Genomic DNA, 72089 nt, shown 5'->3' on the forward strand with positions numbered 1-72089 from the left:
GTGATGTGATCCGCAATCTCACCAGCAGTAAAGCAGACGACGTCCGTCTATACTTGCTCTTTTTCGTGACATTTTCCGACATTCTGTCGTCTGCTTTGCTTTGTTTACAATCAGAAAATGTCACGAAAAAGAGCTAGTAGACCGACGTCGTCTGCTTTACTGCTGGGTGAGATTGCGGATCACATCACCAGTAAATCGACAGTAGCGCCCCCAACCACGCAACGTTGTCACGTCGTACATATGTAACTGCTGGCGGCGATTGCGAATTACACCCAATGATTGTACTTGTTCTTGTTCCCGCTGTTGTTCCTCTTATTTCCATTATTTTCTTATTCCTCGCTCTTATCGCATTTTTGTGCAAAGGCCCTAAAAATTTTTCCCCTATCGGTCTTACTGAACAGCCCCCTTACAAACGATCTTCATAGTCAGTCACTTCGAGTAGTTAAAAACACGCTGTCATATACGCCTAGTTTCTGTGTTCAAAATGGTGTGTATCGTTGAATTCCTTCAGCATCCATTAACATCATTCTTATTTGATAAATATAGCTTGCAATACATTCCATACTCATTTTATTTCATATTTTTGTACCTTGCTCTCTATCTATTTTGTTGTTTTTTACTGCATATTATATTTGGTTAGCTATGGTTGTGCTCGCATTTCGCGTGCCATTTAATAAGAAGTAACTCAAAAAATTGGTTTCAGGGTCGGGTCAGGACTAAAACTGTCAAGAAAGCAGCTCGCGTCATTATTGAAAAGTACTACATGAGGTTGACTCTAGATTTTCACACCAACAAAAGATTATGTGAAGAAATCGCCATAATTCCAAGCAAGCCATTAAAGAACAAGATTGCGGGGTAGGTATCAATACTTTATTTGATATTTTTCACACCACCTATGGTGCTAAGAACATTTCCTAAGCTCAGAAGTTGTTATTTACCGGAAAGCTATGGTATAGTTTTACCACAAGATATTTCGCTTAAATTAAAGGATGTCAATATTGTTTGCACCTGTTGTGCGTTGATACAGTTTTCTGATCAGTAGGTATATATCAGCAGCACATAAAAAATCACATCTAGGGTTTACCTGGGCGTGATCTCACCCAATTCTTGAATAACTTTGAGTGCCCCAGTGTTGACACTTTCAGTACTTGGCAGCCTTAAAAGTTATCTGTGTCGAAATTCGTTAGGCTTTAACAGCAACAAATTTTAAACTTCATTGCAAAGGGTGTTGGAAATAATGTGAAAATCTGACGTATTGATAAGTCTACTTGCCAATGCCCGATGTAGAAATATTAGTAATCTAGTAGTAACTGAATTATTATCTTTTTCTTCTAATTCTTTCATTGCATATACATCAAGTAAAATGTTTATGCATCTTCTGATGTATGTAGCAAATAGTGTGATTACTGCATTATAATATTTTGTAAAAACATTAGGTTTCACGATTTTAAGTAGGGTGTTACTGTACTCAGTGCACATGTTTTATAAACGTATATCTTAATACATGTAGGAATTTTGAGAATTGACAAAATATGGTCACTGTATTTTAAGCCAGATTGTTGATGTGGAACACAGTTTGCCAACATTGAAATTACATACTGTGTGACTTTATTATGTTCTATCTTATCCGTGTTAATTGTTTTTGTTCATAGAGGTAATTCTACAAGTATGTTGTAACATTAATATACTACCTGAACGTTTTGTGTTCCGAATAAGAATTAAAACACCAAAAATGGGCTTAATCCTTGACATTAAACACAGTTTGTATTACCTAAATTATTGAATAGTATTTTTATTAAATATATTTAATCACGCTTGAAGTTAAATAAACGTAACAGTTTACACAGTTAACTTTATGTCTATAAAGTGGGATTCCAATCTAATGCATATTAGCAAATCAAGCGATATATTTCGTGTTGATTCTTAAGTTTGTACAAGAACAGTAAATACTGAATAAAGGACTGAGTGTATCTAAAGAGATCGAGTTGAGAATACTATCCGAGGCCCTTCAAAAGGAATGAACTTGTATAGATTTATTTGCCAGTAAACTATGATGTAAGTAGAGCTCAAAGAAATAACAGATGTATACGAAAAATTCTCTGCTTTTTTAAAACGGTAAGCACCTTCAAAAGTGCTGGTTACCATACGTCATAAAACGGTGTGCATCTATACATAAGTTAAAAACTTGAAATTGATGTGCTATTGTTAGGTAAATGTCCCTATTCGTAGAATGTGTCCCTATTCATGGAATATGAAAATTCATGCTTTTGTTATACAGAACTTGATAAAAAAATTGTGGTAGTTGGACATTTTATGTATCTTTATGAATTCACAAGAAAAATTTCATTTTACATACAGTAAATGACCAATTTTAAATATAATTCCATAAATAGGGGCAAAGTCGTACATAACCTATCTTCTGAGCTGTACGCATTATGGCACCAAACTTAAACGAGAAATGTACATACTTCTAGTGAACAAACAAACGATACAGTTATTTTTTTTAAATAAAACAGTGTCATACAAGTAAAAAAGCCTTAATTGTCTTGAAATATTGTACCACATTTACGTTTTAAAAAAGTTTCATATATAGGGACATAATATTACGAAGAGTAACAGAGCTCAGATTTTTCCATTTGCATTAACATGGGAAAATCTGAGCTCCGTTGTTCGTCGTAAGAGGCGTCGATAAGTACAACGTTTCATAATTACGTACATTTTGATCTTATAATCTTTTTATAAAATGAAGTATTTCAACAAATAAGAACTATATTTAAAAATTACAATAATAACGGTAAATTCATAGCGCACCAGCTTATACCAAAATTTTTACTGCTAAAGCTCACAGTTGAGAAAAAAAATTACTGAAGTAAGTGTGATGAAATTTATGGTTATAATAGGGACATTTACCTTAATACACCCACACGAACATACAAACGTATTTTTTTTTTTATTAATTTCAATTTTATTGATACCGAACAATGATAGTAGAAGTAAATAAAACTTAAAAGTTAATTCGTGATAAATCACTATTCGAGTATTGGTATAAGAAATAAGTTGTCTAATGTAAAGAAATAATTGTAGATTAAGTTAGCGAGTTAACCCTTTTGAGCAGTTTTTTGTAATTACATTTGTAACTCTACCTGTTAACACGCTTGTAAATACATTTGGAATTTCACTTGGAATTACGTATGGGGTTTTGGTTTGGAGAAGCCATCAATAATTCCAAGTGGCATTAAGGTAAATGTACCATTCATTGGCCACCTTAGTGAGCTGATGCTAAAAATACGCATAAATTATTGAAATTGTTTAATTTTTTGAATAACTTTTTTTTTATTTCATTTTTGTTAGAACTTATAACTAAAAAAATGTTTAAAAATGTTATTTACAAACGCAAAAATTAATAAATACATTATGTTCAAGTAAGTCAAATGACCCAAAGTTTAGCCAAGCCAAACATAATGTGTCCCTGTGGCTAAAATTTCAAGACCCATTAGTTAGCCAATCGATTTTACGGTACTGAATTTATGTAATATTAAGATATTAAATTAATAACAAATTACTGAGGATAGTACTTAATATAATGAACTGTAGAACAAACATTCGATGGTGAAATTTTTTTTTCTAGCATATTTTTATGGAAACGTACTTTAATAACAAGTACTTACAAATAATTAACAAGTTACATGCTGTGGCTAAATGACATTATCATTGAACTTATATATATATGTTAAATATGTTGATAGTGATACTTAAAAATCTCCTAAAATAATTTTATAATTATTTAAATATATTTAATAATAAAATTGATAGTTTTTCCTTTTTGATGTTTGCAAACTTTTTTTTTTTGTGCCTGTAACTCTTTAATCTGATCATCAATTTTTTTTTCTCTTCGACAGCTGCCTTTTTAGCCAAATTTTCTGCAATTCTTCTTTTATTTTCTTCTCAGAGCATCTTCTTTTCCTCTATCATTTTTCTTTGATTTTCTTTATCTTGAGCAATTTGTTCGTGATAAGCTTGCCATTCATCCGAGCAAAGTAAAGTAGACTTGAATTTTTTTTTTTTTTATCTAACTGAATGCTAAGGTAAAGCAGTTTGAAAATCCTGTGGCATTGAAGTTTTTTAATTTTATGCATTCCCTGGTGCTGCACAAAATTAATAATTAACGATTGCTTTTACATAATATGAAAAATTACAAAATATAGAAAATAGAAATAAATTCTTACTCTTAGTAGGTGTACTTTACGAAAATTCTTTCGATGGTTGTGCAGAATCTTGGGTGATCTTTTGGGTAAGGGGTGGGTTGACGAGGTTGAGTGCGAGACGTAAACTCTCTTGGAGAGATGCCTGTGCTACGATTGAGCTTGAGATTTGGACGCTTTCATGGACGTGCGGTGGGCTGACCGGGCTGGGCGTGAGAGGCAAACTCTACTAAAGAGAAGCTTGCGCGGCGACTGGGCCTTGGGTCTGCACGGAAAGACCGAGATCATTGAAAATCCCCTACTACAATATTTGATCGTAAGAAACACTACACCAACGTTATATTTGTTGCTTACTAACACAAGAATTTTTAGTGTCACCTTAAGTGGTCTTAAATTTCGTGCCAAGTATAAAGGTTTTAAGATATCAGTACAAATATTTAGTGACGGTGGTACGGTTTTTTCCCTTACCAACTGTAGCTATGAAAAATAGATGTATCTAGTAGGTGTTTACGACGTACGATAGTGCGCAGAGCAGTTTTTTTTTCTTGTGGTATGCATTTTTAATATACCTGTAGGTACATTAAAAATTATCCATATTAATTATAATATTATTTTTATCATAATAAATATATGTACCAGCGTTAAAAAAATAAGTAACAGTTAATTAGGATACTGGTGCAGTGATGAATTGTTAATGTTGTTACTATAAATATCAAAAGTAACCTCAAAGTGGATCATGGATGACTTTGTTAAGAATATTTTAGTGAGTTGGAAATTACAATGCCTCACTAATATTTTTTCATGAGAGTAAAATTATTCAATTACTTATTTATTTACATGAGATAATACCGTACTTAGTGTTCATATAAACTTATACCTAACGCAGTAGAAGGAGATTTTACATAACATACTTGAGCGTAGGTTTTAGACAGACGTGGTACGGGAAAAAACCGTACCAAGCTATGAAAAACTCATAACTAAGTATAGTAGAGGATTTTCAATGAACTCGGTCTTTCCGTGTAGGTTTTAGACGGACCTGGTACGGGAAAAAACCTTACCAAGCTATTAAAAACTCGTAACTGAATGTAGTAGGGGATTTTCAATGATCTCGGTCTTTCCGTGTGGCCAAGATGTGGCCCGATGGGACTAGGCGCGAGAGGCAACCTTTTTTGAATAGAGGCTTGCACGGCAACTGAGTCTCAGATCTGGGCGATTTCTTAGACGAACGGTAGACTGACAAGGCTGGACACGAGAGGCAAAGTTTGGTGGACAGCTATTACTTGAATGACTTGAGCAAGCTGTTTAGAAGCATTTTGTTCATCTAGTACTTGTGGCACGGCTTCTGATTCGGGGTAAATCATATCTGACTAAGTAGCATTGGATGGAATAACTGAATTTATTTGTTCTTGCTGTGTCAGACTGTAAATTGTTAGCAATCATTTGATTACCTGATTCTTTCAGGTTCAATCCATCTTCACTAACAATATAAAGTGTGATACCTAAATATAATAAACAAAAAGGTAGCCATGTGCAAAAATGAATGAAAAAAATTGTAAATAATAAAATTAAAAATTTTACTGTTGATTATAATTGATTAAAAAATGTATATATACTGAGCCACCGCGCGCTCACATGTATAAAGAGCCCGCGGTGGCTCGGTCGGCTAGGTCGTGGATTGGCACGCGGGAGACCGTGGTTCGATTCCCGGCCTATGCGACTTTTCGGGCAAGTACCAATTTGCTTTTTCACCACGCAATGCTCCTCAAGGAAGGTTTAGGCGACCTTCTCGCAGCAAAAATTGCCTATTTTCCCCCTACCCCCCTCCCAGTAATGGGAGGCCTCCCATCTCTTTCCTTGTCCCTTTCCCAAGTGCTAAGTGCCCATAGTAGTGCCCTTATTAAGGGAGCCGGACGTAGAGCACTACAATATACATATAGATATATATATATATATATATATATATATATATACTTATATACTTACATATACACAATAAACAACAACAACTGGATTGATACTGGACAAAAATTGCTTTTCGTAATTGCAGGTTATCAAATTTGCGTGACACTAAAATGTACAAATTGTAAGTACTTAACTAAAACCAAATTAAATAGAAGAACCATGAAAAGATTGTATCGCCATTTATACTTACGTTCACTGCGAGTATGATGAAATACTACTTATTCAGTATCTAATAAGGTAAACAACACTCTAACATCACGATACGATACACGTTTTAAGTGCTTGCTATACACTGGCTAATCATTTGGCCACGTTAATTATAACACAACCCAATAGATGGCTAGAGCGGCTAGTTATTAGTCGAACAACAAGGTACGTGTACCAAAGAATAGCCATCGTGAAATTGAAAAAACAAGAAAAAATTTATAACAAATTATTTATTTCATCTCATTAAACAAAACTTTAGCTTTATTTACGTGCGTGTTATAACAATAATACTAAAAAAAAATTTAAAAAAGCTCATCAAGTGTGACAATTTTCTTAACCAGTCGACTAAGAAATGTAATGCATAGTACGAGTACGACCTCTCATTTTAATTACTTTTAAACCTATTAAAAATAAGATACTACAAAAATGGTTTTTAAGAATAAATCTTAAATAAACCCTAAACTTAAGTTGAATTTAAAAATTTTTTTACAGCAACGACAATTTGTTTAAATTAAAAAATTGTGTTAGTTGCCAAACTTTAGGGCCAATTTTTTGGTGGCCAACAAATGGTACATTTACCCCAAGGGTAACGATTAAATGTGATTTTTTTATCAGCAAAAAAAGTTTTAAAAAACAATTTCATGCAGTGTCATGACCTGACTAGGTATTACCATGCGTATGTTAACACCAAAACAAAGGGATTTGATTAGTTTTAAGGAAAAAAAAAAAAACTATAAAATAAATTTTTCTAGAATTCAAGAAAAAATACTTGAACCCCTCTTTAAGTAATACAATAAACAATTAATAATAAATTATAAACAATTTCGAACCATTCACAAATAGTTAAAATTATAATAAGTTCAACTACACTGAGATAAAAATGTATAGTCTATATAAATGTTCGGTTGATTCTACTACATAACTTTTAGTATACTAAAAGGATCGGAGTTACGTTGGCTAACCCTGTGTAGTAGTTTCTACTACATATATAGTATAAGGAAATTAGCGTTCAGTTGAAAACTATGTAATAGTAAATAATAGGAACGTGATTACATAAAATGAAAGATTGTATACAAATTTGCTCTTTCGTTTAGACAGAAATGTAAACAAAATTTCTTTGCACCTTATTCGGGAGAAAGCGAAAATATGTTAAATTCATAACCTTAAAAGTGCCCGTCTTCTGTGCCAAACATTGATCACGCATTTAATTTCGGATTCAATTCCGCATTAGATCAAGCAGATTTCAAAAAGGAAGCTATTAAGCTGTGGATCGAAGAAAATTGATGCAGTTTTTATTTAACAATTAACAACTGAAGAATTTTTTCGTATGGTTATCGACAAAACTCATGCAGTAACGTCTTCTTGGCTTTTATATATATATAAATATGTTTGTGTTTTCCGCGCGCACAGCACTACGTGCTTCTTACTACAGTGTTAAGTTGAATCTACTACACACCGTTAGTCAACCACCTCAAAAGTAGTGTAGTAGTTGTTATCAAATACTGATAGCTATTATGACTCCTTTTTTCTGTCAGTGTAAGTCAGAATACAGAGCTAGATCTATTAATTAATGTAAAAACATACATTGCTAAGCATAAAATCATTAATCCATTACTTTACTTATAATTCGTAACTTACTGCGTACGTTAATAACTTCATTTAATGTGCACTTTTCTTTCATACCATATTACATTACAATCGTTTATTTCCAGATCATTCTCGTACAATTCACGATTTCGTAATACCTCTTTGTTCAGTTAAATTGGTCCTTATTTTATTACACCAGCAGATCAAATATGGTACGGTTTATCAGCACTAAAATTGTCTTTAAAACCTGTATCTTGTTCAATTACAAATCATTCCCCAATAAGTATTAGTTAAAAATGTACTATGTAATATTTTCCTCTTACTATCACTCTTGAACTATTTTACCCTAAGAAATTAAAGGCACTTCAAGTTTTCTACCGTTACCGATAAAGTTGTTTTAATTGCATAGCTTTATAACATTATGTATTTAACGGCTATCTATTTTATCAAAAAAAAGAAAAGTGATGCTTATTCTTGACTCTTCCAAGATCAAATTAATCTCATAATTGGTGAGATAGATTTAGAATTCAAGGTAAAATGTTATAAACAAAATATTGGACTGGTTTTTCTCTTTTCTTCTTTATATTTCAATAAATCTCGCCCATATCTATTTCTTAAATATTATCAAATATGCTCCTACTCTTTCTCTTTTTCTAAAATTATGTAGATTAAATAAGTGACGCCAGTAACATCACCTGTCAAAATCAAGCTTAACGTGTTACTTTGCTCAAATGAATTTCCTAATCTACCGATCCACAGATATTTTACTTAGCCTACAATAATCAGTTAATTTAAGACATTTATATATAAGAAAAACAGGTGATGCATATTCCTGAATCTACAAGGAATAAATATAGCTTGATTTCGTCGAGATTCATTGAAACTTAAAAAAGAAGAGTGAACTATCAGATAACACCATACCAATCCAACATCTAATTTTTTACCCGCCTTGCATTATTTAGAGGGTGATCGTAGTACAATACACGAAGGTAAAATCTGGGTTGAAAGAGTTCTTACATTCACTGAACTAGTACAGTTCAACGCAATGAGGCTTTCATAGTCCAATGTTTGTGTTGGTACAATTTGACGCAGCTCTAAGCTGTAAGAGTCGAATCGAATAGAGGGCAAGCAAGCCCAAGGCTTTAGACTTTTTCACGATAATCCTGGAGGCTTATGGCCTGACGAAAAATCGACATATACATACACTGAAAAAGAGAGATATGTAGACATATGCGTAACTGTGTGTATAATACCTATGAAAATGTATGTGCTATCTACGTATACAGCGACGTGCATTAAGGCTGATCATTGTAAAAGCATATATATGTGCAGCTATTATTTTCGCACAGCATGATTCATATCCAAAATTAATAGTTTATATACATATCGACGCACCGGACGAAGACTATGCCCCACTTCAAAGTTTGGACGAAAACTATGCCCTTTTTCTAAGTCCAAATTAAAACTACGCCCTTTTTTCTAATCGGTGAGTAGATTATTCCATTTTCTCCGTGTCTGAACTAAGATGTTGACTTTTTCGGGACACCGGATGAAGTGAAATTTATTCAAGTTCACGCCACATTTGTGTTTGTATTTAGATATGAAGTCAAATACATTTATAAAGTAGTTGTTGCCTACAATTTTTATAATTCACTTTACGAAATCTTTTAAAAAAGCTTATGCTCTTTTTTTCAACACTTACTTTTAAACTCAAAATACTAAAGCTGCTAGACCTGCTAAGAATAATGAATACGTGTTATTTTTTTTTACAAAGGCATCCGTAGATACTTGGATACAAGTATCGCGAAACCTTAACATAAAATGTTGAATCATTTTCAGGAGTTTCGATTTCGTGAGCTTCTTCCAGGCCTTATACTTAGATATTTTTTAACTTAGTTTTCGTCCAGACACGGGCATAGTTTTAGTCCAGACTCGGAAAAAATGACATAGTTTTCGTCTGAACAGTAGAAAAAGGCTAAGTCTTCGTCCGGGCTCGAAATAAAGAGCATAGTCTTCGTCTAGGACCGAAAAAAGGGTATAGTTATCGTCTGGACTAGAAAAAAGGGCATAATATTCTCCCGGGACGTCGAAAGGGCATAGTTTTCGCCCAGGCCCAATCTGGGCATAGTCTTCGTCTGTAGCATCGATATGACTTATACACTAATACGTAAAAAGTACTTGTTAAAATACATTTACAAGAAATGCAGCGTGTAAATAGTTAAAACGGCACTAACAGATGCGAGTCCATGCTTTGCACGTCGTAAAAAAAAGAAATGCGAACATATGCATATATATATATATATATATACACATATCAGTATAGCACTTCACAGTCCTTCGACCTCCCTCTGACTATCTAATACATACATATCTCATATCTATATTTATCGTTAGACTTTAAGCCTTCGGGATTGTCATGAGAGAGTCCAACGCCTTCAGCTCGCTCGCCCCCTCTTTTCCAGCTCTTACAGCTTAGCGCTGCATCAAACTGTATCAACACAAACATCAGACAGTAGTAGCCTTATAGTTAGTGCTTGAGAAATTTGACGTTGTGTTGGACTCTGACTACACAAATTTTGCACTACCTGAACCCAAACTTCAATCCGTGTACGGGTTAAAAGTTTGTTGCGTCGAGATCCAAGCCCACTGTACATCCTTGTCTTTTCGTTTTGATAAACTTTTATCAGTAAATGCATTCGTGTCTGCGCAATTTGCGTCTAGTCAACTGATTGCTTCGTTACGTCAAATTTTTGACAAAATATGCTACATAACATTACACCCTCTCATACATTGTGAAGCTAGGCCTTCTGAAATTTGGGATGGTGCATCTTAATATGGTCGGCTTTGACATATGACATTAGTTTCTTACAAAAATCTGGAGAAAATTAAACGAGTTGTATGAGCATACGTATCTTTGGCAGCGATCTCGCGATAACCTCTCCACAAGAGCTCGTATATAACAGAAAAACTTCAAGATTTTTTTTTTCTCAAAAACTACGAAGCTAGTTCCTCAAACACAAATTTTAACATGTTATGTGTTATGTTACGTTATGTGTCGTAGTAAAATAAGTGTGTCATGATGTTTGTTTTCAAATTCTATAGAAAATAAAATATCATGATAACCCTCGTAGATAATTTTGCCAAGTGTGGGCTTAATATATTCTTCAGTGTCAAGATTATGCGTCTACTTTTATTTTTTTGATAACATAACAAGCTTCTAAATAAACAATGTTATAAAGCTATTCGCTGTGAGAATGAAGACCAGCAGCACTCCAGCGTATTTTTTCCAAGACCTGAATGTGTCGTGAGCAGATTGTTGTACCGTGATACATATGGACTCGGTGATATAAATATTCATTGCAATTAATTAAGAGCTCGTGGTACTCTACGCTTATATTGTATAAAAGTTTGTGTTATGAGTTATCCATAAAATTTTTTTTAACCTATTACAGTGCTGTGTGTTACCAAAAAATATGATGGGCGATGATGCGTATGACATAAAGGTTATGGGCATATACATGTGTATATACGTGTGTGTCTCTCTGTGTGTGGTTGCCGACTGCAGCCGCTGTGCCGACGACGGCGACGACTGTACAGTGTACACTTTGCTTTTTGTAACTAAAGCAAAGACATGCTAGAATTACTGTCAGCCAATTATTAAATTTTTCTTCAATAACTTATTGCACTAACTTTCATATATCAAAAGTTCAGAGTGCCACGAGCTCTCAATTAGTTGCAATAAATATATATTTATGTTTGCCAAGTCCGTACCTATTACCATACAACAATTGGCTCCCAACGCGTTCAGGTCTTGGAAAAAATTTGCTGGAGCGCTGCTAGTCTTCATCCTCACAGCGAATACAATTATAGTAACCTTATCGATTAAGTAGGAAACTTTATCTATCTTCGGATCGCCTTTCAAATCTGCATAAAATTGAAAAAAAAGTCATTTTCGTCCGTCCTACGATTACCGACATCGTATAGAAGCGCTAGAAAGCTCAAAAAATTGGTACACATGTGTATTCCTCCACCCCCTTAACTTTTGCTGTCTCACATGGGCACCTAGTGCATTTTCAGGCTCTTGTTTATCTTTGTACACTACAAGGTAAAAAATAAGTTTATTTTCTGTTAAATTGGATGCACAATTTTTTTCACCACTTACCTTATTGAGTGTTGCAAATAAAATGATATAATTTTCTTGATGAACTAAAATAATAAGGTATTTTCAGCAACAGCTTCAAAGTGCAAATAAAAAGTATACTATGCACAGCAACTTATTTCAGTTATTAAAGAACTAGCAATCACTTTTTCTACAGATTCGTATCGTATAATATGTTAAAGGAGCTGTATCATGTTCTTCATTCGTATACATTTTCAGTCGAGCCTTTTCAGCCGTAAATTTTCAAAAAATTTAGTTCTTGACACTCGTCACTTATTTCTTTACTTTCCTTCTTTTCCCATATATATATTTTAATCAATGGTGACTTACGTGGACATTATTACGTTGAAACCAGTTATCATAAGGACAAAATCGTACTTATGTGGACTGTCCTTATAACTTTTCAATGTTATTAGTATTTATTATAAAAGCACGTAAAGTCCTCATAAGTCACCTTACAAAAAGATGTGTGTGCGTGCGTGCGTGCGTGCGTTAAGAAATGTGACTTGTACGGACAATCATATGCACGGGGAGGGGGGTAATTATTGGGACAAATTAGGAATTATAATTCTACCGTGTTGTTAACATACGTCCTTAAAGCACGTAGACTCTGCATAAGTCACCTTTTCTAAACACACACGCGCACACGTTCCACAAGTGTGTGTGTGTGTGTGTGTGTGTGTGTGTGTGTGTGGGAGCGCGCGCGCGCACGTGCGTGGAAATAAAGGCAAAATCTGTCCGACACATCTTTTATTTGGCTGATGATTTTTTTGTGGGTTTTAAATCGAAAAAAATATACCTATTTAGGAATTTTATTTTTTTATTCGAAAGAAGGTTGGAAATTTAAGTTTCGCGATTTTTGCCATAGAGACTCATTTTTAAACACCATAGAGATATTAGAATAGAGCACGCTTGAGGCCAAATCATGCGAAATGCGCATAGAGAAAGAAGGCTGCCAGTGAGTCCCTCTGTGTCTTTGTCTAACAAGTGTACAGAACGAAAAGAGTCAATGCGCATGCGTTTATTAGACAAGGACACGGGGGAACTCACTGGCAGCCTTCTCTCTCGCTCCGCAAATCGGATCCACTTCCGGGCTAGGAGACTCGTGGCGTGCTTTATTCTAATATTTCTATGTTAAACACTCATAACTCCAGCTCTTTTTAAGTTAAAGTAAATTTTTTTTTCATTTCAAAAATAATAGAGCAAACTTAAAGAAAAATAATTAAATCAAAATGTTATTAACAATTGAAATGTTAAAATCAATTTTTAAATATGGTCCCCAAAATTTAACGATTATATATTACAACCATCGCATTCTACGTCAAATTTTCTATAAAAAAATGTTTTTAAGTAATAGAGAAATTATTACTGGGAAAGATACATGAATTTATATAGCGTGGCACGTCAAATCGGCGCGCGGGCACCTATGCGCGCCTCTCCTTCCAACCCTACATCGTTTTTCTCAACACCATTATTGGTTATCATAATATTAACATGTAAGTAAATAAAAAAATATTTTTTTTAATTTATAACATGACGTATAATTAATTCACCGTCTATTTAAAGATTCTTACAGTTGTTGTTTTATCATTTAATAAAAAAAATTTTCTTCTAGTCTCTGAACAGATTTCGGTATTATGCAATAGAAATGTAAAGTGCCTTTTATTGTTGAAGCTTTTTGAAATCGTTCTTACAACAATTGTTATTCCTTATCATACTCATAATTAGATAAGGAGGTTCAGGAGTATCATTCAAAGAGACGAGGAACGAAGAGTCCCCGCGCAGCTTGGCCCCCTTTACCGCGCACCCCCTCTTGCACCCCACAAACTCAAAATTTTCCCAACGTTTAACGTTTGCATTGTTTAAAATGCACTGTAACATGCCTCTAAATTTTGCTCACCGAATAATTAAACAATAATTAACTCGTAGGTAGATTTTTTTCAATACCTTTACATTTTTTAAAAAGTTTTGTCCATTTAACCGTGACAAAGAGGTTACTTTCCACAAGAGCCTATGTTAATCACATGATTTTCGTTTGTATGATTCTTTTAAAAATGACATACAACAAATATTTAAAAAATTCACATAAGTTCTACGTATTCTGGACTATCAAGAAAACTATATATTATTGTGATCTCTGCATTTTATTATGACTTCCAAACCTCCTTAAATAATGAAATGCTTTGCAAAGCTTCTGATGCCCAAGTAAATAATTCGTGAGTAGTTCGAATAGGATCATTTATCCTTTAAAGACAAGTTCTGGCAGCAAGTCGTTGTAACGTCCACCTATTTCATCGCATGGTCTTTTGCCATGAGACGTAAAGAAAAAATTCCATTCGGGTGATACTCAAAATTCTTCTACGTAATGAGTAAGATTAATAAAGATTTTGTTTTGTTTTTATACTGTGCGCTTGCACCGTCCGAAAAATATATTAATTTATTAACATCTTTCTAATTCGTCTTGATGAATTCTACAAAATATTTTTGACAAAAATAAACAGCAACTGTTTTATGATGAAAGCATTCAGAAATGCAAACAAAACTTCTGACCTTTAATTCATCTTTTTCGTCAATATAGTAAATTAAGAATGGATGTACAGTTGCTTGATCATTATTTCAGTGCACACCTTGTGTGGAATTTTGTAAAACAAATGCAGTTTTCACTTCAATCACATATTAAAATGCATTTATTTTTCATTAGTTTTTTTTTCTTCAAATTCAAGAATTCCATTTATTTTTTGACCAAAAAAGAATGAATCAGCAATTTTTTCAAGCCATTAATAACAAGTTGTAAAACTTATTCTACACTAGATACTGAAGTTTGTAGTAAAGTTCTATCTATTGTCACCCACTGTTTGTATTGCACAGTTTCGACGAATTTGTTATTCAAATTTTGTTGTTATTCTTCGATAATATTATCTACAGCGAGGCACTCATCGCATAATCCCAAAAAACAATTAGTAGATTGAATACCACACCTCATCCGATCCAAATTTAATTTTAGCAACATTTCTTGCAATAGTTATCTTATAGCGAGTAGCTGTGGGAAAGTGTTCCTGAATTTTCTGTTAAGGGGGTAGTGTCACAATGTATAGTCAATGCGTGTTCTGAAATACATTATGTGTTCCGAAACAGACAAGCGAAAATGAATGTGGCAACGCCGCCTGAGACGAAAACCCTCTGTATATCTATAAGTATAAGTATAGATACGTTCAGAGGTAATATTGTACGTCAACATTAGGTTAATCGTGAAATCTCCGTTGCAACATCTTCACGGATCTTGAAATACACACAAAACTTACTATTTCACATTATGTTTCAATTTCAGCAAAGTTTAAAAATTTTTTAAATCGCAATCTGTAAAATACTTTCTTTCCGATAAGAGTACGTGTTATATAGATAATTTATTTCTCGGAAACGGTAAAAGTAAGGTACCTAAAATTTTAATATGTTATTCTACATATAATTGTTAGCTTATACAAATTTTTTCAAGGCGTTCCTAAATTATTAGATTTTGTGACACTACCCCCTTAAGACCAGTGTATGAAAATAGTCAAAATTTATACCTTATGACATTGATCTGTACTGGTGTTGGAACTTTCTTGTAAGGTTCTTCAAATTGTGACATCATTTTTATCGATCATAAATGTTTGCATCAGAAATTTTTTTTTGTTTTAGTAATTTTTTCAATTTTCTCCTCAGAATAACGTTTTTGTATTAATTAGAACTTTGTACACGGAAAGACCGAGATCATTGAAAATCCCCTACTACATTCAGTTACGAGTTTTTCATAGCTTGGTACGGTTTTTTCCCGTACCACGTCTGTCTAAAACCTACGCTCAAGTATGTTATGTAAAATCTCCTTCTACTGCGATAGGTATAAGTTTATATGAACACTAAGTACGATATTATCTCATGTAAATAAATAAGTAATTGAATAATTTTACTCTCATGAAAAAATATTAGTGAGACATTGTAATTTCCAAATCACTAAAATATTTTTAACAAATTCATCCATGATCCACTTTGAGGTTACTTTTGATATTTATAGTAACAACATTAACAATTCATCACTGCACCAGTATCCTAATTAACTGTCACTTATTTTTTTAACGCTGGTACATACATTTGTTATGATAAAAATAATATTACAATGAATATGGAGAATTTTTAATGTACCTACAGGTATATTAAAAATGCATACCACAAAAAAAAAACTGCTCTGCGTACTAGTACGTCGTAAACACCTACTGGATACATCTATTTTTCATAGCTACAGTTGGTAAGGGAAAAAACCGTACTACCGTCACTAAATACTTGTACTGATACTTCAAACCTATATAGTTGGCACGAAATTTAAGACCACTTAAGGTGACACTATAAATTCTTGTGTTAGTAAGCAACAAATATAACGTTGGTGTAGTATTTCTTACGATCAAATATTGTAGTAGGGGATTTTCAATGATCTCGGTCTTTCCGTGTAACAAGCGATAATTCCAAAAAACGCTATTCTTTTTTCAAATGGTCAACACTGTCGTTCAATAACTTTTAGTTTTTACCTGAAGATCCCGAAGTCCCATCACTACTCAACTGTACATCAAATACTTCGTTAAATGACTCTAGTTCAACTTCCTGCTGTAAAAAATAAAACATGATTATGAGCATCAAAAACTGATTAAAAAATAAGTACACTCCATCGATCTCATGTCGTATAATAGGCAAATGACGTCGCATGACCATTATGCTTAAGTTAAATATGTGATATATTGAATGCCCCGATCAGACACTATTGCTTTGACAGCGCAAGACCATCGGTAGTTCCTGCTATAGTTATTTTTTCCTTGTATTTCCATTAATGAATAAAAAACATCAGCATAAATTAACTTCTAAATAAAATGATCGACTGTCACAAGAGCGTAGCTGCTGCATACAGTGCAGAGGTAGAGGTTCAAAAAGTATAACGTGTGTAAAAAACAGACATGCCGACGCGCATGCAGACACACATATTTAGCAGAGCTGTTATTACTTAAATCAATAATTATGAGAACAACAAGAAGTACAAATCACATGAATTTTTGAGTCGAACTATGAGCGAAGGTGAAAAAAAAAAATATACGTACCACGGCCAAAAAGTGAGGCCACTATTAAGGGGGCTCCCACTACTACTGCTGAGGTCAAAGACTAACAAAAAATAAAGTTTTGTTTTTCAATAAACAAATGTGTCTGAAAATCATTATGATATTTTTAATAACGTATGAAGTGGTAAAAATGATATTTATGTGTGTAGTTTAACTTTGTACGAAAAATTTATTATTGTTTTAACCAGTCTACCCTAGTGCATACGAGGGTACAGTGGTACACCACCTGTGTTGGTGTAGTATAGCGATGTAATATATAGGTATATGGTATATATATGTCGTGTTTTCATGCCTTTCTGCTATTACTCTACCTCTATAGTGTTTAGTATCTGTATGTCATTAACATCATTTAATTGATAAACAATGGATGACGGTCCTTCTAATCCACCTAAAAAAAAAGAATACCACGCACATAGAGTCTCAAGAGGATGGAGGAAAGGCAATCTCAACTTTTTGAAAACTCGCGCGATTATATGAACAAGTACGTCTGCTACCTACGTGACCTCCTGACCTCCCGGACACAATTTATTTACTTCTATCACAAATATCTATCTAAAATGGTCCTTTATCCACAATTTTTAATACAGCATATTACAGAGGAAGACTTCATCTACAAAACGTATATATTCAGTCTGCTGGGACAATTAATTTAGGTTCATTATAAACGAAAACAAATTGTTTTTCACGCTGCCCCATAAGAACACGTGCTAATAGTTACAACTTTGAGCTCGGATTTCTCAAAATTTTGACCCATTCGAAATATAATTTAGACCACCATTAAAATCAGTGGACTTTTATTTACAAGAAATAATGTATCTCTGTTTGGGGACTTTCGTGAAGGAGCCCCCTTAATCAGCGTGGTCAGTAATAGCCTCACTTTCTGGCCTAGGTACGTAATATACTATAAAAACTTGAACAAAAAAACTGTTTCTTGTTTAAGGGAGCATCATACAAATAATCAATAGCATTGGTGTATAATATAGTATTATTACTCAAATAACATATAGAATTCATAGTATGAAACACAAATTTTTCAACAAAAAATGTGATACTTTCTCTAGTAAAAGCTTATAAATAAAACAATTATAATAAAAGACATTAGAATAAATAATAATAGTCTAATAAAAAAATTACAGCAAACAAGAATCGTTTGCATATTGGCCAGATCATCTACGTGCGCAAAAAATGTAGCCTACTTCGACCAATAACAGCTATATTCCTTTATTGTAAAAGATTATATTAAGCTGTTGAAGAGAGAGGAGCTCGAGTGGAAAGTAATAGTACAGCCTAATAGAAATAACAGATTGGCCAAGTAATGATAAATACTCCACCAACTAAAATATCGTCGTATAGATAAGTGGTAAAATAACGAATACCCGTCTTTAGCAACATCTGAAAATTAATGATACTATGTTTAAAAAATTCACAAAAGTGAAAAATTATGTTTTTCTTAAATTAGTTAGAAACTTGAGACTGAGTAGAAAAATTTTTGAAATAAAAAGAAATGTCTTGTAACAAGACCTACTAAACCCCGCAAAAATTTCTAAAATCGGTTAATTTGTTCATGCACGAAGTTGGGTAGACCGTCAAAATATGTCTTTTTCCGATTGTTAACAAGGTAAAAGTACTTTTATTTCTTTTAAGTTTCATATATATTGTACCAAAATTTGTACCCAACAAAAATCTTTATGTTCATTAAACATATTTTGCCCATAAGACTAAGAACTCTTTAAAATTTTACGTTTTAACTAATTAAACATTTTTCTTCTACTTTTTTTCCTGTTGATTACAACTATTGTATGACACTTAAGTTCGGAACGTTCGGGGTACGAAATTTGAAAATTTAATCAATCACTTTTAAACAAAGCGAAAATGTTGTGAACAACTAAGAGTAGCATTAGAGATTACCAGTGATATATATATATAAGTCGTGAAAAGGATAGTTTTCCATAATTATACCCGAACCCAAAATTATCATATATGTGCCTATGCTAGCTTTACTAGTCCTTCAAACTTCTGGCTTTCGTAACCTAAAAAACCAAATCGAAGGCCCCGCTAAAAACGACCCACATTGTTTCTAATTATGTAAACAATAATTGAAGATTAAAAACATCCGGAAAAAACCAACAGGGTGGGTGATTTTTTTTCGATTTTCCACCACCCGAATAGGGCGAAATCAACCAAGTTCGCACTTCCGGCCTTCATAACTAGAAATCCAGATCGGAGGCCCCGCTAAAAATGAAACTAATTGTTTATTTTTATATTAACAATAAATAAAGATTGAAATATCCGAAAAAAATCGACAGGGTGGATGATTTTCTTACGATTTTCCACCACCCTAATAGGGCAAAATCAACCAAGTTCGGACTTTTGGCCTTTACAAATCGAAATCCAGATCGAATACGGAGAGAGCTCTGATGCTATGGTAGTATGCGTATCTAAATACTACCACAGTACAGTGCGTCACATACTACAGTAGCGCCCGTGGAATGCAACGGTAGTATCGAGAGTCTGCTTCTGCTACGGTGATATAAAGACCTATATACAAGTGTAGATCGTAAAACGCACTACTAAAGCTTCTGCTTTATACTACAGTAGCACCCTTAAGGCGCTGCAGAAGTATCGAATCTCACGTACTAAGTTAGCTCGGAACTCATATCAAATCGGTATGGCTCAGGAGCAAACGTAGTATACGTCGTCTGTACTACGCCACTATAACCGTACATTTTTACTTTTTTAGAAAAATATGTTAAAACTGATTAAAAGAGCATATGTTGTCTAGTATTATTTCTTTTACTATAAAAAACTCTTATAAACTTTACATAAAAATAATATCTACGCTAATTAAAGTAACTAAGATTTTTTGTTTGCATACTTTTAAATCTGAAAAATTTTGTAAGACACATTAACATAAACATTTCAATGGAATAGTGATAATATGTATCGGTATAAATATATGTAACAGTTTTTAAAGTCAACGTGCTGTGTTAAGAAGCTGTATTATGTTTTATAAAGAAGAATTATCTGATTCGTAAGAAAATTTTACAGCCTGAAGTACCAAATAAAAATGTAATGTGAGTAAACAAATACGTGTATTTTTTTGTTGACAATTTTCAGAGGTTTTAATTTTTTTTAGAACATCAAAATTTTTAGTGTTACCACTTTCAAAACTTTGCTCAGTAGTATTTGGGTTAATGTTATTTGAATGGCTTCAAGAGTTGTCCAATGATTAATCTATAAATTAAAGAGGACTAAGTATATATGTGTTAATTTAACATGAATATATTATGTGCTTACCTATTAAGTCAATTTTTTCTTCGCAATTTTTCGGGCTAAGCAACTTTACCTCTTGTGATAGTTGAGAGTTTTTATGAGAATGTTCAATAACTAAGGCTTCAAAAGTATTATCACTATTTACTATGTTTAATTGACTCGCATCATCGGCTGATAAGAGTTAACATCACTAATTGAATAAACTGGAAATGCTTGCGCATATTCCCAAATTTATCTTCAACTTGAATTTCAGTGATTAGAGTTTTATCACTACACAAGAAGTCAAGTGTAGTTATCTCTTCAACAATAGGTTCGCTGTTCATAAATATATGTTCATTAATGCAGGGAGTATAACTATGACTATCTAGTTGACTAGGTGTAGAATTGACACCTAAAGGATGGCTGAGATTACTTCAATTAATTGTGAGAATTCACAGTCAGTCATCAATTCTGTAGATGAAGAAGGCATGAATGTAGGACTGATATTATCCAAACTAAGACTAGTTGAGATTGCACTTATGGCTTTCTTGGTATTGACATTTTCAGAATTACTAGATGCTGGTGAATAAATTATAAATTAAAGTATACTTTTAAATAAATTAACTGCCATAAACAAAATATAAAGTAAACAAAAAAAACTTTCAAATATAACAACAAATAGTTTTATAACAATATTTGTAGCAAGAAAAAAAATATTAAATTTCAAATTGTCTGAAAATGTTTTTTATAAGTGAGTAGTAACTAACAATATCGAGTTACCAGTCATAAAGTATGCTGATTATCATTCCTCACATATGTCGTTACCATTACTGCGTTTCTGTCAAGAAAAACAAATTGAGCTGGTTGGCTTATTTTCTAATTTCACACACTTGCTACAGCCCTTAGATGTAGCTGTATTCCTCACGTTAAAAGACAATAATGGATGAGTCTTGAGGCAATAGAGAATAGACAACAACGTCATTGATTTAAAAAAATACATGTTTGCACCCGTTTTATCTCTTGCATGGCAGAATAACGATTATTCAGAAACTAAAAAAATGGCTTTAGAGCTTGTGCTATGTATCCATTTAATTCAAACGCTGTTGATAATGATGTTATGAATAAACAGAAGAAACAAAAATACACTCAGAAAATCTAGACTAATCAAGAATTGATATCAATTTTTAAAACGTTTAAATAGGAAATTCTTAGTCTGGAAACCTTGAAATCATTCGAAGAAAATAAATGCGAAGAATGGAATGGCGATGTCACAAACAAGGGAATATTTAAGTCGTGAAAAAAAATTGAAAACACTTAGTGATATGTTATTATAAACTAAAAAATGACTCATTTAAATTATTTACAACGTATCCATAATATCGAAAAATTCATTTACTATATAACTATAAAAAGTATCTGCTGTCATCGACTCCCATCTGAACTTCCAACACCCACCTCACCCCTTGGAAATTTCTTTTAAATCAAATAGTATCATTGGTGGTATATCCACTGGCACTGGCAATAAATTATACTGTGAGACATTCTTTTTCATACTTACCAACTACTTGGTATACGTATACTGATTTGGCACTCTTTTTAATCAAAACATTAGGTACAAGCATGAAAAATGACTCATCCAAATTAAAAATTCGATTAGCATCAATACGTAATGAACTTTTTTTTTAAAATACTTATAAACTTCATCAAACCACTCTCTTGTATCCTACTCTTTTACTGAAGCTCTACTAGTCGTCAAATTCTGGGCAATTCTCATATTCACATTTTAGTATGCCTTTTCATAAAAGTAGTGTACCATTCTGGCCCAGGTCTATCTTTTTTGAATGGATTTTCACGTTTAATCCTAGATACATATTTTTTACATGATCCAAAAACTGATTTTTCGTTATTGGCATTCCAATTTTAGCACAAGAGGCAATCCAGTTGATAATTTTATTTTCTCCAAAAGTTGTAAGAATAGTTGCAGGCCCTTTATTGCAATTTAATGGTGAGGCACTACTCAGCTTGGAATGCAAAGTTGTCTTAAGAACTCCAAATCTCTCAGCTACTTCTCTTATATAGATTGACCTTTTCCAGCTGCATTTAAAGCTGCCACCTTTGATTTAGGACTGTATACTTTTTCTTTATTCTTAACTTTATTTACCTTATGTCTGATACTTTTCACTTTATTCTTGATGTTTTGGCTTGTTTTCATCTTCACTTTATTCTTTGTGGTTTTTAATTTTTGAGCTTTCTTTTCATCGTTTTTCTTCTTAGCTTTTACCTCAGCTATGATGCTAATAAGTGTTGATATCTAAAATATTAGTGTGATAAAAAATTAGTTACTGAAAATATATATAATTTTCTGCAAAGCTGATTTTTTACATTGGGTAGGATGCATTAATACAGATTGCATGGAGGTTAAGTATCAGAGTATGTCTATTTACCTAGTAACAATGCCCTTATTCACTTAACTACTAATCCTACAAGTATATTTAAGTTTAATTTTAACATTAAATATCAGGCTAATGACACTTGCACGGTTATTATTGTAAAAAGCATGAAATCTCACACAGCCGTTGAGAACAGAATTTGGTATTGTCAAGTACTTGTCCCACTGCTACTTAGCTCTCAAAAAAGTAGATGCAGTAGTGAAACAGCAATGATAAACCTCGTCCCACTTCTACATAGTGTTAGCAGAAAATAAAGGTATACTAAGGCAGACTATATTTTTTATGACAAAGTAATTATTTTTAAGATCTAATCAATAAAACTTGTTTTCTAGTGTCATTATGAAGTAGAAATAGTTTGAACGGACCAGAAAAAATTTTTTTTATCGATATATCATCTTCACAGTCAACTTTCGTGTCACACCTAAAATGGGCGAAATGCCTCATTTAAGACATATGCGTCAAACAATTGCTTAGACATCTTAATAAAATATTTTTTTATTCTCCCTTGAATGTTGACCGCAATAAATTTTCGGAGTTTTATCTAGCTAAGAGATATAAGAATATTAATAAATTTTTTTAAGGACATTATTTGACAAACGAATTTACCAGTAATGATTTTCTCTTCCCGTCTCTCTATACCCTGCAATTTTTGCGTTGTTCCACTGTACCCCATTTTACCATACTTTACTCTACCCTTATTGATATTTCAAATTTTACTTGGTGATATTTAAATAATTTTTATAGTAACGCATTATAAAACAATTTTTAATTAACGTTATTTGAAATTTAAAACAATAGATCCATTATCAGTCAACAATTTTCAATATACGTGTTTCAATGTTGTGAACGTATATTAATGTAGTAATATTCCTATCTTGTTTGATAATGACCTCAAAGCACAGTTATTTTATTGTTGTAATTTATTGTAAATCAGGCTATAGTATTCGTCCAAGCTTATGAAAAAAGGCAGTCTTTGTCCAAACTCTAAAATAGGCAAAGTTTTTGTTCGAACTAAAGATAAAAAAGACAAAGCCAACTCAGATAATTGGTGCAAAAAGCCTACTCAAATTTGGGTTGAAAAAGCAATTAACTCAGACTTGGCTTGAAAAAAAAGCCAACTCACGTTCGGGTTGAAGAAGCCGCCAACTCGGGAGTAATAGTTTTTCATCAAGTCCTGTCGTAGTAGCACTGATATTCAAAATATAGATATACCTGTGTAAAAAAAGATTTTTCAATCATCCAATGTTCTAGAAAAATGATTTATGTTATAGTAATAGAGCGTACTATACTAATTAAATTATGTGCTCTATCAGTCTGCTAAGACCAGACCTAATTCTATGATCAGACTGTGGACGCAACTCGTTGTTAGTGTTATTTTTTTTTTTTTTAATTTCAGCTAATTTTTCTTGTTTTCAAACATATACAATTTTTTTTTATGAACTTGAGCATAAATAGTTAATGTACTTTTTAATTTTTTCCTAATTATTAAATACATTAGTTATGTGTCAACGTGGCGTACTCTTTTGTAATATTTTTATAAAAACTGTAATATTCTTGTACAACAGTGATAAGGTATCATTTAGAAAAGTTCATATTTTTGAAAGTATATTTGAAATAAAAAAGGCACATAAGTTGAATATAATGGAAAAGTATTGTCTAAACAGAGAATTTTCTGAAGTTACGAATAGTATTGAAAAAAATACTGGCCTTAAGAGAATAAAAATCTTCTTTTTTTTTTGTTCACAATTTTTGGATAAAACCGTTTTTTTTTTCTAGATAAAAATGAATACTTTAAATTTTTGAGATTAGATTTCAATACGTTTTCTAATTATAAGTCGTCATACCTCGGTCACTTACGATCAAAGTGCTTTAAAATTTGGCATAATTGCACGTAAGAACCAAGACGCTGTCGAAAAGTAACTCAAAAGGGCCTCAAATGCCCATTGTTTATAAATATTAAGTGCAAAATAAGTGCAGTGATAGTACGGCATCTTCTCAACTTTAAAGGAAAAAAGTGTGCGGGGAGGTTTCAGCCTGACTTGACTTTTAGCGAGAAAGTTGTTCGTTAATGCAAGATAAAAGTTTTTAGAAAGTTTCAAATCAATAAATGGAGAATCATCCGTGATATGATACTTTAAAGAAGCTTACTTACTACAAGCTGTGCCACTATTGTGCTACGCTGCGGCGTAGATCTAAAGCTAACCCAACCAAAATCCATCCGAGTTCCAAACCATGCAATCAAAGTGAACTCCAATGTTGGGTTCAATATTGACCGATGGTACGCACGAATGTTTTAACCGTATGAGTGGTATTCCATATGTATGATAAACTTCTACTTGAACATTCAACGTGTTGTTAATATGTAATACCTATTGTGAGAGGATATTATAAAATATAAAATGGTAATACTCTCTGTAATTTGGAAAATACATTTATTTTTACTCGTTAATTTAATAAATACGATTTACATAATATAAATTGTGATAATTTACAATAATAATTCTACGACACATATTTTACAACCCTTAATTTTTTACTACGCCTCGCTTTATCATGTGCTTGACTTATTTTTTTATAGTTTTTTCGGTAATACTGATTTTTTTGTTTCTCTTAAAGCTTTAGTTTTAAAAAAAATTTTCTTACTTGCTTTTCATTGTTTATTTTCTTTTTTAACCTCCGATTTATTTCTATTTATTTCTTTCTTTATTGTTTTACTTTATACTTCATCAAAACGATATGTATCATAAATTTTGTTTTTTGGAATCATGTAGTTAAGTAAACTTTTGACGTCTTTCTTTTTCTTCTGCCATTCTAACTATTAGTGGACGTACAATGCTTATGTTATCAAAATTTACAAACTGTATTTAAAACAATTTAAATAGATCGTCGTAATTTTCACAAATACCAACTGTTCCAATCGAATTAAACTTCGTGTATAAAGCTTTATTTCTAAATAAATTTTTAATTTCCTTATAAGATTTCCTCATAATTAATTACCTGTCACTGATGTTCTTGTAAAACAATAAACAAGGGATCACTTGCACCTTAACTAATTTTTGCATACTTTTCTGAAGTTTCCATACGTTCATCGTAAATTTTTTGGTTTGTAATAAATTCTAAAGCTTATGTCACACTAGTTGAAGGACTTTCCTCTGACGGGATATAAGGTAAAATGCCCAATACTTAAACAGATTTTTCGAAACTAATTTTAACGCTCATATTTCGAAGTTAATTTGCAATACTTCCATATTTTTTAAATATTAACTTGTAATAAGGATGCCCTAGGGTTATACAACACACATAGAATGTTTTAAAACAGCTCTTAAATAATAGTTATCGTACATTTTAAAACATGTCAAGTTATCGGAGTAGTTGGACAATCATGCTCGACTGTCGTAGTAGCTGGACAACCTTGAAAACCAAAAGTTGGACAATGCTACAATACTTCGACAAGTTGGAAAGCAGTACTTGGATAATACTAACTTAAACGATTTTACAGTTGTATGAATCATGGTAAGGTGCAAGTACTTATTAAAACTAAAGTATGTATTCAGATAAATACCTTATAACGAAAAAAGGTTAGCGAAGGTGATAAATAATAACAAATTTATTACTTGAAATTCGTAAATAAAATTATTAATCTTTTTTCCAAAAATAATTTATTAAATACAAGGTAAATCTGTCAGGGTGCATTTTGATTTTCAACATTTTTAATTCTGTGGAATCACACTTCTCCTTCTTAATTTGAATTTTCTTTTACAGGAACTGCATCTATTCAATCGCAAACGAATTATCCAACTCAATTAAGTTCTCACCTCGGTTCTCATTCAGTTTTTTCAATTGATCTATCAGTGAGATGGTTTAGAACAAATTTTACTGATTTTTTAGTTTTGTTATTTGACATTTACTTTTAATAAGATAATAATTTTTCTTAATTCTCTTTTTTGTTTTTGTTGTATGACCTCTACTTTTGTTCTTTATCATCTTTTTACTCTTTTTAAAAACATTTTTCCTCTTTTCAGAACCCATACTTCATCTGTATTTTCAGTAAATTGAAGGTTAACTTTTAAAAATGTTGAAAAAACAATTTTCTTAAAGCGATGCACCTCTTAACAACAAAACTGATTAGTACAGTGTTTTTTTTTTGTACAAAGTATTGCACTTTTTATACACTTTTGTTTCAGAAAATTGCATTAAAAATTAACTACGTTAAAAGGTAAACAACTTAAATTGTACGTCCATGTAATGGCTACGACGTTTTTGTGCCTATGATCTGAAGTTGGACAAGAGCTCCGCATTTGTCCAACTACTACGAAATTGTGAGGTGTACTTGAACGGCTAATTTTAAATTATAAAAATTTTTTTGTCTACGATTACATTAGAAATATTATTAATTAATATAAAAGTTACAAAATAATATCATACAGCATACATACAAATGCATTGGATTAATTTTAACGAGCATAACCTATTATCAAAATCATGAAAAACAAAGAAAAATTATCGCACTCTCACGGCGCGGGCGCCTAAGGTAAAATTTAGAATCATCCGCATATACTAAATTTTGCTAAAATTATTAAAAAATTCAAGTACATCATCAAGAATAATCATAGTACTACTAATCTATTACGTTTTTTAAAATATCTCTTTTTTATTCGCTACAATGACTGATTTTTCACTGTCCAAGTGTCGGTCTAGATTTCGGTTTTGTCCAAGTATTGAGCATTTTACCTTAGATACTGATTTTCTACTTTAAAGTAAACAGCTAGACTCAAAAAAATACCATATAATTACGATTTCAACAACTGTGCGTGTCGGAAAGTAAAATTATTTTTGTATGTTTTGACAAATCTAATTCTTTTTTTATAAGATGTAAAACAAAATTACTAACAGTATTTGCTCCTTTTTTAGCTGCCTTCTGGTAAAAGAAACATATGACTTGCGTCAGTTTTATGTACGTGGACGTTAGATACAAAAGGCCACAATAATTGACAAAAAAATTGATCACTAACAAGCAATTTAGGCAAAAGAAGGTTTTGGGCAAAATTAAATTCAAGAATTAATGCTTCATTGTTAGTTCTTCTCGAAATAAGTTGTGGCCTTTTGTGTCTAACGTCCACGTACATAAAACTGACGCCAGTAATATGTTTCTTTTACCAGAAGGCAGCTAAAAAAGGAGCTAATACTGTTGGTAATTTTGTTTTACATCTCTATAGCAGTCAGTATAGGTACGTATACACTTCTTGTCTGCTATGCACTATAGTTGACTATAGGACGGTATCCCCTCTCTCCCAAAAATGCATAGGCACGATGGAAAAAAGCCAGTGCTTTTATGCGTTTGCTCTGTGGTTAGAGGTTATGCTTGTGGGCTATAGCTTACATGCGTTAAAGGCACACACGTCATTAGCCAATCTCATAGGTTCAAAAAAGGGGGGGCACTTCCATCGCCGCTATGCGTTTGCTCGATGATTTTTTCCTACGTGTACTTGAACTTTTTGACTTACTGTATAGGTTATCTGTCCCAATTATGGACACTTTAAGAAAAATTTTGAGCTCAATTTTATTTAGTGTCTAACGGCAAAGATGAGTAGAGAGATTGCTAACGCCAATGTTACGGCGTGAGACAACTTTTTTCCACTGATCGGGGCGACCCGCCGCGGCCAGCCGTCGAACCAAGGCGCACATTTTTCGAGAGTGCGAGACTCGTATCGAAGAGCGTGTGCCTACAAGAAGAGAAGTGGATTCGCGTGGAAATGAGCATATAGGCGCACATGTTGGCGACACGTAGAAGGGGTATACCGAATGTGTGCCTACGAGGAGAGGAGTGGAAATGTTGACTATAGCTATATATCTGAGCGCACAGCCAAAGCAAACGACGATACGAGTTTTTCTCTTTTGACTGCAACCGAGTATATGCTACATATATTTGACTAACTCTTACTCTCTCGCTCTTGCTTAAATGATATCTATCAATCTTACATTCGATTAAATCGTGAAACTGAATGCTCATATAATTATATGCACAGAATTTAATATCAAAAAATTTTTTTTTCCGTACGTTGATACTTAATTTGAAATCTAGTATTATTTTGAAAAAATGATCAGCTTAATTTTTTTAAGGATAACAGTTCAGCTATAACCACTGGTTAATTATTTTTCCTCATCATAATTGTTATGAACTGTAGGACAAGCCCCGGAGGTTATCGATGAACATATGTGACTTTAAGATCACTTACCCTCAAAGTTTCGATAGCTAAGGTAGTAAGGGCTTATGCCACTACTGTTCTCGTATTGCTATCTGAGGATCGATTCCAACTGTCGGCAAATTTTTTTTTTTTAACGTGATTCATCATTCTAGTTTATTTTCTTTTTGTTTATGTTTTATTTATGTTTTATAAATAATATTAACAAACCCTTTTTTCCCTATACATCGAAATACATTTTTTTAATACTAATTATATTAAATAATTTCATAAGCTGATACTTATCGTTAGCATGGCCATTTTGGAATTTCATATAAATTCTTATAAATTATCGAAAATTATGTTCAAGGTTAAACTTTTACTTTTTTGAAATTCATAATGTAAGTGACAAGTGGTTGTAACTACCAGGTAAAAATTTTAAGTAACGTAACAGTTAACTTGATATATAAGATCTGTTTTTCATTACTGTTTAGATTTTTTTGCATAATTTTCAAAGGTATTAAGTTTTGATACTTACATACGCTAATTAAAAGTTTGGTCTAGAACCAACATTATGTAATTGAAATTGAAATTACATATGTAATCAACACAATAAGTATAGCTGCTATACCTAAAATTTTTTGACAACAAAAGACGGAAAATAAATGTTTAGGGAGTTTTATGTAAGTTTTCTTGTGCCTCTGAAGATTATGATTATTGTATTGATAGATAAAAATATCGATCAGAACAGCTTAATCATTTCTTGGAAAAAAAAAATAAAAATTAATGAAAATTATGTATAAGGATTTTTTCTCTTTTACTTTCTTTGGAGTTTAAAATTAAGAATTAAACTCATATCCTAAGAAATTATTTTATTATTATGAAATTCCGAAATGGCCATGCTAACGATAAGTATCAGCTTATGAAATTATTTAATATAATTAGTATTAAAAAAATGTATTTCGATGTATAGGAAAAAAAGGGTTTGTTAATATTATTTATAAAACATAAATAAAACATAAACAAAAAGAAAATAAACTAGAATGATAAATCACGTTAAAAAAAAAAAAATTTGCCGACAGTTGGAATCGATCCTCAGATAGCAATACGAGAACAGTAGTGGCATAAGCCCTTACTACCTTAGCTATCGAAACTTTGAGGGTAAGTGATCTTAAAGTCACATATGTTCATCGATAACCTCCGGGGCTTGTCCTACAGTTCATAACAATTATGATGAGGAAAAATAATTAACCAGTGGTTATAGCTGAACTGTTATCCTTAAAAAAATTAAGCTGATCATTTTTTCAAAATAATACTAGATTTCAAATTAAGTATAACGTACGGAAAAAAAAAATGTTTTGATATCAAATTCTGTGCATATAATTATATGAGCATTTAGTTTCACGATTCAATCGAATGTAAGATTGATAGATATCATTCAAGCAAGAGCGAGAGAGTAAAAGTTAGTTAAATATATATAGCATATACTCGGTTGCAGTCAAAAGAGAAAAACTCGTGTCGTCGCTTGCTTTGGCTGTGCGCTCAGATATATAGCTATAGTCAACATTTCCACTCCTCTCCTCGTAGGCACACATTCGGTATACCCCTTCTACGTGTCGCCAAAATGTGCGCCTGTATGCTCATTTCCACGCGAATCCACTTCTCTTCTTGTAGGCGCACGCTCTTCGATACGAGTCTCGCACTCTCGAAAAATGTGCGCCTTGGTTCGACGGCTGGCCGCGGGGGGTCGCCCCGATCAGTGGAAAAAAGTTGTCTCACGCCGTAGCATTGGCGTTAGCAATCTCTCTACTCATCTCTGCTAACGGTCAATAGAACTACACCTTGCATAGTAACGTATAAGTCGTTTAATTCTTTTTTAACATCAAATTTTTTTTTTTATCAAAAAGTTTTGTTATTTTTATTTTAATGATAAAACAAGAAAAAAAAGACTTGTCCGTATTACGGGCCCCCTCGATGGACTTGAAACCTATCGGGGACCCCCCTATTACGGACCCTGTCAATAATGTGGACCCCCTACTATGGACCCTGTTTAGAACTTGGACCTCTGTTCTATGAAATCTACTGAATAGGAAAGAGTAAAAAAATATTTGTATGTAATTAAATGAACATTTAAGATTTATTTATAAGTACTTCTCACACTTTTAACAAAGTACATGACTAGGCACTTTTTCAGATAAGTTTTTAAGAACACATTTTTATATAAAACTAATTTTGTGGTGATTACTATAACTTTTCTTTATTATAATAATCTTATATTTTTTGTGACTTTGTTATGGTTGTTTAGTTTTCTTGGTGCGTTTTTTAAGAAGCATTTTTTGTTGTTCTTTCTTTACTTTTAGAATGAAAACAACAGCTTAAAGTTATGGAGTTAAGGGTTATGTGTGCACTCAATACTAGCGGAATAAGGTATTTTCACTTGTGACGTCATTCCAAGATGGCGCGATCACTGGTTTTTTTTTTAAATTTGCACCAAACGTGCAAAACCAGCTGTAAAATTCACGAGGACGTCCCAACTAATGATAATGCGTTTAAAAACTTCAGGTTTTAATAAGCTATCGAATGAACACTAAATTTTTTACATCTTCACTTGGTAAGCAATGCAAAAAAATGAATGAAATTATCGTGGGCATAAAGTTGATTAGAAAAACATTTTATTTTTTGTGCTTACCATAATCCAGTTATAACGAATTCGAAATATAGTCAATAGCGATTCCCGATGCATTAGAGAAAATTTTTCGTTTGTTTGCCAAAAGTGTAGTTTTAATGAAAATCAGTACAAAAAAAGTACTGCTATCAGGCGAATCGTACCCGTCTACTATACACATATATATGGTTGCAGGCTTCCTCGCCTCCGCGATCATAACAAAGTCCCATAACCTCTGACGAGCTGTCAAAATTGAAGCAGTGTGTGGCAAAAACATGAATAAAAATTGTTGTATAAGTGGTTGTCACGATAAATATGCGAAATGTTGTTGTCTTTTCATAGAAAAAGAAATGATTTCATTTCGTTCCTCTGCACTGACACTTTTGTACTTTTTATTGTCCGGAGAAATCACAGATTAAATACGAAAAAAAAATTTTAACCCCTCTTATTCTAAAGCGGAAAATCTAAGCTTTAGAATGAGTCATAGTAGTAGCCCGAAATGACGTTAAGAAAAATGTTGAATCACTTTTCATGAAAGTAGTACTTTTTCATGAAAATGAGCTAAGTAATTTGGTTATAAGCATGTTTACAATGCATACATAAAAAATATTACTACAATTAATCTTTACAAATGTAGTAAAATTAAAAACGAACATTTTGCGACTTCGAAAATGTATTTAAGTTAATTTATTTCTGAGATATAACAACTTGCACATGGTGCGCACGCGGTAGCTGCTCCACGCGATTACAAGCTCGAGTGAGCGGCTAGATTAGAATGTCTCCGGCTATTACTTGAAATTCAATACATTCAGTTTTATGTCCCAAATACGTAAGAACAAATAATAGATAGTTACCGTGATGACTAAAAAAACTACTTAGTATGTTATAAAATTATTAATATTATTATTATTATTTACAGTATATTTTTTGTGTATTACTTAATTTAATTAAATTGTATGACAAGTTATACTTTTAGAGTGATTAAACATAAGATAACTTTTTAAGTATAAAATTATATCTGAAAAATTAATGTTTTAATTTTTTCAACATTCAATTATACATTTTGAATCCTCAAAGCTTTAGGTGGATAAAACAAGGAAATATAGTTTTGCTCAAAAAAAATTGTAATCCATTCCCGCCAATAACAAAACTTGAACCAAATTTCAATTGTAAAATATACAACACTTAATGGTGCACATTTTTAAAATTAGGGATATCTTGCTGCATATTCTGCGAGTGCAAAAAAACTGATACAAGTTAAAATATGCACAATGTAGAAAAAATTGACTAAAAAATGTATAATTATTTTACTTATTAAGTGATTATGTTAAACATTAATTATCTTACGTATTAATATACATTTATTGTGTACTCTTAAAGGTTTGGCCATGAAACTCGATACACTAAATTTTTTTAAAATAGTCTGACACATTTTAAACTGGCTGCCCACTTGAGCCTGTAGTCACGTGGAGCAGCTACCGCGTGCGCACCATACGCACGCCTTAAAGTTAGTACATTTCCGAGAAAAATACTCTTGAATACATTTTTAAAGTCGCAAAATGTTGGTTTTTAATCGTACTACATTTGTGAAGATTTATTATAGTAATATTTTTTATGTATCCATGGTAAAAATGTTAATAACCAAATTACTTAGCTCATTTTCATGAAAAATTACTACTTTAAAGTGATTATACATTTTTCTTAATGTTATTTCGAGCTACTACTATAACTCATTCTAAAGCTTAAATTTTTCGCTTTAGAATAAGAGGTGTTAAAGCTTCACATCTTGAAAAGAAGCCGAGTTATGAGCAAAAAGGCTTTAAAAACCGTCGTTTTTCAAATTTTTTGCACTAAATTTGCAATATTTCCGGCTCTAATCAACATTTTTTTAAAATTCTTAATCGGGCATATTTCTGGTAAGCTTGTTTTTAGGATTAAGGTGGCTCCAGTGGCCTCAATGTTGAAATTATAAGTAACCCAACCGAGGTTAATAAAATTGAATTATATTCTTTGAATTCCTATCTTTCTATTCGTATAAAAAAAAATTAAGGTTGACGATGAAAATTGTAAGAAATCATGCTTACAAAATCGTAGTTTTAAGACGGGTTGGATAGAAAATGCAAGCATACGCAACATACAACCTACTGCTGCACTTACATAAATAACCCGTAAGGTGTAAAAAATATACTATCTTGTATATATTATTACGTAGTTTTCGATGACATAAAAAAAGTGTCTGGTTATCGAACAAAATCTTTAAATAATCGGAGACTAAGTATACAGTTGCGAGTGCAAGTCAGCTCTCAGCTGTCTGCATTCTGCAGAGTAATTAATTATATTTATTTATATATATATATATATATATATATATATATATATATATATATATATATATATATATATATATATATATATAGGTATGACTACAGCTGAGCAATGTGCCACATTCTTGAACTTAAGAGCGTACCGTAACAGTTCATCAATTAGGGCAGCATAAAACTTTTTTGTTTTTTTTATATTTACTCACTAAAGTAACAGATAAAATGTAGAATATGGCTACAACAGTCTCTACGATAATTTTATACCACATTTTAAAGAAAACAATAATTAATTTTTAGTCTCCCCATTTTGATACGGCACTAAGGTAAAGTACCCTCTATTCGGACACATAATTTTAGGTAATCCACTATTTCTAAATTCACAAAGAAATTAGCTGTTTTTGCGAAAAAGGCGGTTGACATATAGATGATAAAGTAATTTTTCTGTCACTTAAAAAAAAAAAGTTCTTTGTGACCGTGTGATCATTGTATAAAATAATTATAAAGATTCAGTCTCAAATCCCTATATTCGGACAATGCATTTCTAAATAGTCCGAATATAGGTCCCGTTACGACGTAGGGACCATAATCCGGACAGTCGTGAACATTAAGAAAATGAGGTTATGGCAGATCTTTATATACAGTTATATTTTACTTTAATGGCTTTAATTTGTTAAACAAATGCAAAAAACAAATTATTATTGTATTTTACTACATAGTATAACCATTTCTTTGCACTTGTAAGCAAGTGAATTGCTGGATTATGTGTGTCCGAATATGGGGTACAGTTTGAACCGTAGTATCTAATTTCCGGACAGCAGCCAAACACAAAAAACCTCGATTTGCAAGAAAAAACATTTCTTTTAATGAATTATCAAATTAATTCGACGTATGTTGTAACTATCCTAAATCAATTCGATACTGTGGATTACAAATAAATTTTTTCATTCAGAAATTGTAAAAAAATTATGTAATTATCGCTGCTGTCCGGATATAGGTCCGAACAACACTTTTGTCCGAATACAGGGTACTTTACCTTAGGCGCTGGAGCCACCTTAAAGGAGGTGCAGACACTTTGACTAAATAATAAGAGAATGCTTTATTGTAAGTAATAGAAAGAGTGGATTAGAGTTGACCGTTGGACAGGCAACACTCAACTGACGACTATAGTGAAATACATTGGTCAGGTAATGCGACATCTCTGGTGGAGCATATTACATGACGTATTGTATAAACCGCGGGAAACAAAATAAAAGTAAAATAAACGTATGTATAGCTAGGTGAATTTATATTGAAATACTAACATTATCAAACTGTTAAGTTATTATATTTAAACACGCTTTTTACTGTTTTTGATCGCGTAATGAACATTTAAATTGTCAATAACAATTATTTAACCAATTTTATGAAAAAACGAGTTGAAGATTTGGATTCTGCGGGGAAAAGAAAACATCAAAAATGTTTAGTCGTTCTCGTGGAAGTCAATCAGCTACGAAACCCTATTACCTGCCGTACTATCACGGAAGATAATTTTGAGCATAAGGAGATCAAGTACGTGTGCTTACAGAGTTCAAATTATTCTGAATTCCTACTACACAAGTATTTGGACTACCTAAGATCAAAGATTGTATCACACTAGTTCAAATGTGCATTGAACTCGTAAAGCACCAGCATGAGAGCCACGCTGCATATTGTTTGTGCCCGCACAGTACGGCGCAGCATTGAACTGTAGAAGCTTGTGGAGGGAAGTCCCTGGAGCTCAGCGATCGTGCTCTCACAGCACAAAGTCTAGGCTCTGCGCCTTCGAAGCTTCGTTGAGCTCTGCAATGCGGTATTTTGGGCTGAAAAAGCTAAATCGTGCGTATACCTCCTTGGCCCTAAACATCATCAAATTGTATGAGCCTAATAATTGGGCTTAAATTAATATACCTGAACAGAAATGAAAGTCGGTTGCCTCTGTAGTTTATGAGGCCCTACTTAGGCAGCCTACTGAGAGGACAAGTAGGTGCGTCAGGAAGCGTGCGTGAGGTACTCATTAGACAGCCTACATAACCTACCTTTATCTTACTTCTCGAATAGTATATACAGTTATATCAGCTACAGTTGCAGTGTAAACTGTGGCGTAAAATTACAGACAGGTACACAAGTTACAAGTATCTTTCATTGAGTCCTATACAAATGATTAATGAGTATTCTTATACATGTATGAGACTGACAAAATTAATCGACATTGAATTTGTTGTCAACTAAACAAAGTTTCTTAAAGTACTAAATTAAAAATAATAATTAGTGCTTCACAAAATTTCAATAAAAACTATTTAAAAACCGTACTAAGATTATGAAATTTAACATTTAGCAGCTTGTACACTCTCATTTAGGTGTGCACCGTCAAATCAAGTTCATCTATCATTTAATTGAATCAATATGTTTTTTTATGAAAAAAAAGTAAACTGCAGTGTGAGCATGTAATTTGCAGTAATTCTTTAGTGATTATTTAAAGTTCCTCAGAATTAACTTACGAATCACATGTGCATATTGTAAACTTGATATCAATTGTGAATGAGAGATATTTTTAAGGTGACATTTATATCTTCATTTATGTAAAATTTCTATTTACCTTAGGGTTGCATTTTTGTAACTACACGTGATCAACAATGCCATGATGAAAAATTTTCATGAAGAAATTAAATATGATTCGTTTAAAATGAAGCATGACTTTGGCTCAATTATAATACAATGTGTATTCTCATATGTTCATATCTATATTTATCGATTGAAAGTTGGTTATGTTACGTCAATGGAGGCAGCCTACTGAGGGCCTACCAAACGCCACCTGACACTGCCAACGTAGGACCTCAGTTAGCAAAAGAGGCAGCCTAAGTAGGCCCTACTGATCGCCTACTTACAATTTCCGTTCGGGTACTAAAGGCTTACGGCCAATGAACACAGTGAGTATATGTATATACACAACGGAAATAGTTTTTTAACGAAGATTTTACAACTGTTTTATTTCAATAAAATAGTTAAAGTAAATGTCCCTACCACGGAACGAATTTTGGTATCGATTTACCTTTATTACAGATAAAAAATTTTTTTTAACGTTTAATCATAAAATTTCGATCAATAATGGTGGGTTATCTGTTTTTGAACGTAGAATACTGTTTTGTATCAAAATTTAAGCAGAATTAAAAAATTTATGTGATAAATAAGAAGGTGATCAAAATGTACATTAAACGGAACGTCTGCAGTAGTTAAGCAGCACTGTTCCGCAGTCATTGTCCCCTTCGCGGAACATGATTTGAAATGAATATATATAGAACTTTCAAATTATTTATGTATAATTTAAAGGTAATAATAACTGAGAGGGGGTCAGCCAAGGTGAAATATATATAATTTACTTTTTATTTTATAAATTACGTATTTATTTCTTTTTATTACTTAAAATTATTGTTTATTCTTATTTCCTTTTTACATTAGTTAAATTTTTTTTTTATCAAAATATTTCCAGTTTGAGTACATTTCAATATAATATCTTAGATTCAAATAAATTATAATAAACTATCTACGGTTTTTTTTGTTTGATATTTAATAAAATAGCTTTAATTTGCAAGTCTAACTCTTTCTTTGTATCATTCTAAGACTTTTTTTCTTCTTGCAATTTTTTTTCCCATAACCTGTTTTTTGTAATATTTTGATTTCGATCTCCTTGATTTTTATATCTTTTTTTTTTAACAACTAAATCATTCTTCTTTTCGTGCATCTTTTTTATTCAGCTTCCTTATCTTCCTTTTGTGTATGTATGTTATACCACGGATCAGATTTGCATGCAGCGACAAATTTTACTTTTCCTTTAATTTTTTCCTTTTTTTTTGGCAAACACTTTTCAGGCAGTGTAAAAATGTTGTTAAGCATTTCCAAAGATTTATTGCTTTCGTGTATGTTGGATTATTTTGAAGTGTTTAAAACAAAGTAAGAGAAACAAAGAGAAGGATATTTTTTGAAATTCTTGTGTGATTAAGTATTCTAAATAATTTGTAGGGGTCTAAAATACCAAGTTAAGGTGCAATTTTATATTGACGCCTCGCACGAAGATCAGTACAGTTCAGATTTTCCCATTTAAACTAACACTGCAAAATCTAAACTGTGCTGGACTTCGTACGAGGCGTCGAAATGCAACTGTATCTCAGGAGAGTTTAAATTTAAAGGCTCTGCTTACTTTTTTTTTTTTTTTTTGGCACCCATATTTGCCATTTTTGTATACTTAAATCTAAAATAAATGATACTTTATGTTGAATAGAGTTTTAAGGTTAAGTTTTATGTTTTCAAGTTATTGTGATTTAACATTACTTACCAATTAATTTAAGATGAGCAATGACAAATCTGATCTTATTAAACAAACAAATAGTACTTTCAACACTGCGAAATTGTTCAATACGTTATAATAACGACCATTAAAGTGTGCTTCACGATGGGGACAAGATGTCTTGTTTACGCAGGTAATGAGGAACGCGTTATTTTGGCTGTTCCTTTTGGTGCATTTTGACCGATAATGAACATGGAACGGAACATGCGAAAAATAATAAAAATATTCAGTTTTTCATCAAACTATACATATAAATCGAAAGTATAGCTTCAATACATGCAAAAAAATTTAACTCCGAGCTCATATAATGCTTTATAATTATTACTGCATGGGTAAAGAAATCCTCTCTCTTCATAGTAAGTGTCACTTATCTTCATAAATTTTAGATGCAGAAAGTGCACGTTCTTAAATTATTTTTTATTTACTTCTCATATCGGTGAATTCAGATAAATTTTTTAAAAAAGTTTTGAAGATATTTTAAGCTATGTATTGTAATTTTTGTAAACTTATAAATAAGCAATAAAAATTTTGGTACAAAAAATAAGAAATCGTTCCGCCATAGGGACAATATTCCTTGATAGGGACATTTACCTTATTCATTCAGATTACATCTCATAAGTTCTTGCAATATTTAAAAATACTTAAGTGCAACAATAACGGGTTTTCGATATATTTTTTAAAAATCATGAAAAGATTGACTACATTTAGTTATTAAAGCGCATTTTCATTAAAATCGTTTTAACTATAATATCAATAAATTTTATCTAAAAACTTTCGTGGAACTACGTTTTCCGAACGTAATTTGTAGATAATACTTAGTATACAACAATAAGGAGTATTCGAAATTTAAGTACTTTTGTATGTACACACGGATTTACAATTCTATTTGATAACTTTTTTAAAAAAATTATTAAAACAAATTTTAATTATATTGTATTTATTTATACAAGACATACCTTAGGCCACAATTTATGTTAGTTGAGAGAGCTGTGCTGGGAAAAATAAGATCTAATGAGTTTAACAAAAGTAGTTCGAACCACACAACTACCAATATGAATTTTGTTACTAAATACTAGTATAGTAAATAGATCTAGTAGATAATGGTCTGAGAGTCTTGGATCCTTTTTAACAGCTAGTTAACTAAATAATTTATAAACGTGATATTTTATTAAATGGTGACACGGAATGAGGCCCTGGATCGAGGAACCGGCTCCGCGCTCGGAACCTTCGAAAAATGCTGTCAACAAACCGAAATTTCAAAAGTTACCAAATCATTCTGTAAAAAATATGAGCTTATGCAGAATATAAAAATGCATGTTTCTCCTATTGAAAGTTTTTTTGTTCAATCAGTAGTTTTTGAGATAAAAATTAAATACTCCAAATTCGCTCTGCTTGAAATTCTTGATTTTATGAACTTGAATCGCCGTATCTCCGCAGAAAATGCATAAATCGACTTGAAATTGAGGCCCTGGATCGAGGAACCGGCTCCGCGCTCGGAACCTTCGAAAAATGCTGCCAACAAACCGAAATTTCAAAAGTTACCAAATCATTCTGTAAAAAATATGAGCTTATGCAGAATATGAAAATGCATGTTTCTCCTATTGAAATTTTTTTTGTTCAATCTAGTTTTTGAGATAAAAATTAAATACTGCAAAATTCGCTCTGCTTGAAATTCTTGATTTTATGAACTTGAATCGCCGTATCTCCGCAGAAAATGCATTAATCGACTTGAAATTTTAAACGTAACTTAACTAGGTATAGGCGATGCTAATAGTATCACTAGAAAAATGAATAATATTAATAATTCAATATTATTTAATTAAAAAGTGCGCAGCATCAAAGGTTATGGCATTCATGATTCACTGATAAAAAGTGTGCTACGAAGTTTCGAGTTGGGAAAACTTTCAGCGAGAAAGTTGTTCCTCTACGTATGAATAAGTTTTCTTCCAAATTTCAATGAAATCCAATGAGTATTTCCAGAGATACAGCGATTTTAAGTTGCGGCAGGTATCGCGCACAGTGCAGCAGCTCAATCTATACCATGGGCTTTCGTATAGATTGAGCTGCTGCACTGTGCGCGATACCTGCCGCAACTTAAAATCGCTGTATCTCTGGAAATACTCATTGGATTTCATTGAAATTTGGAAGAAAACTTATTCATACGTAGAGGAACAACTTTCTCGCTGAAAGTTTTCCCAACTCGAAACTTCGTAGCACACTTTTTATCAGTGAATCATGAATGCCATAACCTTTGATGCTGCGCACTTTTTAATTAAATAATATTGAATTATTAATATTATTCATTTTTCTAGTGATACTATTAGCATCGCCTATACCTAGTTAAGTTACGTTTAAAATTTCAAGTCGATTAATGCATTTTCTGCGGAGATACGGCGATTCAAGTTCATAAAATCAAGAATTTCAAGCAGAGCGAATTTTGCAGTATTTAATTTTTATCTCAAAAACTAGATTGAACAAAAAAAATTTCAATAGGAGAAACATGCATTTTCATATTCTGCATAAGCTCATATTTTTTACAGAATGATTTGGTAACTTTTGAAATTTCGGTTTGTTGACAGCATTTTTCGATGGTTCCGAGCGCGGAGCCGGTTCCTCGATCCAGGGCCTCAATTAAAAAATTGGAGGGGGGTGGGGACGAAACAATGTTTTCTTGTGTAACGAATAATTTATTTTATAAATACAGTTTAATTTGTCTTTTTTCAATTAAAATATCGTATCTGGTCGCTACTAAATAATCAATTTTTATCATTATCCGTACTGGACAGTCCACCGTCTTACTACACTACAGATTAATTTATATACAGAAGTGACAAAAGGCTTGCACTGCAAAAGCACGTTAAAATACACACGTTAGTATATACCTATACTATCCACATAAGATTAGCCCAGACTTTGTGCTGTGAGAGCACGATCGCTGAGCTCTAGGGACTCTCCTCCACAAGCTTCTACAGTTCAATGCTGCGCCGTACTGTGGGCGCACAAACTATATGCAGCGTTGCTCTCATGCTTGTGCTTTACGAGCTCAATGCACATTTGAACTAGTGTGACACAATTTTTGATCTTAGGTAGTGTAAATACTTGTGTAGTAGGAATTCAAAATAATTTAAACTCTGTAAGCACACGTACTTGATCTCCTTATGCTCAAAATTATTTTCTGTGTAGTACCAGAAGTTTCGCTTCCAAAACATATATTAAACACATCCGTTCCAGATAAATTAAGAAAGTTCGGTCGTTGTTCCAGTGGGTGGTGAGCGGGTACGTAGGGGCTCCCATAAGATAACGTGTTAAAGTGAGTTGTCATAACCGTGCATGGAAACGTTGGCTCACTCTATCAAGGTTCATTTAACTGTGTTCAACTCGTCAGTGCGCAACGGTTAAACCATTAAATGTTATAAAACAAACAACAGTACATACATTAAAGTCACTAGTTTTCGATAGTTTGAGTAAAAAACTTGAAAACAAGTTGTTTGCATGATGAAAATTAACATCAAAATAGTAGGAGACTCAGTTTTCGTCAACAAAAGTGTGCTATAAAATTTTGGAAAAACAAACTTTTTTTGCACTGCATTATAGTCTAAGGTTCTAAGAAGGGTTGTGCCAAGTTTCAGATCATGGTTTCAAGTTAAACAAATTCTCAAAACAGTTTCGTAAAGACGTTTCGCCCAGTGTAAAAAGACTAGCCGATAGCAGACGAAAGTTTGTTTCTCTCTTATAGACCTAAGTCCCTAAGACCCTAAGTTAGCATAGGACCTGCTCTTGACTTTGTTTACGTTTGTACAGAGATTTCTCTCAAATTCCTGATAAGGTACATATTTTTTAATGTAAGAGTCTTCCTTAAGAGTTAAAGAGGCTCAATACCATAGGTCTTGAAAAAGATGCAACAGTAACGGCCATTTCAGTCTAACTGGTAACATGCACTGTGTACATCTCTCTCTGAAAGAAGTTTTGAAAATAAGCTTTATTAAGACCTTGAAGGCTTTTATAGACTCTCTTTGAAAGATCTCTATTTCAGCAGACGAACCCAGGATCCTGTTCGTGGTTTATTTATCATATCACAACCGTACAATCCTTGTCTTCTACTAGTATGTTAATACTAATCTTTTGCTCTGCGTTCGAACATAAGAGTCTAAAAGCTATAACTAGTATATGCAGTTTGTTTAAAAAATAAACTTTTGTATTTTCAACACTACATATGGTATTGAATACTGTATTTCTTCAATGTATATAAAAATAACTGTGTTGTAAATAAATCGTTGTTATTTAAAAAGTTTAATGTTAACAATAAAAAAGCTACTTCGTACAAATTTCAGTATTTTCATTTCTTATTCCACTGTCTCATCGATTTTTATTGCAAAACCATGTAATTATGTCTTATTAGTATTCAATTATAAATGTTACTATTTTACGCTGATCTCGTAACCCATAATGAATGTGGCACGTTCTTACATACCGATAATAAATAAACAACATTAAAATTTAAATATTAAAATCTTTTTAGAATGACAGGTAACAACCTGTACCGTTTTATTAAATGAAAAAGTAGACTTACTATGTACTGTCGATCTTCACTTTATTTGTTAAAAACGTGTTACAGCTGTTTCGGTATCACAGTACCTTCGTCAGACAGATGTACATCAAGACTTAATAATGTACAGCGCTCTCTCAAGAACATACACGCTGTACTGTTTTCGTGACCAATAATAGGATGTAATTATAACTATCTTCAATTATTTTTTCGTGCAGGAAAACGGTGTTTAATGTTCGAAGTAATGAAATTTCTAATGAAAAGTTCAGTAGCTTCCATAAGAGGCTGGTCGTAACGTACAAAAAATTTGAACTTTCAACAGCTCTTTGTCGGTATTTTTACTGGCAACCGTACTTGAAACTTTGCAGTTGGATTAATGAAATTATTATTTAACGTCAGGTCAAATTTTTTTGAAACAAGCGGTAACTTCATAAGGGTATTAAGCCTCCTTAAGCCATTTATTCGAACTTTTTCCTTATTTTGAATACATCTCTTGCATCGAAGTTTGTGCAACTAAGGCTTAATATGAATTGCCCATAAGAGCAATGATAGATAATTTGATTTCGGGAACTTTTTTCGCAAAAATTCAGGTGGTAAAAAATATTAAGAAAATTCATGTGTACTTCGAGCATGTTAAAGTAGAACTGTATTTTTTTTCAGCGAGTGAATACGTCTTCTAAAAAACAACCGAATCTCCTTAAAAGTATATCCTTAAAGATGATTAAAATTTTATCAAAAGTCGACTCTGAAATGGGAGGGTCTTCTTTGCCTGTTACAACAGCATAATAGGTTAGAAAAGAACCATATAATCATTTAGGATTCTTATGTTGATAATAGGATTTTCGAAATAATTTAAAGATTACTTTTCATAAGAATAGTGAGATCGGTGATAAGAAAGTGATGCACAACAATATGATACAATTAATGTTTTCACATCATTTGTCGATTTCAACATGTGAAAACTAATTTTTCCTCTATGACCTTTCAATGCTACTTAGCTTAGAATTTTTCCTTCCATTACTCTGATTCGCTCGTATTTAATGTCATATAAACTTAACAAAACCAGTAACATACTTAATAGATAGCATCAAATACTTGGAATAAATGAACCCAAATCACCAATCTATGGGTCATATGATTTATTCTTACTGTAACGGAATCACGTCATTTCATGCAATTGCTTAAAAATCCATTTTAGCTTAACATAAAACAATCAGAGTTGATAAAATACATCAAAGTACAAACACATAAAACGAACAACGATCAACGAGATTATTTGGTATAATTAACGCTGTCACGGCTCAGTCCCCTTTGTTTATGTGCGTCGTCTGGAACTCGGCTGGGAGTTGGGTTGGTTGGCGTTAGATCTACGGCGTAATCCTATAGTGGCAAAGCTGATAGTACTTAAGCTTCTTAAAAGTATCATATCACGGATGATTCTCCATTAATTGATTTTAAACTTTCTAAAAACTTTTATCTTGCACTAACGAACAACTTTCTCGCTAAAACCTCCCCGCACATTTTTTTTCCTTTAAATTTAAGAAGATGTCGTACTATCGCTGCACTTATTTTGCTCTAAATATTTATTAACAATGGGCATTTTAGGCCCTTTTAAGTTACTTTTCGGCAGCGTTTTGGCTCTTACTTGCAATCATGCCAAATTTTAAAGCATTTTTATCGTAAGTGACCGAAGTATAACGATTTATATTTATAAAACGTATTGAAATCTAATCTCAAAAATTTTAAGTATTTATTTTTTATCTAGAAAAAAACGGTTTTATCAAAAAATTGTGAACAAAAAAAAAAGAAGATTTTTATTCTCTAAAGGCCAGTATTTTTTTTCAACCACTATTCGTAACTTCAGAAAATTCTCTGTTTAGACAATACTTTTCCATTATATTTAATTTATGTGCTCTTTTTATTTCCGGCCCCTCACTTTTTATGTACATATACGTTTGTATACAATTTTGTAGGCATATTTATTCAACGTTCTCTCTCCCTCCTATGCTATCAGTAAACTAGTGAAGCACAGAATTAAATAATTGTGCGCTCCATTACAATAACAAATTATTTTTCTGAAACATTGAATGATTAAAAAATCTTTGTTTGTGTATATAGGTAGACCTATCGTGAATGCTATTGCCACCACGGCAAAACTTGATAAAAAAACATTAATCCCGAGTTGGCTGCTCCTTTAACTCGAATCTGAGTTGGCTCTTGCTTCACCAATTATTTAACTTAATTTGCTCTGTCTTTTACTGAGCTGTCGATATAGTCTACGGCCTAAATGATTTTTTAATCTTAAATTTTCCTGAAAAAAAAAAATTAAAATAATCTCTTTGCTATCAAATTTGTTATTAAATGGACACTACTTTAAATTTATTATTTATTGTGTATAACATGTTAACGGCAAATAAGTGTAAAAAATGTTTTGTTTTTTTTTTTGTTTTTTTCTAACTTTCGATCAACGTGGAAAAAATTAACCATGTCAGTTTTAACGTAACCGTGAAAAGACATAAATATTACGTTGCCTAACAAATAGCTGTTTGTAAAATAATAAAGTAACGATTAGTTATTTGATAATTCATTTTTTAAAGTAAAACTTTAAAGTGTTACTACAGACTTAAGGGAGCTCTATCGGTTACAGAATTAACAATGAGAAATTGATAAAAATTTATCTACTAATAAATAGTCATAAAAATGGCACTGTCAAAATTTAAAGGCATGGGGGTCCTTGGAGCCAAGTAATTAATATTCATATGAAGCTAATTTTTACAAGTAGGCTTATGGGCTGCTGTCTTTTGAAGAGCTTCCATTGTATTTACCTTGTGTATTAACGATAAACTTTAGATGAAAATTTTATCAATGATAAAAAAAATCTAATGATAGTAATAAATTTCATTCAACATCTCGGAGGTCCTTTTAAGAGCAGAAATTAATTAATAAGCGTGGTAAAAACTACAAAAGGTTATGTTGTCATAGGAGAGCAAGAAAGACAGACGACATACCTAACTGTAGAGAGCGTCGCATGGACTGTAGCGAGGGATTGAACCTCTTTGATTGTCGGTTTATCAACATTTGGTTTTGATAACAACATTTTATCTCAAGTTAATTATGATAATGAACAAAGAAAATGGATTTCTGCAATTTTTGACGCTGTGCCACGAAAAATTTATTTTGCAACTTGAATAATTGCTAATATTTCAGTCTATTTTGCAAATTTTTTTAGCATTGTATTTATCTTCTAAAAAATGCTTTATCTCATTCTAAAGCCAAAGCATAAAAAATCCACGGTTTTTGTCATAACGTACTACTTATTAAATTTTGTACTGCAAAAAAATTTGTAAATCATCTTAATGTATTTCTATATTACATTGTCTAAGTCCTTTAACAAGTCCATCAAAAGGGAAGCTAAAAAATCAAGAAAGACGCATTGTGATCGCCGGTGTTAGATTTGCGCTCCCATCTGTACCCTTCTCCTACGACTAAGTGTTCGACCGTTCAACCAGTCGCAGTACGCACTAAGTAAAACGTGGGCTATCACCAACATTTGAATTAAAATAAATTGATAACAGCGAATATACTATTTTTAACTAAAGCCAAATGTTGATAACTAAATGTAAAAAACTAATTAAAAAAAAAACTAGTTAATAGTTTTTAATTTTACAAATAGCTTTTAGTTAGGCAACGTAATATTTGTTTTCGTTTCATTTATGTTTTAACTGATGGCTTTTTTTTTGCGTCTGTCAAAAGATTTTCAGTACAAAACATTTTTTTGCACAATTTTTCCATTGACGTGTTGTAAACAAAAAAAAAAAATTTGAAAAAGTATCTATTTTGTAGGAAATTCCACGACGAAAAGATAAATAATCACAAAATTTCCCAAAGCATTAGAAGCAGAGATATAACCAATAAATTAACGAAAAAATGGGATTTCGTTCATAAATGATAAAATAAAAAAAATCCAAGGTCCAATCTAGACAACTGTTTTTCTCGTATTCCTATAAATTTTCTGTTGGATAATAAACAATTTTTTTCTAGTGAAAAACGTAAAAGTAAATCGTATTTTTTTGTGTCTCTGAGCAGTGAACTAAAAAAGGCAGTCTTTGTCCGGGATCTCATAAGGACATGGTCTCTGTCCAGGATTCAAAGGGCATAGTCTGTCTATTAACTGTTCACAATGAAGCAAACACTAATGACTGAAATTTACTCCTATTAGTGATAACTAATGTCATTAAAAATTAGATTTTTGACTTTGTCATATTTATATATTATTTATGTATAATTTATACATTATTTGTACATAAGTCTAATTATAATCTGTCTTTTTTTTGTTACTAAAAAAGGTTAATGTAAATTTGATTGCAATGTTAATTACACGTTCTTTTCAGATTTGTGACCCTTCTTATGAAAAGACTTCGACACAGCCAAGTGAGAGGCATTTCTATAAAGTTGCAAGAAGAGGAAAGAGAACGCCGTGATAATTATGTTCCTGAAGTTTCTGCTTTAGAGCATGACATAATTGATGTTGATACGGAAACTAAAGAAATGCTCAAGATGTTGGAGTTCACAAACATCCCAGGACTTCAAGTAACCCAACAACCACAATCGTCTAGGCGTCCTTAAACATTTATCGTAATGCAATAAAGTGAAGTTTTTAGCAAACATTTATTTATATTTATTTTTAATTTCTTTGCCCTTTTCAATTATTTATACTACTTAAAATTAGTAAAAATATCATTTGAATACGAAGAGGTTTAGATCATGAACAGGAAGTTTTTATTCTAGACAATCTGGATGTCTCAACGAAACTTCATGCTTGCATGCTTTAAAAATAAAGATAACAGTCAAACAAGGAATAGAGTGGTACGTCTAGAATACGTAAAAACTCAGCAAAAACTATACTCGTTGGTTGAGGTCAAATTTTCCATTTTGCCCACTGAAAAAAATTTGGTCAGTCAGAGCTACCATACTTTTAACGCTCGCTTTTTCTCTCACACATGGCTCAGTTGTGGCGCCACGGATGGTGTATAGCAGACACCACAGTCAGTTGTATAAAAGTTGAACCACTGTGGTCCCGAATCTCGACCACGAGTGGAGTGTTGTGCATATAGAGATGCATCAACGTCAATGAATGTATATATGATTCACCAGACTATGTACATGTAGTTTTATGACCTTCTTACTATTATTTTATGTATAATCAAGCATTACAGAAGGGATAAAGCGTGTTTAATGAAAATTAATATTATTATATTTAATACAGCCTCAATTTTAAAGATTATTTTAAATACATTTATTTAGGAAAAAATATTTAAATTAGTTATAGTTTATTGTAGATGTTTATTTTAATTCAACATTAAATAACTCAACTTTCTTATCTCAACTTCAGAGTCGTGTTGCGAAGATGGAATAGGCATCGTCTTTAAAGGGAGAGCTTGCGTACTTTCAAAGATATGAGTTACTGTCGATGGGTCGATCAATATTAAATTTTGTCCTGATTAAGAGAACATAGCCCTACTATTAGATGCATTATGGTTTACTACAGATAATAACTGTGGTGATGATACACCAGACGTGTCAAGTCCTCGTTGTATCGTGGGTGGGACTTGTGTGTGCAAAGTTTGCCTAACTTAAGATATTGTATTTTGCGAATCTGAAGTCATCTGTGATAAAATTATGTAAAATAATTTTAAAAAACAAAAATAAAATTCGAGTGTGGGTATAAACAGTATGTATCTGTGTAAAATTAAACAAAAGACAGTTTTCCAAATGTCTAAATTTGTGATGTTAAATGTCAGTAATGTATTTAGTGTCATCCCTGAAAAGCTTTTTTACTACACTCGTTACTGTTGGCTTTGAAAATGTTGATATTCTTTTTCAAAATGTAAATTTTACTATTTTGTTACTTTTTATAAAATGCTAAGAAACATAGTTAAAGTACAAAATTAATTATTTACATTGCATCCAAAGCGAATACATCAGAAGTATGTAAAGCCTTATACGAAGAGGTGTAATAATTTTATAAGTTCAAAACGACCAGATATTTATAAACAGTTGACAATTTTTTTTACACACACACATACATATATAAAACTAGTAAAATTTTATGAAATTACTTTCCACACTTACACTATCACAGAATACAATTTTATAAAGCAAACTTCAAGATTAGTCAAACTTGAAATTCAAATAAGCGGTGTTTTACCGCCAAAACTAATTTTTCCTCCCAACTATAATTTGCTTCCAAAACCGTGGTATTTATTTAAATAATGATAGAACAAGCAACTTTTCTTTCTTGGGTTTTTTACCAGAAAGCATAGAAAAAAAGTAATGATAAAAACTCACTGTTTGCTTTGAATGTTTTGCTTTAACCAAAGTATACAAGTTCATGATTCAGATATAACTTATTTCTTAGGCTTTTGTCAGACAAATCACATGAAATCAAAACTTTTCGCACACTAGTTTTGTCAAAGAATATATGTTTTCACTATTTTGTATGATGTACAATAATAAATGTAATACTAGTTAATATAATAGCTTAATAAATATAACTACAATTGATTACACTTGAATGTTTATTCATCAATACTAGTTTTCCTTCAAGACAAGTATACATGTACTATAGATGAATCTGTTCACCTACCATGGAAGAATTGTATTTAACTTAGCATACTCAAAGCATGGCTATAGGAATGTAACGTATAATTTTATAAATACTGTTTTATACATGAGATTAAATGGTTTCCCCAATAATTCATTGAGATTTCTTACCAAACTTTAAACTTTAAATGAATCAGACTAACCACATATAAGCAAAGTCATCGACACACTTGTTTTAAGAAAGAATATCAACTTTTTAAACTTCACATAATACATAGTGAAGGTATAAGTACTATTTTTATGCAATTTTTCAACTGCACAAGAAAAGACTGAATTTGGCATATGACATTAAAGACATGGCTTCAAAAATACACTATTAAAAACATTAAATTAGACAAAAAAATTCTGTTATAAAATACATCTTAAGACACACTCAATCATATTTTTTACATCAACAACAAAGGCATTTTAAGTAAGGTTATGTGCATGTGTCACCAAATGCAAAAGCTACATAATATTTTATTAGTCATTCTCAATTTTTATATTATTTTAGTCTGCTTATCTTTTAAAGTTTTAATAATTCGAAGCCTGCTGAATAGACACACCAGATAACATCACATTAAGAAGTTTTTCAAGAAAGATGTTTGATTCAAAAACTCTTGCATTTTTGTATACAAATCACTCGTACATATTATAGGTGTATATATATATATATACGTATATATATATATATATATGTAATTTGCGTAGGCACAAGTAAGTGGCGGTGTGTACCGTCCACTGTGAGGGTTGATACACCGCGCATGGTCATAAGGCTGATGCGACCGACCACTCGTGAGAGAGATTCTGGACCACGGTGGTCTTAAATTCGCACACATAAACTGTGGCACTTACAGAAAGCCATAATTGGTGCTCAGTGCAATCCACACATTCATAGAGCCCGTTCGCTACCATTTGTGGTTTCTCCGACTGACCAAATTTTTTTCAGTGCAGCTATTTTAAAAACAAAGCTGATCAATGCTAGTATCATTGAATTAACTACTCAAAGGAGTTCCCTCCCAAGATAAAAATGATCAGATTTTAATGAAACTTGACAAGTATATTATTTAATATCGTACAAAACGACTAGTAAAGTTTCTGACCGATTCAAAACCTGTCAGCTGAGATATGAACATATCTTGTAACACGTGCTCTTATGGGAATTCATGAAATCGTATCGAACCTTATACTGAGCTATTTTTTTACGGTGCTTCTAAAAATCAGATTGTAAAATAATTGAAACATGTTTTTCATTAATTGCTCAAAAACATTTATACATTTTTATAGAACGGTTCAGAACTGTATAAACGATTATTTATTGATACTGTAAAATACTTGAAGCGATAGCAGTCGATATTTTTCTCACTTACGAACATGTGGCAATGTTGCCTTAGGTTGGAATATCTGAAGCCATGATATGTCATAGTAATGAATAAGAACAGGACATAAATATGTTAAGCACGATATTTGAAACTTGAAAACGAGAAAGAACACTGCTTTGGAGGGCGTATAGGAAATACTTATATAAAGTAGTTTTCATAATGATTGAAATACGCTCACATATACATACAGGAAACAATTCGCATGATAAATCGCTACGTTTGGTTTGTTTATCTATACGACAGCTGATGCCCGCCCCAATTGCTTGTCTACTTCACAAGCGCAACAATGCCACACTTCTTACACATAAAAAGTTTGAGTTCTTTATATTTTTTCTAAGATCGGTCTTTCTCTCTCTTGCCGAGCGAACTCCCTTAAAGAAAATGTTCACAGGTTGATTCTTCGAGAACTACAAAATACAAAATAATCTAAAACAACTATAATGTCTAATAAAAGCTCTCAAAAGTAAATATGTAATAGAACCTAAACGACTAAAGGTCAACGCATTACCTAAGACTTTATTGATTAAAGTGCAATTATAATTATTCCGTGTCTCTCGGTCGAGAAATATGGCCCCATAGCATTTACAACTCAACTTTTTGACTGTCGAAGCAAGTTAAATTTTATTTTGAGACGATTCTAACTCTGCAAGTTGATTGTTTGTTGACTTAAATCTAAAATCCTTCCTGATGCACCAACTTTTATTCTGTTAAGTGAGAACCTAATCAGAAAAGTGACTTACTTTTCTACACTTACAGAATCTTATTATTACTGTCTTTTCAGCCCAAGTAGATCAAGGAAACTTATAACCATTGAAATCATGGATATTAAATCTAGCTGGCTAGATTCTTGTGCGATTCGTTTTATCAAAATATTCTAGTAAATAACTTGAAAAAATACTATAACATGTGAGAAAGCTTAGAAACAGCACCAATTTAAACAATTTTTTTTCACGTGTTATTTGGTCCAAAAAGCCATTTTTGGTTTGAAAATATCAAATTGATATTTTATTGCGAAAATGCCTTCCAGTAGATATTTTTGGTCGCTGATCATAAATTTAAAGTATAATAAAAAAAAAAAAAAAAAAAAAAAAAAACGTATAGCACTACACTAAAAAAATTAACAAATGACCATGCTTATTAAGGGACAAACTCAGACTAAGTATAAATAACATAAAAGGCATAGTGCTCTATGCAAAGTATGAGTAAAGAGTGAAAACGGAGCCTCACTGTCTTGCTCCTAAGAGTACACATACATAAAAACTATTGATTGAATAGAAGAGAAAATTAAAATATGCTCCCTTCAGGGCATTCATTATTCACTTCGTGGAAGTAGTCAGTGGGGATAAAAGAAAGCGATCGAAGAGCCCATGGTGAGAAAAAGTGCTTAATTTCAGTTTTGTTGTCACACTGCACTTAGACAACAAAATTTTAAGTTTCTCATTTGCGTTAGTTATTATTGAGTGTATCATAAAGGTATTATTAGCAATTACTTTATTAAAAATAAGTCAAAGTTTCTAGTTTAATAGTTCACTCGAAGTGAATGAAATAATGCGAGTAATATGATCACATAATTCGACGAAACCGTCACCAATGGTCACTCACTTTATGAACACAATACTCGTGTCACTTTGCGAACTAATTTAATTTTTTCTGCTTCGGCACTCCGCAAACAATGTATATTCCTGGCTTTGGAATTGTGTTGATTTCGTTATTATGAATACTAGTGTAACGTTCTCCTAAGTTTTGTATTACTGACCACTGACCGATTATACAGTTGATGTAATTTTTACAGTTTTCACGTTGAGCATCCTTATGTGTTTGTTAACTTGTATTATTTGTTTTGTACTGTGCATTAAGTTCTGAAGTTTTGAAATTACACACTTCTCTAGCACTAATACACTTGCACGAAGCAAATATCAATTAGAGTCTGTGCTTTATCGATTACCTCATTTTAGTTAATTTCAAACATTTCTTAAGTAACAAATTGTTCTTACGTATTCGAGAGGACTCCAAGCTGGTACTTTTAGGAATCTGTGGAGCCTAAATATATTGCCATCCATCGAAAATTCAAAGAGATAAGCTACGTTCGACAATCATCAAAAAGTACTTAAGTATAGATTATATAAAATATAAATTCCGGAAAAAAGGGCATTTAACGGTCTGGCATTGAAACAAGACTTTAAGAATGAAGCTGAAACTAGCAGACAAATTCCAGCAGCGATACCGTAAAATAACATTCTACTTTGGGTACCCTTAAAACTAAAATAGGTACCTCATTATTTTACTAAATTAAAAGGGTACCTGATCTAGTTTTAAAGGAACCCTTATTAAAATTTGTTATTTTATGTTATCGCTGCCGGAATTTGTCTGCTAGTTTCAGCTTCATACTTCAAGAGTAATGAAATGAACGCGAGTCTTCGCATAGTTTTTATGATCAATCAATTTCAAAAATAAACTTACTTGACATTGACGAATTTACAGGTTACACACTACTAGTAATAATAACAGTTGTCAAACTGACTATTTACAAAAACCATAAAAACACCCACGTTCTTTTTATACCGTTAATCCCATTCAAATTTCAAATCATTTAATGTATTACTTTTTGGGGAATGCAACATTTCATATGATACATACTCGAGTACTATTTCACGAATGCAAAATGTAACTTTTCTCTTGTATTGCGGGTCTCGTTGTTTCACATAAAAATAAGTTTTTAATTGACACTTGACGAAAGTGAGGTAATCGGTAAGGTACAAACGTTTTATATTGAACTGAGTATGATAAATGCAAAACTTTTTTTCTGAAACACAGTATATACAAATATCACAAGAAGAGCCACACTTGTACTTTTATTTTAGAAAATAGATTTAATGGCGTAAATAAAATTTGATATAATAATATTTGTTAATTTAAAAAATTATTATACTCTAATAGCATATTGTCAACAGGTTATATTTCTATTGAAGTACAAACTACGTTTCGGTTGTATATTTACAGTTCTTTTTAAATAAAAAGTAAGCAATGGTGTATATTTTTTGAAAAAACTACGTAACAATAGTTGATATATTATTAATGAGTTTGCTCACCATTTCGAAACGCTTTTTGTTGTATCTTGTGTTAAAATGACACTAAAAAAATTTGGATACCAATCTCAATTAAGCTTATTTTAATAAGATCTTTAAGTTTTATACTATAAATTCGGTCAGCAAATGACACGTCACAAATTTGTTTACTGTAAAACGAGTTTTGGATACTTTGAAACGAATTCTTGGCTTATAATGTAAGGAAGACAATACTAACGAAAAAAAAACTTTTACAAAAAAGGTTGTCTAAAGAATTTGAGCCGATTTGTATAATAATTCATTGACTTTGTTAAAGAACTATTAGACATTCATATATACATTTATGTGACCAATTTGGATCATTAAACACATTATACTTAGTTTAAAACATGTTTAATATCAAAGAAGATGATTTTTAAACAGGTATACTTTAGCTTAGACAAAAATAACGGGCACTCGATTGCATTGGTCGTGCCCTAAAAATGATTAACAGAATGTATGGACGATTCAATATACGTGCACAAGTCTATTAAGGGGGCTCCTGCGACTACCGTTAAGGCCCAATACAAAAAAAAATCAAGTTTTGTTTTTTAACCAACATACGTGTCTAAAAATTATAATGCTATTTTTAATAAAATATGAACTGGAAAAACTGATCTTTTTGTACACAGATTTACTTTTTACAAAAAAAAGAACTTTTGTTTTGATCAGTCCAGTGAAGACAGGTACAGCACTTTATCGGTCGGTATTCTCTGTGCGCTTATATCAGGTAGCGCCGCTACAGTGGGACCAAATGGCAAAATTTTTCTTGAAATAAGATAACTTTTGACAGAAAACTCGGATCTTAATGATTTTTTTTTTTTTTTTGAGGGTTTCAAATGGTAGATTCAGGGAAAACTGGTCCAAAGTCGTGACACGGCCCGGGGGGGGGGGCAGGAAAAACCCTAAAAATGTGAGAAAACCATTATTCTTTGACATAAATTTAGAATTTTCATCAAACACTTAATAAAATGGGTTTTTAAGGTTGACTTCAACTTAAAGTTTTTAGTTACGGTCATTCCTATAGATTACAGATGGCGGCAGCAATATGGCGGCCAGGACATGAGGAAAAATGCATGATTTCCTTTATTTCTTTTTATATTTAGGTTTTGTTTGTCACAAACTATTTAAAATAATTATATAACTTGCAATAACCATACGTGAAATAACATTAGGTGTATTTTACTATTTTAAATCCAAAATGGCGGATTATAAAATTAGTATCCCCCTCCCCATATGGGTATCAAATCAAAGGGAATTCTCAGTATAGCACTACGAATACGGTTACCTCGTTCTAAATAAAAAATTGCAGAAAATTTAAAATGGTGGATAAGTCACTTCTCTACAACCGCTATATTGTGGTCATAAAGCAGTAGAGTGCACTTTGTATAGAAGTAATGAATGCGTCAAATATAACATAATGAATTCTCTATTCACTTGCAAAAAGTTAAATATATATTACACTACCATCTTGTATTTAAAATAAGAATGTAATAGGTAGTTGCAACACATCAAGTACAATATTGTTTAAAGGACCTTTCCCAGTTAAAAATGGCAGCTTTCACCGAATTACGGACTTTTTTTCACTCGCTATCCTTACAATATGAGTATTAAATAAAAGGGAATGCTGAGCAAATAATTCTGAGTGGAGTAAAATTGAAAGTGTTGCGCCATATGCAATTAAAAATGGCGGGTAACTTGGGTCGGTGTATAAGCCATATCCCGGAGGCCCCTATGATATGAGTACCAACTAAAGCTAAAGCAAGGAATCTTTAAAAAAAAAAAATAACCTATTATTAAATCCTATCATAAAAGTTTAACGTTAATGCAAAGAATTCAAAATCTTTTTCAAATGTAAAAATATCTCTAGACTTATATTTTCAAACATTTTCCATAGATTTAAAATTGTTTTTAGCCTATTTATGAAGACTATTATAAAAGCAAGAAAATAAGATTTATTATTGAAATGATAGTAATTAATTATTTATTATTCTGCTAGCCTGCCTTCGTCACAATATATTTTTAATACGTTTTATTGAAAGCATTGGATTGGGCAATACATGTATTCAAAACTGAAAAAAACAATTAAGAGAAATACTTTACTACCTCGTTGATCGAAAATACTAATATTATTGTATGCAGAAGTAACTTAGTATTGACTTAATTTCCCATTTCTTCATCAGATGAGTTTAACGTTTCACTTTCTTCTGTCATACTCTGATCAATGTCACTTTGATCTTTATTGTCACTATCTTTATCGGACTGGTCATCCTCGGTTTGTTCATCTACATTATTCAAAGATGTTCCTAAGCATATTCTCTGCGAATCTATACTGGTGTTGATTCTGTAAGAAACACATAATTATACTATTGTAGTGTATGTTTACGATATTCTTTCGAATGTATTTCTTTCTTATACTAATTTAAAAGAGATTTCCTTCTTTTTTTTATTATTATCTATCATTCACAGCCAAATTTTTTTAAAACATAACCATGCAGCTTGCACCGTAATACTAATCAATTTGACTCGCAAAATTCTCATTTCAACTCAAAACTCTTGACATTCTCGTTATCGACTTACAAGTTACGTCTACAGCACACTTGTATGAATATGACTGCCAATCATCATATCACAGGAATTTATTTATCAAAAGTAATATTTCGCTCCAGCAACATCTTATACTTGTATAAAATTTAATAAAAAATTGCTTGTAATTACTAAGGAGGTATGTCAATTAAAAGAGATTGTTACGTTTTAAATAATCAAGTAATATACAATTCATTTAACGCCAAAGCATAAAAGTTTGATAGTTTTGACATAATTGTGTGAGTACAATAAAGATATTTGAAGGGGTTGAAATGTGAAAAAGCCATACTTGAGTATATAAATTATCCATAAGATTTTTATTGGCTAAGTTCTTATTTCTTTACCAATATGAGGTAGATTAATAGAAATTCATTCAGAATTAATATTTTGCAATGATGACTTCCGAAACTACTCAAGTTGAATGTCATTTAAAGTAGTAAAAATGAATTGAATTAACCACTTTTTAATAGAGGAATATCAGATTAAACTATAATCTTTAAAAAATTAGGTATTACTATAAGATTAAGTAACGAATAGTGCATTGGGTTGTGCATTTTTTTTTATTTTTACAACTTCAAAATGAACTTATTCGCTTATTTTGAAACTTATTCGTAATCTGTAAAACTCATTATTATAATACTTATTGTTTTTAGAGAAAGGACTAAAAATAAGTCCCCAGAATAACTGATAATTGAAGTGCAATAAAAATTGAAATTTGCAAACGAGGTTAACCAAAAGGGTACTCACATGATGTATTTATTAGCCTCTTTTGGAAGATCTTTGATTCGATGTTTCCTGCATCTGTCTTCTATATACACAAGTGATATATAAGGATCGCTCATGTACATGGCTCTGTGAAATAAATCAAGAAGACGTTTCTCTCTGTCATTTTGTCTAGAGTGCATGATTATGTTCCTCCGATGTAACCTGTGCCACGATTCTTGACAATCTTTCAAATAGTAGGCTATAGGTAGAGGAAATTCTTCAGCTATTTCGCAACCATGCTGTAACAGTTTGTGAAGGGTTGGACTCATTTCAGCCCATGGATAAATTCTGTAGAATAGTAAGTACGTTTTTCAACAAAACATCACACTTTTTAAAGTCCATGACTTTTTTGGACTTGAAAATTTTAAGAATCGTTGCTATGTTCGTTACTAATTCTGAATTGATTCTTAGAGCTTCAGCAAACTTGACTGGTTCATCAAAACACTTTCTCGCTAAATTACCAGTATTGGTAGTTCCGTGACCTTAAAGTACCTGATCAACCCTTATGCCAAACTCATCCTTTAATTTTTTCTGCACCAGCAGCTTGCGATCTAAAAAATTTTCTGCAACACATTGTAAAAAATTTTGTTTAAACTATCTAGTGTTATACAGTGACCAAATTACAACAGCGCAATAGGAAAGGTAGAAAATTTTCAATGATATTCATACTCTGCCCTGAAGGTAGTACGTGCGATATAGTATTGCGTAGTTTGTTATTGTACAATAAATACAGTATCGTACGCACTTAGGCAGGTACACTGCAGACATTCAGTTCAGCTGAGTATAGATATATTAAACCATTAGTTTTGAATTTTAAATTAAACAACATAATTGAAACTATTTGCAGCAGTTACATACTGTGCAAAATTTTCAATGTTAGTCAGTATAAAACGCAGTATTTCCTCAAAATTTATGACAAAGCTCATTATTTGAGTGACAAAAAGTGTTACATGATGGTTAGTAACACGATTACTGTATACCACATTTTGAACTCGGAATGTTATTATTTTGTACATAAGGCTTATGATAATAATTTTTTGTCGCACAAACATCATTACAGTGAAGTAATGTAGAAGGTGAAGTGCAATCCTTCGAAAAAATTCATTTCACAACTTATTTTCGTATGTACTACCTCGAAAGAAATACTAGTTTATTCAAATACCTAATAAAAACAAATAAAACTGATAAGTGCACGCATGTAGTGAACAACTAACTTTTATTGTTTGCTGTTATCTTCCATGACGGTGGGTTGCAAGCCATTTTGTAGGACAACCGTAAGCAGTTTTCAAAAGCTTTGATCTCGCAGTGCAATAGTCCAAGCCCACATTTCAGAGCTGAGTCGTCAGGCACAAAATCATTTTCGACATTTCCAAATTCATGCATCGAGTGCTTACATATTGGACACCGCACAGAGGCACTGTTTCCCACAATCCCATTAACACATTTCCCGTCGAGCATTGTTAGCAAGACATCAAATTTTACCGTAATATACGTTACCGTACATCGAAGTCTCGTCTAGAAAAATCTCTCGAAGTCTTATCTCGGTCTCGTCTCCATGTCTTGGAAAATTCTCGAGAGTTCCGAGAATCTCGGAGGGCTCAAACTTTTTTCGGAGACCCCTAAACCTCTCAACGGTTTCAAAGATTTTCCGGCACTAGGAGACGAATCCAAGATAAGACGAAACTTTACTCAGTATCGTCTCCCTGGGTCTCCTATCGCCGTCTCGTCTCGTCTTGTCTCGAAGCCTGTGTTGCACAGACCTACTAAATAAATTTAGCAAACGGACTACGTGTTTGTTATCAAGCAATCATCCTTTGAACGAAATGAATACAAGACCAATGAAGCAGTTTGAAATTCACTAAATTGTTAATATCTTCAGGGCTAGAAATCGTTTTGGCAACAGAATTTACATAAATCGTTTTTTTCATACGTAAATAAAAAAAAGAATTACTTGACGGTAAATAAGTGAGTTATAAGTAAAACTATAAAATAGAATATTACGATGAAGCAATTGAATTACAGAACTAAATGTGTTGGAGAAGGTTAATTATATTAAAAGAAATATTTTCAAAATCAACTTTTAATATATCTTATTATGCTGATCGTATAGGATATTTCCCTTGCTATGTATTGGAGTTTCTTGAGCATTCAAATATAGATTTTCAATTTAATATTATACTGTTATTTGCTTCACGAGGCCTGTATAATACAGCCATTAGATTCAACAATAGCTGCAAACATTAATGATTAAGCATGCCAGCAATTTCATCAAGAGTTAGTAAAAATGCCGATAAGTTTAAAGTAGTTTTTTTATTTATGTTCCATATAAGTCCTGTAAAGTAGGGTAGTTAATCTACTCAAATTGCTTGTTTGGAAAATTAGTGCGTCGTTAGTGTGAATGCTTAATTATAAAATGATTGTTGATAATAAATGTAGTCGATTTAACCTGTTACCAGAGTTAATGTAAAAATAAATGATTACTGATAATGCGGGTATACAATATTGTATTATTAATGTTTTAGTAAAAGTAAGATAAGTGTTAGCCAATACTCTTACCGTTAGATACACAGCTCAGTTACAGTATGTTTATGGTTGTACACAAAAGTGAAAGGTCACTATTTTCATTTTCATTCTCAAGGTTTTTACATTTTTGTTGAGCGTTCATGTGCCCTGATGAGCTGTCGAACCACCAAACTCGAAGCACCAAACTATTCAAATGATTAGTATCCCAATCCAAAGAAACAGCATTACATAGTCTTTCTTTAGTTTTGTTAAGTAGGCTTTGTAATGATGAGTAGTTGTTGCAACACTTTGGCCCGTCACAACAAACCCCCACCACCTACGTAGGAGCTTTCCATCATGAGCAAAGACGAGGCATGTGGGGTGAGGCACATGACCCCACCACGGTTAGGGCCCCTCCCAACTTTAAGCGTGGAGAGAGCGCTCCCCCACTTTTGAGTTACTAGATAGGTTAAAAATTCTCCCTCTCGTTCAGTATGGGTGTTCTTTTTATAATAATAATAGGTTCCTCCAATATAAAGGATCCAACATATTTTTTTATTTTTTTCATGACATCAAAGTAAAATGTGATTTATAAGGATGTGGTGTGAATTGTAGGTAAGTAACAATAAAGGTACATACGTTTATTAATTTATTTTAGAATTCAAAGCCTCTACAAGTGCCATTGTATGAAATGACGCAATATTGTATATAAAATCGCATACACATTCTTTTGTTAAATATTCGCATTTCGTCGTATCTATAGACACGACTTTTTCATACACACTCTCTAAATCTGAATCATTCATATCTTTTACAATTTTCTTCACAATATCGGATCTATAATAATCGATTTGCGCTTCATACATATCACTACCTTTTTCTGAATTATAATCTACAAACTTCTGCACAACAGTAGGCATCAAATCCGACAAATCACTTACTATACACGTAAATTGCAATGAATACATTTGACAATAAATTCGCTTTAATGATCAAAGGTCACCTTTTTTAGAACTAAACTACGACGATATTGCTTCGCGACACTACCGCTCACAACTTGTTTTCGTCCTTCTTCAAGCTCAATAGCCTTGTCGTTGTAACTTACAGTAAACTTTAGAGACCAGTTGGACCCATAAATTTTGATGTCCTGCAAGTTGCTGTCGTCCGTGGTAAAATACTTCTCAATGTCTGTAAACGCCAATTTGAATTCGTTCCAATCCGAAATTTTGAAAGGAATCACTTCGAAATCTGTGCCTAATAGACAAACTACAGGTTCCTAATTGTTGTCAAGTAATTTCTTATATTCCAGACCAACTATGACTTTTTTGCCAAATGATTTATTCAAGCCATAAAGCTTGCAATAAATCTGCGGATGTGACTGTTGATACTGTTTTGCGCTTGAGAGATCGATTGCTACCGACGACCCAACCCTCTTTTTCTGGAACTCCATTTTTCTGTTTAATTGTACTGACGATATGACGACCTGGCAGAGACTAACGACTAATCCGACTTTTTATACTAGTTGTAGCTCGAAAGAGACAGTGTGAAATACGTTTGGAGGTGGTAAGTCACGTTTCAGCATGAAAAATTGCGTCGACAACACATTCAGGATAACGTTAAATACAGCAAGTATGATCGTGTATCGCGCGCGGATAAAAAAACGCTGCGTGTGAAATTTTTTACAAACTAGAAAACATTCAGAGGTAGGATCGCAAAACGCTGACATTGTTTATTTTTGGAATTCATAATAATGTACATGATACACTTATGTCAAAGACATTTTACTGCAACTTTTTTGTAAACATTTTACCAGACAACCGCTACCGACCGACACCGAGCTTCTCAAATTTTTACTGCTACATCTCAATGACATTAAACGTCTGGTGATTTCGTCATGCTTTTTTAAATCAGTAGAAAAATTGTTGAGAAGTTTTTTAAAACCTAAGCTGTTGCTCATGTAAAACAAAGACATCAAACAAAACTGATCACATACGTTTGAAGATATGCTTTGTAACTGTTTGACATTCCAACGCAGTTTCTTACAATTTTTACGAAATCGATTAATGTGCTGCGGTACACAAGGTTGAATACCATAGCTATCGAAATATAAACCATTGGAATGTGCATCAACGTATATAGCAACCCAATGCATACCTGGTTTTGTGTGATCGTCAGTTTTAATGACGAGTGCTGTCGGTTTCGTCCACACCCGTGGGATCTGATCGGCTGGGAACACACCGGTGGTATGCGTTGTGATTTGCAACAGAATCTGCAGTATCTGTACGCTGTCCATTACGTTCACAGAGCCTGGATTTCAGTTTATGAGCGTTATTTAAGGCACACCGATATTTTTGATGATTTGGTTTTAATGCGTGATGCATACAATTCACAACTGATGATAAATCTTTTAAAGGCGGACAGCCAATATCGTATTCTAAATTTACTACTTGAAAAAGAGCTATTTTATGTAAATCGTACCACTTTTTGCAACCTCTGACGTAAATTTTTCTCGTACTTCTTCCAATATCATTCAAAATTTTGAAAATTGCTTATAAAGGTACTTCACCCTCAAAGAAATCAAGGCCATGATAATGTCGGGACAACCAAATATTTTGTCGTTGCGCCTCCTTACTCAATTTTTGCAAACGACAAGGAGGTGTCACCACCCAATGTGCGGAAAAGTCATTGTTCAAAGCAACGATAGCAACTTCTTTCCGCACCATTACGTCTTTCTTTATGATTGAGCGTACCAGCAGCAACTTACCCGAGAGACGATTGGCGTGTCCGAGTAGTGAGTGTGAGTATAATATATGTAGTGAGTGGTGCCATCTAACCGCTAAAGTCGACCATGATTTGACGTGACGCATCGATTTCGAGAATATTCTCGTACTCGGCATACACTATACAATTAACAGTAAAAGTTAAAGTGTCGGCAAATCGAACGTCCAATCTAACACTGCCGTGTTTAATTAGGTTCCAATAAGAACATTCAATGGTCGATAAATCCGGTGTTCAATCGACAGCAAAGAGACAGTAACCATTGGGATAAGATTCGCGATCAATGTGGTTTCCTTCATTGAGAAAGTGAATGCCCGTGCCCGAAAACAAGGTATGATAAGCATCAACGTATAAATTATTCGTTTTAAAGTCTGGCTGTAATGGTTTGGAAGGAACTTGAACACCGTCAATGTACAAACAAAGATAATTTATATTGAAATGATGAAAATTAAACGGATTCATAGTACGATCGCCATTATAAGCTTGATTTTTTACGAAACCGACGATTGTCCGCTTAGGTAACTGACCCAAAATAATATTATCTAAAGTTTCACCATGAATACCACTATGCATCGTCACAGCTTTTACTTCAACACGCGTGAGCGGATATTTTGCTGTACTCTTTGACAGAGCTTTGGTATTAGCTAATAAAACAGATGGGCTTATTTTAACGCGTCTCACTAAAAGATTTGCTTCTTCAATACGAACGGAAACCAAGTTTGAAGTGTCTATGAGACAAAATGCATCGCGAGATCTTACTAATCGCATTCTCACCTCGACGCCATAGATGAGTAATTTTTCCTGATTGCATACATCGCAATGAAGATGACCAATCAGATCAATCGATTTCTTTGCTGGTAGTAGTGTACGTCGCTTGACAAGGCTCACGTTGGCATCTAACACATCGTCCATCTTTGTCGCCGTATCGTCGCACCATAATGCACTCGTTAAATGGGATGATTTTGCCGCAGGACCGTAATTCAATAAAGTTTCCAAATACGCTCTGTAAGCGTACGCGTTGTTAGGAGGCGATACAGGTTTCTGATTGAAAAACACATCGACTTGATTGAACAACGAATGCATAAAATTATCGATTGGTCCCGTCTTTGAGATTTTAGATTCTACGTCAGTATTTAATTCTTCATCTTCATTGACGGCCAACTTGACACGAAGACTGAGCATCGTGTGCGCGAGATCGATGTATTCATCACCATTACCTGGTACGACAAATTCGATCGGTGAATCATCCGTGAGCGATGATATCGGCTTGTATTGAATCCAGTGCAATCCCTCGATAGTTGTTTGAGTTGGCGGAGTATTAAACAAAAGAAGCTCAGACTTTAAGTACTCGCATGAGTGACTGTGTAAAAAAGCCATTTAAAAAAAAATTTAACTTTCAAAAATATCTCTTGCAGTTCTCTGTTCCTTCCTCTTTTTTCTTTTTATTGTTCTCTTCTTCTTTTTATCTTGCTTACACGCTTTCTTAGTTTTTTTCTTTTCACTCTTACGCCGACCACGCCTTGACTGCACAGTTCTACGAAGCAATTGCAACTGAAATGGTTCGTCGCGCCGTCCGAGTTTATATCCCGATCCTTCCATCAGCTTGTCCAATTTTTCCTCGGCTTTTCTCTTCAGCGCATTACCAGACTCCATCACACGAGTGCGGAATGTCTCTTTGAAAGGTATATTTTTAGCGGTGACGTCAGAGATAATGTTCATACCTGCACAAACAGCTTCTTTGCCAACCGCTTTGGCACCTCGTTTAATGAGTGCTAAAACTCATCGAAATACTCCAGCAAGAAACGATCCGATACCTCCGTGTCCTCGTTGATAGGGGGTCCCAACGTAAATGCGTCCAACACCTCCTCCACTGTTTCCATAAATTGTGGTCAGACTTCCACGACCACCACTTTGTGCAATAAAGTAGTCCTCGTAAGGATCCATAATTTTTAATCGATTCGTTTAAAGTGAAGCGTTACCATCAGTGTCCCAAAGTCGAATGGTATGGGGTCACTGGTCGGATCCCTTATATGAATTTCGATGCTGTTAAAGGAGTTCAACAATAATGGTATATACATAGGTGGTGAGAAAATTTTATTTTTAACACAACCGTACGCGTAACCTTGAAGATCCAACGACACAGTCCGCACCAAACGCGATTGAACGTCTCCTACAATGTATGGTTCACAGAGGTCGCTGTAAATTATGAGCATTGACGGTAAAGCATTGGCGAAATTTGCTGGATGAATGGATCGAATTTCATTATTTTCCAAAAAAAGACTCGTTGCACTTTCAAAGCCCAAGATCTTACGTAATTTTTCGGACAATATTAAATAGTGAAACATGTATTCACTACGCGCTGTTTCGGAACAGACTAACTTAGCCACTATGTAACCACCCATTTCCAAACTGAAAACCACGTGATCTTGTGTGGTATTGAAACTATTGATTTCTTGTATCCTTATTTCGATATTTGTGTATAGACCGGGTCGTATGTAATTATCTACATGAATTACAGGACTTTCTGTGTGTACATTATTGTGTAGTCGTGGTATATATTGTAGGGCAATTTTTTTTTCGTTATTTTTTATCGCATGTTGAAACGTCAATGGTAATTGAATTTCTGTTATACCAATACTCCATTGACCTTGCAAAATAATTTGCTAAGGTAATCTTGTCACGTAGTGCGTAGTAGTATTATCAGGATAATACTGCATGCTACTGTTGCTAGGCAACACAACGTGAAAGTCGTCCTTCATTTTATATCTTTAAAATAATTACCCTCCACCCAGGAATTAAATTTTCCAGGATTTCCCTTTTAGCTGACAAAATATTCTTGAGAAAATCTTTTACCTCGACTTTTCAATATCTTGTCAACCTCGAAAAAGCTCTCGCTCAATTCCTTTTGTACTCTGCTTAACTCTTCCTCGTAAAAGAAACCGTCAATGCATTCGTCAGCCAAATCTCTGAGAAAATAAACTGGAGGTTGTCGCGTGCAAGAGATACGTACAATTCTAAACAACTCTTAAGTCCAACCGCTTTCGTAACCTTTGGCAAAGACACTTCTCGTCCTACTGATACGAACTAAATCTCCAACGTTGTACTTAGGATTTTTATAAATATTCCTATCATATCGTTGCCTTATGTTTTCTCGTGCTCGTGCAACATTGTGGAAAGTCACGTCAGCTGGCGCCATCTTTGTTGACGAATGCTTCGTGCGGTTGTATGACTCTATTATACTTGGAAGAATGTCTACGAAGCGTCGATTGTTTGCGGGTGTAAAGTATCGCCACATTCTTTCTTCAATAGTTCTTATAAAACGTTCGGCTATTGCAGCCTTTGTCTGTGGGCTACGTGCTACCCTGTATTTAATTTTATTTTCTCGTAAAACGGATTGCATTTCACGACCTACAAATTCTTTACCTTTATCCGTTTGGAGACACATAGGTGTACGATCGTCGCTTCTTGATAAAATACTTTAAAATGCTTTGGCGACGTTTTTCGATGTTTTATCCTTGATAGGTACCGCCCAAGCGTATTTGCTGACGACATCGATGACAACGAGAACATAAGAGTAACCATCATTGTAAGTTTTTAAGGTTCTCAAGTCCATTAAATCAGCTTCCCACACGTCGTCAAAGTTACGCACGTTATAGCTTCTTCTGGGAAAGCGATTTCTTATAGGCCTATGTAAATAATAGGTATCTTGACTCTCTAGCCAACTAATAACGTTCGATAGCAAAAATTTATTTTTCACAGCACTTACAAGCTTGTTACCACCAGCGTATGCAGTTGGTCGCGCCACTTCGTAGTAAAGTTTTTACAAAGGCTTATGCATTATTCTTTTTTTTCTTCTTTTTAGACTTAGGGTCAATGGCTCTCTTGATGCGCGAAAAAAAACTTCTCAAATGTAATCTTGTTACACATGCAGCATGCTGTCAATAAAGCGACTGTTTGCTCATCCGGCGGTGCTTCTCCGGCAAGCATACGCGAAGAAGCAAGTTCAGCCAACGCCCGATTGGCTTTTACACGTTGGCCCTCCTTCTCCGTAGCGTAGGCAAGATCGGGCTGACGACATGCTTCGTCCAAGAGATTTATACCCACATCACCGTGCTCAATGCGCTTCGATAGCTTCGTTCCAGGACCGCAAAATTTGTATCCAGGTACATACATCTCAAAGAGTAGCCAGTGAATTAAAGCGAAAAGAGAACTATTTTTTTCCTCCTCCTCGAGTTTTACATCTGTTTCTTCGCCATGGTCACTTTTCCGCTCAATCGACGCCATGTTTATACTTGAATCAACGAAGGCACAACTTTTTAAAATTTTTTTCTATTGTTCGGTGACGTCGTTGATTCAGCACCACTTTCATCAAGAAAACTTCCACTATTCGAGGTAGATTTTGGACTTTTATTTAGCGATTTTGATTTATCGTCGTCGTCGTCGTCGTCGTCGTCATCGTCGTCGATCAGTAATTTTAATACTTGAGCGTTTCCGACACACTCTTGCGGAATGTTTGCCATACGAAGTGCCACTGCAAACTGATCACGGCCCACTGGTGTGCGTTTTTTTCTGTTCCTCAAGGCATCATTCACCAGATCGACAATGTTCGACTGTGGTATGCGAACGCCACCTATGATGACGGTATGTTCATAGGTCCACTCAGAGTTACCAGTAGCGCGCAATCGTCGTATGATAAGTGTAGTTTTTTGACGAAACTTTTTTGGTACGCTTTCGATAACCTCGGTATCCTGCTTTTCCTCTTTACGTTTCTCTTCGTCCTCGTTGACGTCGTCGTCAGAGGGATCGTTATCTTGCGATACCCTGGTGTTCTCCGTGATCGTGTCAGCATGTCGTTTTCTTTCGCTGTTCAATACCCTAAGGTGCAAATATTGTTGTAAAATTTGTTGGTATTTCTTCCATTTTTCTCGCTCATCGGTATACGGTAAATTCAAGATGTCGTTCATTTCTGCGTCGAGCCGACTCATTGTTGTACCCGGCGTTTGCACAGACTTCAGACCATCCTTGAGGAATGCGCTTCGCAATCGATCCATGCTTTCTTGAGACAGAAGAATCATTTTTTTACGTGTTCCATATTTGTTACAGCATCGACAACACCGTTCCGAGGAGCGGACCCAACAAAGCAGGTAAGAAACTCCCTCCCTGTTGTACGATGATTTTTTTCTTTGACGACGGATGAATTTTTTGCGTTCGCGAGCTTTCTGAGAACGCTGGCGTGTCTACGCAAGCGTTTTTTGTGCGCCACAGTTAGTGAAATGTTTCTTTCGAGAATGTTTAATGCACACTCGCAAATGTGCTTGATTAGCGTCTTATCTGCTTTGCGCAACAGAGCTCTCTGTTGTTCGGAGATGATGAAGAGCTCTCAAAATGGCGACGTGCTTTTGACCATACGGGGAACATGACTTTGGTGCCATTACAACGATACGATTGGAACATGGTTCGCCGTGTCGCTTCCTTTCATCTGTTTTTTAGCCACGTATACGTACAGATACTCGTCATCCGGAAAAATACAAGTTCGAAATCGACAATTGTTCGGTGTATTTTGTTTGAGGTCCAAGAAAAGTTAAACAAATGGCCGGAAAGTAGCGTCCCAATAAGCTTGTTGCAAGAACCGAGGATTTTTTGGACACACTTGCCTCGAAAGATGTTGTATTTGAGCGCGATCTCGTAAATTTCTAAAGATGACAATTTATTGCGAGTTTAGCGATATATCGCGTTGACCCTTACCTTGATGAAATATATTTTGCGTGATAAAAATTACGCTCAAATTTTTATGATGACTACCTTTAGTAAATAAGTCGACGATACCACTACTACCGCTACTACCGCGCATCAAATCGTCAATAATAATCAGTTTTGATCTATGATCGCCCACCCAATTGCTGTTTTGTGGTAATCCCTCGTGAAGCTCAATATTACTCCCGAGATCGCGGTAACCAGACTGCCACTCACCGTAACAAAAAATGACCCGTTCGAATCGAATATCACTCGTACGGACAATGTGTCGCTAAAAACCGTCTGACAAACACAGTTTTACCGCAATCTGTGGGTCCACTCAGTGTACACGTCCACGGGTGTTGCCATCGCGCATCCATACCGCCCAACTAAACTCTGTCGAAAAGCTGATTGACTGCGGCGGGGGCCTCCGCGGACCGCTCGCGAAACCGCGAGCACTTTTGGAAGGCTAGCGCGACCAATCAGCTCATTTCGTCGGTTCAACAGCGAATCGAGCTCTTTTCGCCGCCGCCGCGCCCCACCATCGCTCATAGATGGTGACCAATCGGCTTGTAACGTCGCGGCGGTTGGAGCACCTATTGCGCATGATCAAGACTACCTTGTTACAAAGTTTCCTCCTTATTCGTGCCAGTTTTGAGATTAAAGTCGCACGAGTAACTGACATCGAGATAATTTATTTTTCAAGGTTAAAAATTCGTGGTAAAGAATGTGCTGATGTCACTGTTTTCGAAATATGTATCAAGTTTCATCAAACATTCGTCGCAATGGTTTCAAGAATGCGCTGATGCGAGTATAAAGCGATCAAATACATTTTTCGGCACGTAAGGATTATTTTTGTATTCGTGGTTTAAGTTTCGTGGTGAAGAATGTGCTGATGTCATCTTTTTTGAAATATGTATCGTATTTCATTAAACATTTGACGCAACACCGATACGAGTATCAGGTAATCAATTACATTTTTATCTAGTATAAATGAGTAATGTGTTGCTCCTGAAAGGACTGGTTTTTGCAATTGGATTAACTATCTTTCATGACTCTGTATCCATTTTTTTCGGATTCAGAAAATTATTTTGGGAAACGTATTTTTTATTTTTTTTTTTTACATGATTTTTCTACAAGCGGTTTTCGACAATCATCATCATCGTTCCTAGAGTTCGTGGATGTAGCGTTTGCTTTGCTATGCTTCGAGCCGATCTTGTCGTTTACTTGTTGATGCATCGGTTGTAAAAAGGGAAATGAACAAACCAACGGCTTTGTCGTCCCTCGACCGAGTGAGTGTTTTCCCCTACTCTGATATGTTATATCCCTTCTCCTGTGACATCACGTTGGTAACCATACGGATAACTCGTGGTCATGCTGTCAAAATATCTTTTACTGTAGACTGGTTGACATGTTTTTATTTCCGGTTGAGTCACTACATCGTGAAAAATTGTACGACGAATGGAAAAATTCGACAATTTCATCTCCGTAATATTAGTCATAACAAGCTCACGAATCGTGTCAAAATTTATCTTTTGACTATTGCTGTAATTTAATTTGATACCTTTCACTTTGCAAACATAATCTTCACTACCATCAGGTTTTTTAATCTTATATGCCTAAAACTTTGGCCCGCCGGATAATAACGAAGAAATGTATGCGCCAACTCCTTTATCGGTCGATTCGTCAGTGAGGCTGCCTAGTGTCGTGCCAATGGGTAAATCGTCCAGTCCTTCTCGGAAACATAAAAAACGAAATCTGTGTCGTAATAGAGAGCACGTTTTCCTAGAAAATGCAGATACTCGAAAAGCTCTAAGCGTGCTTGTGCCGTCACAAAAGCGGCAACCACAACGTTACTTAATGGTAATGACGTCCAGGCCTCAGTCTTATAATTCCAGTTAACGTACAATGTATCATAGTTGACGGGTAAAACACCATCAACATCGGTTTCTGCACTCGTAAGTAATTCCATTTATCTTTCTGGCACCGTCACCACCTCAGTTTTTGTCAAATTTTCACGTTGACCAAATTTACCCCACAAAGAATTGAGTAACAATTTTGCAACGGATCTTAAGCCAAAATTGAGGCTTATCTCATTTTTGTCGAGATTTATTCCTTCAGTTCTACGGATTTCGTCGATATTGAATTTCCTTTTGCTCATTAGATATGCAGGTAGGTGGGTAACCCGAAGCTAGTGTTTTTTGTTTAAAAAACTCGTTAATATAATGTGCAAATAATTCTCCTTTGTCCGTTTCTTGATTATACTGTTTAACCTGATGTTGATATATTTCATTAACATTTTTAACGATATAACCTACAAAAACAGCCACCTTGACTTCTTCGGATACCCACGTACCTCTTAGAATGCGATCTCTTTCATCGTCGTGGGTACAGTGCTCTTGAAGCATATTCTCACAACACGTACGGCACAAAGGAAAAGTAAGCTTATCGTGTATTTTCACCGGTAATACAGGATGATACAACTTTCTAGGTGGTAGCACATCACACATAATTACTCCATTCACTTGGAAAATATCATTATTGTCACCTATTATTTTTTTACACTCCCTTCGTTAGAGTATAACGTTGGATGACCAACGGGGAATATACCTTGTTTACAAATATATAGATACAAAGAGCATACATCAACGTATTTAATTTTTTCTCCATCCTGACAATCGTACATTTTTACAGTGTTTCCTGTTCAACCACCGAAAAATGCATCACGTGGATTCAATGGTTTTCTAATGGTCTTCTCGAATAAAATTTGAAAGTTCTTCGTTTTCACGTATTTCTCGGTTAAAGTCGCATTCCCATTTTTCTATCAACTCATAATTTGACATTCTTATCTTTTCGTTAATCGTGCAAGTTTTCTCATATCTGACATCCATTGTATATCCGGTCGTCAAAATGGTATCTCGGTTTATTCGGTAACACCGTGGGCAGCCGTGGCAAAAGCAACCTTGGAATTGTAATACGATTCCACGATGATCATGCATACCATTTAGAGGAGTACAGTATCCATCGACGAGGATACCTTCTGGTAAGCGTCTCCCTTGGCAGTGTCTAACGTGTTAAATAAATCGCTGGAGAACGTGTTTTTTCATCCAATAAAGCCATTTTAAAGCTATTTCAGATTTATTGCTAGCCATTCTGTAACCTTTTTGTGGTATTATACCAATTTATTTTTTTTTCAGAAATTTTTTTCAATATACACGCATGCTAGTCGAAGCGATCGTTATGCATTCCCCAAAAGGATCCACCTCGAATTTTTCAAAAGTTTTTCGAAAAGCTAAGCAAGCTAATCTTAAAATTTTCACGTCTTGCCTATAGTATTTTATAATTTCACTCTTATAGTCAAATATATAATTCTTTTCTACTTGTTAATTGTACCATTTTAAAAACTGATCTTGATCTTTCGTGTGCATGCTATCGGGTGAATATACCGAGGAGCTACCCACGTGATTTAAGCGATTTAAATCACTGTTCCGATGCTTTAAATCACAGTTAAATCTTTATATCATCTTTAAATCACGATGAACAAAAAAATTTTTTTAAACATACTT

At 33.2% G+C, this 72089-nt stretch overlaps 1 protein-coding gene across 1 annotated transcript; it reads left to right on the forward strand.

The window, feature by feature from the left end:
• Positions 1-373: 373 nt before the first annotated feature.
• RpS17 (ribosomal protein S17) lies at positions 374-47696 on the forward strand. Its single transcript, XM_014361975.2, has 3 exons — positions 374-487; positions 704-855; positions 47423-47696. The coding sequence occupies exons 1-3, from the start codon at positions 485-487 to the stop codon at positions 47655-47657; spliced, it is 390 nt and encodes a 129-aa protein (XP_014217461.1). The 5' UTR covers positions 374-484; the 3' UTR covers positions 47658-47696.
• Positions 47697-72089: the final 24393 nt, after the last annotated feature.

This window comes from Copidosoma floridanum, unplaced genomic scaffold (genome assembly GCF_036245765.1).
Source record: "Copidosoma floridanum isolate Cflo_tuat_1 unplaced genomic scaffold, Cflo_Japanese_pri ptg000022l, whole genome shotgun sequence".
In the NCBI taxonomy this organism is placed as follows: Eukaryota; Metazoa; Arthropoda; class Insecta; order Hymenoptera; family Encyrtidae; genus Copidosoma; species Copidosoma floridanum.

Excerpts from the sequence above, each read along its gene's own strand:
- RpS17 (XM_014361975.2), top strand. Across the intron at positions 856-47,422 it reads TTAAAGAACAAGATTGCGGG|ATTTGTGACCCTTCTTATGA; the intron begins GTAGGTATCAAT and ends CGTTCTTTTCAG.